The following is a 72089-nucleotide window of genomic DNA, read 5'->3' on the forward strand; positions in this document are numbered from 1 at the left end:
TTCCTTATGCAGAACCTTGTGCTTTTTTCCCTCGTAACTATTACAGCAATGCATTGCTTTGCTCAGAAATACAGGATCTGCATCAATGCAGATAAGCCATTCTGAAAACTAAATGAGGACAACTCACTTCTGAAGATAAAGCACAAAGTTAACAGCACTGAAAACCAACATCAACACCATCAGAAGTGATGACAGGCAAAATCCTCCACATGGTCCATCTAAACCGTTACTGTGTCTCAAGGCTGGCCATACCTTCTGGTGAAATATATTAGGTTCCTATTTATAATAATAAAGAATGGAAACACTACATTTAAGTCAACTCTTTAATCCAGTGAAGATCAAACTCTTTTTAGCTTTTGGGCCAAGTAGCATCAAAAGCTAAGTATCTCATAACCTTCCAAAAATCTTTCGAGCCATCCAGTCATGTTGTTACATTAATTGTAAAATCATAAATGAGAATTGTACAGTCACTTCTTAGAATAAGGAAGATATTCTGCAGATAATATTTACAGATACTAGCTATGACTGTGCAGAGAGCTGACAGGGTCTATTTGACATCCCATGAATCTGACATTTTGCCAGCACAGCAAGTAATAGACTTGAGTCAGGATTTGAAATCATTCTGAGTGCCACAACCCACTGTGTCAAACTAGTTATTTTTAATGAGTTTATGCATTTTGCATTGTGCCAACCATTTCTTGTCATGCTATTGGATTCTTAATCCAATAGGAGAGAGGCTATTAATCTTGGTAATAAAATGTTTGAATGCAGAATGTACAAAGTTATGCATTGCAGAAACCATACAGAAGTTAATGGGCCAAATTTAGCACTGGCTTAATTCCACTCAAATCACTGGAAATAAGCCAGGTCTCAGTCTGAGTTAATGACTTGTACTATGCTGGTGAATTTGTGTCATACATATGACATGATATAATTTACTGTATTTAAAACAACAAAAGGTGTTCCCTGCTGAGTGCACTATTGCTTATTGTCTCAGCTATTCATGTAAAAGACATTACTATATGGAAGTGCTTTTCATCCATATACACAGTGACAAAGCAAATATGGTGAGTTAGAAGAGGGTATTTTTTATTGAACTATGAATTATGATGAATAATAATGAATAGCCACATGGATTCTCTGAAAAACAGTAGTCAAGATCACTATTTTGTTAATAAAGTTAAAAAAACCCTGCACAACCAAAAACAACCCTTAGAGAAATGGAGCATAACTTTGTAACAAACATGGTTAGCTTATAAAGAATTCAAGATAGCATCCTCAACGCTTCCTGTTACAAATAGTGATACATCATGGGACCAATTAACTTACTGGTTAAGAAATCCAGTCGCTAAGGAGCAAAAGTCCTGTTTAATTAATAAAAAAGCATAAAAATATTTCAAGTGGACTAAACACTTAGTGAACAATCACCTTTTGTGACAAGAGCTCTCGACTCTATAGAGAATAAAATAAACTTTCCTGTCTATTCTGCTGTAGGAAAAAAATTACGTGATCCATTTTTGCCCTACTAAATTTTCAAATTTTCCTTCTCTGGATAACCTGTTCCAGTATCTCGCCACCCTCATCATAAAAAATATCTTCCTCCTATTCAATCTAAATCTACCCTCTTTCAATTTAAAACCATTGCCCCTCATCTTGTCACTGCAGGTCCTGGTAAGAAGTCTGTCTTTCCTCTAAGCCCCCTTTATGTATTGAAAAGCCACAAAATGTTGTCCCTGGAGCCTTCTCTTCTCCAGGTTGAACAACCCCTGCTCTCCCAGCCTTTCTTCACAGAAGAGGTATTCCAGCCCTCTGACAGAGCAGGTCCAGAGGAAGGCCACAAAAATTAACAGGTCTATGTCTTTCTTGTACTGAGGATCCCAGAGCTGTATGCAGTACTCCAGGTGGGGTTTCACAAGAGTGAAGTAGAAGGGGAGAATCAACTCCCTTGACCTGTTGGCTTCTTTTATGCAGTCAAGAATACAATTGGTTTCTGAGCTGCAAGTGTGCATTTCTGACTCATACATAATTTTTCACCTACTGGTATCCCCAGGTCATTTTCTGCAGGGCTACTCTCAATCAATTCTTTACACAGTCTGTATAGATATCAGGGATTGCCTGACCCAGGTTCAGAACCTTAAAAATGGCCTTGTTGAACTTCATGAGATTCACATGGGCCCACTCCTCAAACCCATCAAGGTCCCTCTGAATGGCGTCCCTTCTCTCAGGTGAATCAATTGCACCACTCAATTTGTGTCACTTGCAAACTTGCTGAGGGTGCGCTTAATCCCATTCTCTGTATCATTGATGAAGACATTAAACAATATTGGTTCCAGTACAGACACCATTCATTACTGGTTTCCACTTGGACAGTGAGACATTGACTCTAACCCTTTGGATGTGGCCACCCAGCCAATTCCTTATCCAACTAATAGTCCATCCCCCAAACCCATATCTCCAATTTAGAGGCAAGAAAGTTGTGTGGGACTATATCAGAGGCCTTATAGAAGTCTAGGTAGATGACCTCTGTAGCTCTTCTCTTGTCCAGTGGTGTAGTCACTCCATTTCAGAAGGTTACTAGTCAAGCATGATTTTCCGTTGGTGAAACCATCTTGGATGTCTCTAATCACCTCCTTATCTTCCATATGTTTTGACATGTCTTCCAGGAGGATCTGATTCACGATGTTACCAAGTATGAAGGTGAGCCTGATTGGTCAGTAGTTTCTAGGATCCTCCTTATAATTTTTAAAAATGGGTGCAATATTCCATTTTCTTCAGTCACTGGGCACTACTCTGCACTGGTGAGGCCACACCTGCAGTATTGTGTCCACATTTGGGCACCTCAATACGAGAGGGATATCGAGATGCTGGAGCGAGTGCAGAGGAGGGCAACGAAGCTGGTGAAGGGCCTGGAGAACAAATCCTATGAGGAGAGATTGAGGGAGCTGGGACTGTTCAGTTTGAGGAAGAGAAGGCTGAGGGGAGACCTCATCACTCTCTACAGCTACCTGAAAGGACATTGTAGAGAGGTTGGTGCTGGTCTCTTCTCACAGGTAATTAGTAATGGAACAAGAGGGAATGGCTTTAAACTGCAACAGGGTAGGTTCAGACTGGACATTAGGAAAAAATTTTTCACAGAAAGAGTGGTCAGACAGTGGAATAGGCTGCCCAGGGAGGTGGTGGAGTCACCATCCCTGGATGTGTTTAAGGGTTGTTTAGATGAGATGTTGGGGGATATGGTGTAGGGGAGAACTTTGTAGAGTAGGGCTGATGGTTGGACTCAATGATCCCAAGGGTCTTTTCCAACCTGAATGATTCTGTGATTCATCTGACTGCCATGACTTTTCAAATATGATAGAGTCACTCCGCATGCTTTTATGCAGCCTGAAGTTTTGCACATCTCAGCACGTGTATTCGAAAGATGATTGTGGAATTTGTCCTGAGAAGCAGAAAATGTGGGAAGCATTGGTTTTTTTGCCTTGTCTGTGATATATGTTCAGTTATTAGTATTTTATCATAGATTATAAAATCTGTGAAAAAATTCCTTTCACATGTAGGGTCCTCTTTATTGGCATATTCATGGGCAATGTTACAAAAAATGCAGTCAAACACGCTCATAAACAAAGATAATTTTTCGCTTCAGAGAACAAAACAATTATGTTGGTAAGAAATACAGCCAATGACCCATTACTCTGTGAAGAGACAGCTCTGTTTTTTTCAGGGCTGCCAATCTAAATCTGCTTATTAATGTTGCTTGCATATATTCAATTACTAATTCAGCTCCACATCATTTCACCTACTCTGAAATTCAATGGAATTTTTTATGAATATATTTTTGCCTTTTAAAAAATAAATGTTATTTTCTGTTAACCTGTTCAATAGAAATTACATCTAAGTTGAAAGTGCATTTCAGGGAAGATGCAGCTTCCATCAAGCATCAGATAGGATAATGTAAAATTACAGATAAAAATATGACATGACAGTTGCAGGTGTGTAATCCCTTGTCTTGGATGTCCTTTAAAAAGACATTTTCAAAGGCATGAAACTGGTCACTCTATTTTAATAAGGCCTATTGCATACTAATTCAGCTTTATTTCAGGCAACTGAAAAGCTACCCATTTTAATTTTATTGCACATAACCAGCTTCATTACTCAAGGAAACAACTTCTTGTGGCATTCTCAGTTTTCTGTGAACTGCAATATGTTACACAGCCATCTGCTTTTGCAGGAAAAGTGTGAGTTAATACATTTTTTAAAAATAATTCTTACCCAATGCAGACACTTGGCTATACCATCCCTCTCCCATCCATCAGTGACCCTCTGCAGTGTGGCACAAATTTTTTCCCAGTTTCTGCCTATGCTAAGCGTATTTGTAGATATAATTCTCTTGGGAGTTCCCTTACATGATACTTCATTTAGATTCTTTCCTTTCCTTGAGAAAAAAAACCCACTATGTTTGTGAACATTGCAGCATCAGGCCATACATCACCATACCTTCAGCATCACATGTGTCTTGGTAAAACAAGCAAAAGATTTATTCAGTAAGACTTAAAGTCATGGTCTTAACTGCAAGACTAGAGCCAAAAGCTTATAAATATAAAACCTAGTCTAATTTTATTCAATAAATAGATAGTTATGGAGTTACTTGTCTTTTTCTGGTCAGAAGTTCACAGATGTAATACACAGTCAGGGGTTCATGGCGACACGTGAATCCTGCCTTTGCTTGTGAACCTAGATAATAAGTTGGTTGCTGTCCAGACTGGATGGTCCTATTAATAAGACTATTCATGGTCCCAATCAGGTTCTCCCTCCATCAAATTCTTAGTGTCCCTCTTTAATCCTAACCTCAGCCATTTGCTTCCCACCCATTACAAATATAGGCATGGAGCTTCATGCATTTCATGCTTGTTGTGTCAATGAGTTTAGGCTTTGGATACAGATACAATTGCATTTAATAGTTCTTCTAGAAGTTAAATTACTTACATACTGTAAGATGATTTCTTCTGTCACCATTTAGTCCAAAACCAACTGTTTCAGTTTCAACCATCCCCCACACTGAACTGTCACTGCACTGCATTTATAATGGATATTAGTTAGTATTATACAGCTATTATCTGTTTTCTCTGGAGTGTCACCAGTTTTACACAGAAAACACACATAAATCACTACTGATCAGTTTTGTAACATTTGAATACGTTACCGATCATTTTGTAACACTGAATCAATGTTTATTCTATTAATCATTTCCATGTGACAATGCCTTTCTCATCCTCATATTGCAGAAAAACAAGAAAGCAGACTATATTTAAAAGAGATTTGAAATCAAAGTTCCTGTTTTACTACTGTATGTGCCCTGAACTGCCCTGCTTCTCTATTTCAATTGAATCCAGTGGTCCTGAGAAATTGTAAGCTCTTCTGTAGACAAGAAGTCATACATCAGTTCACAAAAGAGATAAAGACAAAAGGGAATGGTAGAATATTTTCAGCCTTGACAATTCATCTGAGGTATTAGTGGAATAATCTTTAAAGAGCAGGTGATCACGCTAGCTTAGTTGTATTTAATCCTTAGAAGAGTCAGGATTTGGAAATATGCACATTCAAGCCCTTTCGCTATAGTCTGATCACAGACAACAGACAGTTTCAGTCATTAATGACATGGCTTGGTTTTAAAACCAATTCTAGATAATAAAATCTCTTCAAAACTACATGGTAAATGTGTATCTCTAGATGCAGAGCTTAAGCCTATACTTAGAGGTCTTGGTACTTATCTAAGCACTTACTAATTATTCAGAAACTTAACAGAAAATTCCCATAAACTCCAAAATAATTCTATTTTAATTTATAAGTTTCTACAATTATTTGTTAATATCTAGTAGACAGTGTTGATGCTATTTGAAGAAACCTTAGAAAAACAGACTCATTGTTCCGCTGTAATTGATGTAAGCAAGTAAGAAACAATTTACAAGGATTTTAATTGGCCTACATTACTATAGGTATTTATATTTTAAATAGACTTCAGGATCCCATGTTTCAAAAAGTAACCTTGTCTAACCAAAATAAACCCAGTCTTTTGAAAATGCCTCTATTTATAATCCATCTCACTTGTTTTTTCTTCCACCTAGTAAATATTTTAAAATTATTTGCATGCCATGACTTCTTTCGTAATTGAATGTAACTTTCTGTCAGATAATGTATGCACTATCCAATCTTACTTATCCATAAAACTATTATAAACATATTAAAGCATAAACATATAAAAATGGCGTATGTAAAAATTGTCAAAGTAGTTTTCTGTTTAGTGCTAATATCCTCACATACACTTAAAAGGAAGACTGAGCTCTCCCAGAAGACTGTGAACTGACTGAACTTTTCTGTAATACAAACACACACACACACGTATATATACAAGGCACAGTTATTAAGAGTTGTTGACTTCCATTCATTAATTTAAAAGTTGTTAGCTTCCAGTCATTAATTTAACAATTATATCAATTACTTTAGATAAACTACTGCATCCAGCATTTCCTTCCCAATTGAAAGGGCAGCAAAGGCTTAATTTCCTAATTATTGTGCCTTTTAGTTAATTGAGCAAATTCTAACACCATATGGTTTTAATTTCAGTGAGACATAAAGTTACTTTTCATGATCATAGAATAAAAAAAATAGAAAACATGGATACATCAGTAAATCTCAGAAAGTGCCATCAGTACCAGTGGTATCTCTTATACTGATGTAATTAAGACCACATTTTATATTCCAAATAGTAGCAATGTGTTCACAAGACTGGGAAGATTCCAGCAGTCTCTAGAAAAGCAAGAGATCACTCATCTTCTAACAAAACAGTTAACATACTAACTTAATTGAATAGAATAGAATAGAATGTTTCAGTTGGAAGGGACCTACAACAATCATCTAGTCCAACTGCCTGACCACTTCAGGACTGACCAAAAGTTAAAGCATGTTATTAAGGGCATTGTCCAAATGTCTCTTCAACACTAACAGGCTTGGGGCATTGACCACCTCTCTAGGAAGCCTGTTCCAGTGTTTGACCACCCTCTCTGTAAAGAAATGTTTCCTAATGTCCAGTCTGAACCTTGCCTGAATGCAGCTTTGAACCATTCCCATGGGTCCTATCACTGGATCCCAGGGAGAAGAGATCAGCACCTCCTTCTCCACTTCCCCTTCTCAGGAAGCTGTAGAGAACAATGAGGTCACCCCTCAGCCTCCTTTTCTCCAAACTACTCAAGCCCAGAGTCCTTAGCTGCTCCTCATAGGACATTCCTTCCAGCTCTGTCACCAGCTTTGTTGCCCTCTTCTGGATGCATTCAAGTACCTTCACATCCGTAAATTGCAGGGCCCAGAACTGCACACAGTACTCAAGGTGAGGCTGCACCAACACTGAATACAGCGGGATAATCACCTCTTTTCACTGGCTTGTTATGCTGTGTTGGATGCACCCCAGGATGAGGTTAGACCTCTTGACTGCCAGGGCATGCTGCTGACTCCAACTGAGCCTGCTGTCAACCAGCACCCCTGGGTCCCTTTCTGCAGGGCTGCTCTCCAGACACTCCTCTCCCAATTTATATTCTACCTGGTGTTACTCTGTCCTAGATGCAGAATCTGGCATTTCAACTTGTTAAATTTCATCCCATTAATCACAGCCCAATGTTCCAATCTACCTAGATCCCTCTAGAAGGCCTCCTGTCCCACAAGAGAGTCAACAGCACCTCCCAGTTTAGTATCATCAGCAAACTTGTTAATGGTGCATTTAACTCCTGCATCCAGATCATTGTTAAATATATTGAGCAGAACTGTCCCTAGAATTGAACCCCAAGGAACACCACTCATCACAGAATCATTCAGGTTGGAAAAGACCCTTGGGATCATCGAGTCCAACCATCAGCCCTACTCTACAAAGTTCTCCCCTACACCATATCCCCCAACATCTCATGTAAACAACCCTTAAACACATCCAGGGATGGTGACTCCACCACCTCCCTGGGCAGCCTATTCCACTGTCTGACCACTCTTTCTGTGAAAAATTTTTTCCTAATGTCCAGTCTGAACCTACCCTGTTGCAGTTTAAAGCCATTCCCTCTTGTTCCATTACTAATTACCTGTGAGAAGAGACCAGCACCAACCTCTCTACAATGTCCTTTCAGGTAGCTGTAGAGAGTGATGAGGTCTCCCCTCAGACTTCTCTTCCTCAAACTGAAGAGTCCCAGCTCCCTCAATCTCTCCTCATAGGATTTGTTCTCCAGGCCCTTCACCAGCTTCGTTGCCCTCCTCTGCACTCGCTCCAGCACCTCGATATCCCTCTCGTATTGAGGTGCCCAAAAGTGGACACAATACTGCAGGTGTGGCCTCACCAGTGCAGAGTACAGGGGGACTATCACCTCCCTACTTCTGCTGGTCACACTATTTCTAATACAAGCCAGGATGCCGTTGGCTTTCTTGGCCACCCGGGCACACTGCTGGCTCATGTTCAGCTGCTTGCCAATTAGAACCCCCAGATCCTTTTCTTCCAGACAGCTCTCCAGCCACATGTCAGTATTTTTGTGAAATTATTATACTTTGTTATTGTTTTGGTTAATTTCATTGAGAAGGAAATCAAGCTCATAACAATTTCTTAACTAAAATTTTCAGAGAAGAAAACTTTCAGTCTCAAACACATATGAAAGGTATAAACAGATGTTTTTCTTTTCACTGGGAATATTAAAAATACTTTCCTAATCAGAAAGCTGAATGTTTCATGAAATTTAAAAAAAAAAAAAATTATAGCTGTACAGTTAAAAAATTTGAAAACATGGTAGTTTCAAATATTCCTATCAATTATCGAGTTTATAATATATGCAACTGTAAATTCTACCACAAGGTTTGTAAAGTTTTACTGTAAAGTACAAGAGATTATATTCCAAATGGTTAATCTTCTACCTGAAATCAGAATCAAGCTTCTTCTGTGTGGTCACATACTAGTGGCCTTCCTCTGATTCATGACAAACTTGAACTGAAGCTGTAGGAAAAGTTAATGAGAAATTATAAGTTTTTCCTAAGGACAATTCAGAGAAGGAGCAGAGGTTATATGGTCAACAATTTCCAGAAGAGGTTCTGTTATTTTTTTGAGATGTAAAGGACTTGCACTCTTTATAGACTCATCTACAAATTGATATATAAAATGAGGCAATTTGCACTCTTTTTTCTCTCAAGGTGTTTGTTTTCTGACAGTTGATATCTGGAAATGAACATTAAGTAAAAAAGAAAAAAGAACTCCTTCACATAAGCTCATACTAACAGGATCATTTTGACACAGATATGAATTATATTTATGATGGTATAATTGATATGCAGTAACTACTTCAGAAACTATCGATAATATGGCAAATGAAAAGATAGGTTCATTTATCTGTACCACAATTTAAACGAATGTAATATCAGTGATGATTTCAGTTAATTTAATTAATGTTTTTCTCAGTGATGAGCTATAAAGGCAAGCAAGCTACCAAGTATAAGAATCTTTGGGTTTTTTTAATACATGTATAAAGAAATTATTGAAATACATATTGCAGAAAGGCACACAACTTTGGATCAATTTAATAAACACACATGATCAGCATAATCTTAGGTTTTCTGTCGAGAATAAGCATTTTTTTGCACATAGTACAACTATACATCTCAACCATTCTTTTACCCAGATGATGGCCACTCCTTAAGCCTGAACCACTCCCAACGAATGTGGGAAACTACTGCCATGTAATAAGCAACTTCTCTGGTTGTCAACCTAGAGACATACACCACTGTGAGAATTCAGGTACCTTGCAGATAATTTACGGTATGTCCTACAAGAAAGATAAAATAATCTGGAAAAAATAAAGGTGGGGCAAAGAGTATTTATAACTAGATATCAGAGCATTTCAATGTATTTCTTTTCTTTTCCAGTTTAGACCAAAAAAACCCAGAAGAAACTAATAAAAAGGGGGTCTGTTATATGACGTATATAGATTTTTAGACTGAGTCGCTATTGAATTAATTCAGTGTTGATTTTTTTTGTTTTGTTCATTATTTTTTTAAAATGCATTTATTGCATTTTTTTTTAAATGCAAAAATTTTTACCTGGTCAGAGGTAAGTCTACAGGGTGGTTTCAACATGCCAGCTGGCATGTTTGTTTAAACACTGCATGTACTTATCCATAGCAGATGTTCAGTCATATTCAGCACTGCTGCAGAAAAAATCTGTTAGCACATTAACGAGGAAATTCATTTAAATTCATTTTATCTATGGAAACATATAGCTCTGTGTTTTGTTGTTGTTTTTTTTAAAAATAGACTATATTGCCCTTTTGGTTTTGGGGTTTTGTTTTTTTTTTTTGGGTGGCAGTTTTAATTGAACACCTCCTTAATTCTCTGTGGATTTTTTAAGATTACTCTGAGAAGAGAACAGCTATGAAAGAGAGCTCTCCATTTCACAGAGGAATCATTCATCTTCATTGGTGGAGTTCTGAAGCTTTACTTTGCCAGTAATATTTGATTACACTAGAAGACACTGTAACTTGAAGTGATAATGTCTTTACAATTCTGATTGCTTTTCAATTTTTAAAATCTATGGAAACAAATAGGAAATTTTCAACATCAAGCTGAATAAAGGCTTGAGCAACCCAGTCTGATTTCACCAGCTCCGAGTAGCAGGTTGAACTGTCTGGCCTCAAGTTCCCTTTCAGGCTATATTTTTCAATGATTATTTGGTTCCAAATGTTTAAAAACTCATCCTTTCCTAACCTTGAAAATTTTGTCTTCCAACAAGTTATATTTTCTGGTAATTGCAAAATTTTAGTTATTAAATGTTCTTAAGCTATACTTATTTGGCATACAGCAAATAGTTTAAAAAAACAAAACAAAACAAACAAACAAAAAGATGGTATAGTTGATTCCCATTTTCCTTTGACAATCTAATTTAGTCTAAGTTATTTCAATTTAGAACAATAGTGTGAACATACTGACATTATGCCATGAACCTGAAATGGCTTTAACTTCCTGTCAAGGCACTTTTTCTGACCCTTTATCACCATCTTGTGTTTAATGAGTAAGATAAACACATGAACTGCTTTGGCTCCTCACATTGCAAAAGCTTTTCATTGAATGAAAAACACCTGAAGTGGTAACTTGAACAGTTCCAGAGAAACTGTAAAAGATTTATTGCTCTTTTTACCCCCTTAGGCAGTAAAAATTCACGGTCATCCCATTTGCATAAAGTTTGCTGTTCATTCACAAGTTTTTGTTCTAAGAACTTTTACTCCAAAAAGAAAGGACATTTTAAAGTAGTTGTTGTGAAGAGATGCAGATTTAAATAGTGTGATATGATCTCAGGGGTAGTCTAAAAAAAATAGAAGAAAAGTCTATGGTGACATTATGCACAAGAGGAAGACGCAAAAGGGAAAAAAAAAAAAAGGAGCCAGGGCTAGGTTTCCTTATCAGGAGACAACTTCCTGACGCAACTGGTGAGAGAACCAACCAGAGAAGGTGCCCTACAGGATCTCCTCTTTGTGAACAGAGAAGGACTGGTGGATGATGTGGCGGTCGGAGGACGACTAGAGCACAGCGATCATGAAATAATAGAGTTCTTTATTCTTAGAGAGGCCAGGAGAGGGCTAAGCAGAACTGACACCCTGGACTTCAAAAGGGCTGACTTTGTCTTGTTTAGGCACCTGCTTGAAAGGATCCCTTGGGAGACGATCCTGAAGGGTATAGGGGTCCAGGAAGACTGGGCACTCTTCAAGAAGGAAGTCTTAATGGCTCAGGAGCAGGTGGTCCCCAGGTGCTGTAAGAGAAGCTGGCGACAGAGAAGACCACCCTGGCTAAACAGGGAGAAAAGGAAAGTTTACAGCCTTTGGAAGAAGGGGCTGGCCACTCACAGTGATTACAAAGATGCTGTGAGGCTATGCAGGGCAGAAATCAGGAGGTCTAAAGCCCAGCTGGAAATTACTCTGGCTTCAGCAATCAAGGATAACAAAAAATGTTTCTATAAGTACGTCAGTAGCAAAAGAAAGACCAGGGAGAGCCTCCATCCCCTGCTAGATGCAGGAGGAAACATGGTAACAAGTGATGAGGGAAAGGCTGAGGTGCTTAATGCCTTCTTTGCCTCAGTCTTTAATAACAAGACAAGTTGTACTGAGGGAATCCAGCCTCCTCAGCCAGAAGACAGAGACTGGGAGAACGATCCCCCTGTAATCCAGGAGAAGACAGTCAGTGACCTACTGCATCACATAGACACACACAAGTCTATGGGACTGGATGGGATACACCCGAGGGTGCTGAAGGAGCTGGCTGGGGTGCTTGCCAAGCCGCTTTCCATCATTTACCAGCAGTCCTGGCTGACCGGGGAGATCCCGACAGATTGGAAACTAGCCAATGTGACGCCTATCTATAAGAAGGGTTGGAAGGACGATCCAGGAAATTACAGGCCTGTCAGCTTGACGTTGGTGCCCGGGAAGCTGATGGAGCAGCTCATCCCAAGTACCATCACACAACACATGCGGGACAACCAGATGATCAGGCCCAGTCAGCATGGGTTTATGAAAGGCAGGTCCTGCTTGACAAATCTGATCTCCTTCTACGACAGGGCGACCTGCTTATTGGATGAAGGAAAGGCTGTGGATGTAGTTTACCTTGACTTCAGTAAGGCCTTTGACACCGTTTCCCACAGCATTCTCCTCACAAAACTGGCTGCTTGTGGCTTGGATGGGCACAAGCGTCACTGGGTAAAAATGTGGCTGAATGTCCGGGCCCAAAGACTGGTGGTGAATGGAATTAAATCCAGCTGGTGGCCAGTCACGAGTTGTGTCCCCCAGGGGCAGGTTTTGGGGCCACTCCTGTTTAACATCTTTACTGATGATCTAGATGAGGGGATCGAGTCCACCCTCAGTAAGTTTGCAGATGACACCTAGTTGGGTGGGAGTGTTGATCTGCTCGAGGGTAGGGAGGCTCTGCAGAGAGATCTGGACAGGCTGGAGCGATGGGCTAAGGCCAACTGCATGAGCTTCAATAAGGCCAAATGTCGGGTGCTGCACTTTGGCCACAACAACCCCCAGCAGCGCTACAGGCTTGGGGAGGAGTGGCTGGAGAGCTGCCAGTCAGAGAGGGACCTGGGGTTGTTGATTGACAGTCGGCTGAACATGAGCCAACAGTGTGCCCAGGGGGCCAAGAAGGCCAATGGTATCCTGGCTTGTATCAGAAATAGCGTGGCCAGCAGGGACAGGGAAGTGATCTTAACCCTGTACTTGGCACTGGTGAGGCCGCACCTCGATGACTGTGTTCAGTTTTGGGCCCCTCACTACAAAAAGGACATTGAATGACTCAAGCGTGTCCAGAGAAGAGCAACGAAGCTGGTGAAGGGTCTGGAGCACATGTCATATGAGGAGCGGCTGAGGGAACTGGTGTTGTTTAGTGTGGAGAAGAGGAGGCTGAGGGGAGACCTCATCGCCCTCTACAGCTACCTGAAAGGAGGTTGCAGAGAGCTGGGGATGAGTCTCTTTAACCAAGTAACAAGCGATAGGACAAGAGGTAATGGCCTCAAGTTGCGCCAGGGAAGGTTTAGACTAGATATTAGGAAGTATTTCTTTACAGAATAGGTAGTCAGGCGTTGGAATGGGCTGCCCAGGGAAGTGGTGGAGTCCCCATCCCTGGAGGTGTTCAAGAGGCTGGTTGACATAACGCTTAGAGATATGGTGTAGTTGGGATCTGTCAGTGCTAGGTTAACGGTTGGACTAGATGATCTTCAAGGTCCCTTCCAACCTAGATGATTCTGTGATTCTGTGATCCAAGATACAGGTTATTTCATGGTTCATAACTAATAACATAGATCCTGGCTCCAAAGGGAATGGTCTCAGTAACTCAGCAGGTGACTGTTTCTGAGTCCTTGGAAGTTTCAGAGAGGGAAGTTATTGTTACAGGAGCAGGGTATCAAGGTACCGCCAACGTGTTAAAAATTGTCTTCGTATGGTAAATGGGTGAGAGAGGCATGATCCTGCTGCCCTGCCTATAGCCTGTACCGATTTACAGGGCATCTCCTGAATTTTGCAGTCCCTAATGCTGCTGTGATGCAACAGCTACTGTTCTTGAGGACAAGGTAAGACTTTGCCTTTCTGAATGACACATTCATCCAGTTGAGCTTAGATTTCATTACAGTGGTGATCTGTGGCCCTTCACAACTTGCGTCTGTGACAGAGGCTCCCAGCTATACGATGGAAATTGTTTACAGAAAAACAGTCTTTACTTTTCATAATGGATTATACAATTTTCTCCAAAAAGAAAAGAATAGCTACACAAAGAAACAGAAATTTCACGTGCTTTCTTCATCAATTGTCTTCTAGTTTGATTTTGATATATAATATGCACATACTTCTTTCATTAACAGGGCTTATTTTGTTTAACTCTCTCATTGCGGAGGTCCAATAAGTAATAAAATTATTCTTTTATTACTGCAGTGAGCAGTGACTTCTGGCGAGACTCTGTAGGTGATGTTCAAGTGCACAAAATAGGTGGTATGTACCTTTCACCTTCATGTTTCAGAATCTTTGTACTCGCATTGAAGTATGTTGTTCTACAGTGCTGCTATGCAAGTTTAAGAGGGGAGGGAGGGCCATAAAACCAGAAGGTCTTTTTTTCTTTCTAATATGTATATGTACAAAAATCACTAATTACATAATTGTAATAAAAACCTTACAAGAACAACAGTTAGTTCTCTTGGGGAATAAATGATCATCTGGACTTAATTAACTCTGTGAAAAAATTATACCCAAACAGTAAGTATTTTCATTATAAATAACAAAGAAGTAGGAGCTAATTGGACTTTTTTCTCTAGTGTACAGCACATTTGACTCAAAATCATGTAATTACATAATAGGATGTATTTTTAATTTTCTTAAAGAGAGGTGCAAATTTGAACATGCTTATTCATTTGCTCCACATATCTCACAAGCAAGTAAACTTCTCAATCCATCATCTTCAAATTAAAGAGTATTACACATCAGTAGCTTTATCTGTGGATTAATTGGTTATAATTGCCAGAACTGTTGAGGACTATGTATTAGCAAAAACCAAAAATTATTAAATGACCACAGAAAAGGTGTAACTTCTCCTATTGGCTGTTTTCTGTGCTTATTTGGCATAGGTATGAAAATAATTTACTAATATTTCATTGGGGAAGCAAGATGTGGTTAGTGTTTACAAAAATCAGCTTCTCAGAGTGCTTGAAACTAAGTTGTCTTGCTGGAGATGTCTCTGAGAAGTAGTTCTGTTCTTTCTTACTGTTTTGATAAATAGCAGCCAAGAGTAGTCACTGATCTGATTATTTCCTTCTTTCCTAACTTTCTAGAATAAAATTGAAAACCAGAGATTTCCTGCTTATATAGATGCCTCTATGTTTTTCAGAAATATTCAGATTACACATTGGTTTGTAAAATTAATCAAAACCAAACCAAACACTTTTCACCCACCACACCCCTCAACCCAAACTCAAGAAGATGGAATTACATCCTAGAATATCCCATTTACATTTGTGTCTCAATGCTTTTTGCAGCAGAGCAAAAGTTAGTGTCCAGATCTTTTCTCCTACCTGTGTACACACTAAGCTGCAAACTGGTTTCCACTTGGGTTGTTCTCCACCTCCTCTGGTTGGAGGCATTTAGAGGCTCAATTCAGTCTTTCACTGAGTTACTTCTTGGTTTGCCTATGAAAGATCAAAGAATAAAGAATCTCTGAAATCAGGAAAATTGTTAACAGCATCACAAATAATCTCTTGCATCTCCTTCTTGAACTTAAAATAGTAGTGAGCTTTTAAAATCAAAAACACTGTGGGCTTTTCCAAGATTTTGTGGAACATATACCACCAGGAGCATTAACATTTTGTCTGCTAAGAATTCAGTGCAGTTTACACTGAATATTAAAATAAACATTCTTACATGTTAATTATAACTCACACGATGGTCTAAGCCTGTTTCCAGGTTTGTGTGAAGAATTTTCAATAAATAAATAAAAATATAATGGAAAGTCAATGTGAGTCTGACAGTAAGTTCATTCTTATAAGGAAATGTCATTTTTCTGTAGAAGGCTAGAAAGAGGCAAAAGGTATTGTTCATGCTCATCTAAACACATACTTTATAACTACCAACTGTTCAGTGAAGGGTATGATTTCAAACAAAAAACCCCACATCCAAAACCCAACCTCCCCTCCAGATGCCTGTTCAGCATTACTGAAAGATCATGTCTTGTAGCAGGACAATTTAATCTTTTCCCTTAGATGATTAACCTTTAGGCGTTTTTTCTATTATACTACAGCATCCACACTGTGAGTGGTTGTAGTGTGTTTATGTAATATATGGATATTTCTCTTATGCATTTAGTTGTTGAAGAAGCACAAACATTATACCTGCCCATGCTTGTTACCAAAGTCAATCCAATGCAACACAACACTTTGGGCTACTCTAAATTATATGTGGTAATATTTTTTGCATAATGGTTTAAGCTTATGCTGCTTATTTTTATCAGGCAACCAGTCTGTTTTCTTCATAACTTTTTGACACAGATGTTTGGAAAAAGGTTTAGATTATCTGTAGACATAAAATCCCTGTAGCTTACTAGAAAAAGGCAGTAATACTAACATAGAAGTTCTTTGTCTGACAGGAAACATAATTTTCTTCAGGGCTACAACTGAAATGACACTTGAACTACATTACTCTCCACAACTGATATCTTTTTCAGCACCATTAAGAGAATCTTCTCGGTATAAAAATATATTTATTCTGTCCTCTGAAATTGGAGCCTACATATTTCTCTGGAGGTAGCAGCTGTTACACCACACTAAGCAAATTGTCTCAGTACAACAATTTGGATATTATAAGGCAAAACTAAAGAGTTTATCTGACCACTATATGTAAACTCATCTTTGTCTTCCACTTTCATTCAGTTCTGAAAAAGATGTCTTCGTGATACAGTCAGCCACCCAGTATGACAATTTCAAAGAAATCTTGAACAGGACTTCAAAACTATGATCATATGAGGAGGTGAGCTCTTCAGGTACTGTTTATTTGTAACTAGTTCAGTCTCACTTAAACTCTGGAAGATGCCATGGGCTTGGTCAATAAGTGTCTTTCTCCTCTGTTTTATGTTTAGTGCAATGAAAGCTAGAAGAGCCTGGCACACTGTGAGCACAAACTTGCAATGCTGTTTTGTTATCTTACTGTATTTGCAGTTCATACATTTGTACTTTAGAGAAATCCATGCTAATTTACTCACCTGAGCCCTAACACTCATATGTTCTTAGATGGCCCCATATTTTGTCCCCTATCATGTTAGGGGCATATTTTTTCCTGCTGTTGACAGTCAATTTTTTTATATTTCTTGCTATCTATTAACTTTTCATCTTCTCAGTAGTTTGGTAGACCTTTTAGGTTACCATTAGCAGATCGGTTTTCTTACATTTCTTAAGAACATTTTATACCACTAAAACCATTCAAACCCTCTTGAATTATTTTGGCAATTCGTTTCAGAAACTTTTGAATCTTCAAGTAGCGAGTGTTCTCCTAAAGATTTTCATTGCTTCTCAAATCTCTTTAACAGTGATTTTACAACAATGTTCCAGCTCTACTGTATATTTGCCTTTTTATTTTGTAATTTTTTTTCCTCATTTTTGTTCATTATTAGCCTAACTTGTAGTTAAATTCTTTTGCTGTAGTCACGTCATCATTTCTACTTTTAATTCGTTCTCTACCAAGCCAGGCAGGCATAGTTTTACTCATTGTCACGACAGTTCCTTGGCCTGTCTCATGGTTATACTGTGGTCTCAGATTGAGATTTCAGTAAAAAGTCTTGATGAACTTTACTCTTCAAATGTTGCCCTATAATAATTTTTAAATTATTCCCCTTTTCTTTATATGTGGATTTGTTCCTTTAGTCTTTTATGTTAACCTTGTTTTTTCCATTTTGTATCAGCATCTTCAGTAGTACCTGGGATTACTGGACATAATCCTGCATTTATCAGACATTCTTTGATGGCCCTAGTTATTTTTCAGCTATTTTCTTATTGTGGCCAATCTCTCTTTTCTGCTTAGTACTGTTCTTAAGCAAATCATCCAACATGCAACAAATTCCCCATTTTTTTTATTTTATTTATTGGACATGACAACAATCAACAGGTATATGATCAGACAGATTAACAAAGACAGTACTGCATATCATTCTGTGAACATTGGTATGTGGAAGAAAGGTGATACAACGTAATAGCATTCAACTATTCATTGTTCTGAAGATACATTCCTTTTTTCTTTAATAGTACAGGCTCCCAGAATATCTGCAGTCATGATAGGGAAACTATCTGCTTGCCACAAAATATATCTTTTATTTCACTACCTATTTTTGGCAAGTACATGTTTGTGGATGAAGTTGATACTTTTGCAAATGTTTTCTATTCTCAGACAACAGATTGACCACCAGTGGATTCAGAACAGTGATTACCTATCATTTGACACACCTTCTTCCATTTTTTTTTTTCTTGATTGACTTGTTCCCTACTATAAAACAGTGAGGTTTTGCTATCTATAAAACATCCAATCACTGACCATTTCCTGTACTACTGCCATGTGTGTACAATGCTCTCCAGTTGTTCTACTCTATTCAGGAGTGAATTTGACTTAAAGCAATGCAAAATACTCAGTTTCCACAGTTTTACAGAGTTTATCCATATTAGCATTTGTACCTTTCCAAAGCTTAGCAGCTCAGTTTATTAAAAATTAAAGATGAATAATCCTATGATTCTTTCTGAAATGTTGGCAAAACAGTAGATTTGTCTTCAGATTTATGACTGAGCTTCAGAGTCCTCAGCTTGGGAAACCCTACTGGCTTAACACAAGCCTTGCACTGGGATTTTTTTCCAAAATAGAATAATGGGACAATGTAAAATCTCTTCTAAAATTATATACTACTGTCGCCTTCAATTTTAAAACATCCGAATTTTATATCTCTAAATGTTGTGCATAGGAAGAGCTCAGTTAATTTACCCTTTATTATTCTTTCAGATATTGTCTACATGACAGCTCTCTGATTTGCTTATGAAACAGCAAATGTACTTACCCCATATCCCACTGAAACAAGACTGAATTATGCCTCTGAATCACTGAATTATCACAGCAGATTTTGTTTGCATGCATAGGTTTGTGATAGAACAGATTGAAAAAAAAATTGGAATACATAACCAAAATAAATTAGCCTTTCATTTCAACTATGAACTATAAGATTTTCATCTTCTACAAAATAGTTGACATTCCATTTCTAGCATTAGATACATCATTTCTCACCAAAGGTACACAAAATTCATTCAGAACTACTGATTCAACCATCTACCTGCCAGAGAGCAACAAAAGGTAAAGTGCTTCTGTGGACTTTTAAGTATTTGAATATTTTCTAAAGATTTCACAGGATCTTTGAGGTTAGTCTTCTTTCCTTCTTATTATTTACTATTGATTCAATACCTAGAAAACAGTTTCACTTTCCTTTACCAAAACATTTACAGAATGGTTAAATAACACAATATGTCATATGCCATATGTATGACTTGCATCAAACACCATCTGACAATTGATAATGACGTAACTTATTTCCTGAAGTCATCTTTTTCCTGATATTCCTGTAGAAGCCCTTCTTGTTACCCTTCATGTCCCTTGCCACATTAGCTCCAGGTGGGTTTTGAATTTCTAAACCTATCCCTCGGATTTTGAGAGTGACTTCATATTCCTTCTGGGTCACCAGATGCTTCTTCCAGCTTCTCTATGCTTCCTTTTTCATATTTGAGTATTTCCAGGAACTCCTTGCTCATCCATACAAGTCTTGTGTCATCTTTGCTTGATTTTCTTTTTCTCAGGATGGACCATTCTTGAGTTTGGAGGAGGTGACTCTTGAAAATCAACTGGCTCTCCTGCAGACCTCTTCTCTCTATGATTGTATACCATGAGATTTTTCCAAGAAGGTCCCCAAAGAGGCCTAAGTCCACTCTCCCAAAGCTCAAGGCTGTGATCCTACTTTTTGCCTTTGTTTTCCTCTGCCATACCCCAGGGTTTTGGACTCCACCGTCTCATAAGCACTGCAGCCAAGGCTGCCCCACCAGTACTTCCTTTTTTGTGAGTATCAGTATTTTTTTAAGTATCAGATCCAGAAGAGCACTTCTGATCATCTGCTCCTCGATCATCTGTGCCAGGAAGTTGTCAAAGTACCCACCACAACACTACCTGTGTTGCTCCCACTAAATCCCAAACTCTTAAGTGGCTCATCATTCACGCTGCTCTTTCACATAAGGGCAACTCCCCAGACACACTTCCTCAGCCTGTCCTTCCTGAAAAAACTATATACACTCAATGTAGCACTCTACTTATGTGACCTATCCCACCACATCTCTTTCATCTCAAAGCAACCATAGTACACAATTTCTCCTATTTGTTCTTCATGCTGCATGCCTTAGTGTATGGTACTTCAGAGAGGAAACCAGTCATGTGTTCACCTCCAAAAGATATTCAATTCTTCCTCCAGATTAAAGCTCTAAGAGTCCTTGGAAAAGCTGCTACAGTACTACCTTAATCAAAATTAATTTATAGATGTACAGATATCACCTCTGACAGAGGAGCACCCACAGGAAAAGGTAACATATTTGGCCTGTTGAAGCATTTCTTCATTTCTCCCATCTCTATCCAAATTCTTTCATAAACAGGTGTTTGTTGTTTTTTTTTTTTTTTTTTTTTTTTCCCCTAGAACAGGGCAGGATATTATCCCTGTGGATCTCTGAATGACCATTTGGTGAGAAGGTAGGTCATGTGGGTGGGGGTGCTGTTCAGTACTAGCCGTAGAAAAGATTCTTTTTACTTCTTAAGCCTCCATGAGAAAAAGGATGCAGGTTCATCAGGGAAATGACTGGATTCAAGTCCATAGAGGAAAGGGGTCAATTTTGGCAAAACTGATTGCAAGGAGGGAATATTTTCTTTATAAAGATCTGAAAGGTGGTAGTTTTCCTCCAGAGTTTTTCACAGTACATAAGTGTTTTCCTCAAAACTATTTGAAATCTCCAAATATCTGAATTATTGGAGGATAACAAGGGAAACATATTTATTTCTAAAAACTTAAAAGAAAAAGTATATCTAAGCCTAAAATATGAAATTTTAACAATTTAAATTAATTTCCAAGACTTCAGATTTAATTTAAAACTTGTGTTTTGACAAGACTAACTTCAGTGAATCAGTCACTCAGAACTCTTTTTTTCTTTTCTGACTTAATTCTATCTGCCTTTTTCCTATTCACTGCTATCCTTCCTTGCACCTAATTTCCACATCAAAATTCTAAAATACATGCATTTATAAAAACATTTATTCATTATTAAAAAGAATTATTTGGGGAAATATTCCAGTGCTAACACATCACCTATTGCTTTTTTTCTGAGGACTTTTATCGTAGTCCATACATTCTAATCTTGTATACATCTCAGCTGATTTGAGTGTCTTTGTGAGAAAAGTTTGGTTATTTGGTTGGTAAAAACTATGCATATTTAAACTAGCAATTTCTTATGCAGTAGCAAGAGAAGTAATAGACATACTAATTTCTTCTCTACCGAAGCATAATTAGTGCAGTGTTGAAAAAATTCAGATTATAGTGTGCCACAGTTAAAGTTTATTTCTTTGGCAAAAAAACCCACGCCTGATACTTTCTCAGAATATTCTGTTTGTGACAAAAACGTGCCAACAGCAATAGAAAGTTTCTGATTTAAATAAAAGTAATTTGCTGTAAAACACAATTCTGTGCATCATCTACATTACTGTTGTGTGCGTCATTGCTGTTCACAGCAGCACAATTTATGAATGTACATTAAGCTTTAATTTCTTTATTACCTTCTCATTACTGTTTGCTACTAGTTCCCAAATTTGTTATTTCCTGTGTCATTGTTACAATTTAGTATTTGCTCTGAGCTTGTCTAACAGCATACTTCTGTCAATTAAGGTCTCTAATTTACCTCAACACTCTAGATAAGAAATTCTATTTCCACCATGGTACTCTGGTAATAATTAGTACTCTGTTAATGATTTCTAGTACTGTCTCTGGTGATATTATCTACTGTTGATTTATAGGTGGAATACTAGTATCCGTTTTCTTTTCTCTAGAAACTTGTAACCATCCAACAGATCAAAATATTTCCCAGACTTTGTCATTGTTATTTAAACAAATAATAACGTGCCTTTGAAAAAGGTTCGTCACTAGAACACATGCATTTTCTTTATTCATCTGCACAAACAACATTAGATATTAGTTTGACCTATACTATTAATACAATAAATTTTATATTTTTACATATATTGCAGTTCATTAGCAGGATTTCCCGAACCCCTGTTACCCTGTAACTTTCCAGAACAGTATGTTACATGCTTGCTTACATGTAGATCTTTGTCCATTAAGCACATTTTGCAACAAAATATTTTCTACAGGACAACTGCAATGATTTATAGAGGCATAAACATTTTTTTCTCTCTTGGGCGGAAATAAATACCAGCAGGAGTTTACTTTACATGTTTACTATTCTCTTTATTTCATTGGTTACTAAAGCTGGATTTAGATGACTGATTGTTGAGGAAGCTTTCAAAATAGATAAGTCAAATACTCAAAAATATTTTTTTTGTTTTTGAGAAAATTCAGTTAGCACACCAGCAATCATTAATAGACTATAGATATGGATACCCGTGAGAGGAAACTATTAGTACACAAACAATTTAAGGAATTACTAGGATTTAAATGATAATCCAAAACATGCACTCACCTGACAAGTGAGGGCTCTCAACCTTGAGGAATTTCCCTGGGTAATGTCCTGACCCAAGAGGAGAGTTCTCAACTGCAGCCTTCCTGCTCTGAAGAAGAGTGGCTCAAAATGGCCGCCTAGCAGGACTCCATTTATACCCAAGCTGAATCTGATCTGTGGCCAATGTCAGTTCTTACTGGCTGAGGACACCAATAAACATAAAGACACAAAATCAAGGGTGCGAGAAAGAGTCGTCAAACACTATGTCTCAATGGTTGGAAAGCCTCATCTTCATCAGGGTGGGTGCACCTGCCACACTAATATGACTAATATTTTACATTTGATCTTGAAAACAATTTACAGATATTTTTGAAGTTAGGTAAATTCATTTCACATAGACCATGCAAAATTGATAATAGGGTCTGTTGGCAAGAGTTAGTGCAGGAATAATGCTTAAGAATTTTTGCTTATGATATCAAGTACAAGAGAGTTGAGACTCAAACCTTACTTCCTTTCTTTTCTAAAGCAGATTTCCCTTTGGCTTTAAGAATACCAGTGTGCCATGATAGTCAGCAGTAAATTTTTATAAAATCAAAACTAGAACATTAATAAAAGGGCAAGTGGAGGAAGACAACACACCTCCTAACACATCCCTCTACAAAGTACATTATGAAAACAACATCCTGAAATTGCATTTATGTTTCCACTGAGTTTTAGTTTTAGCTAGTTCATACTGTAAAAACTGAAAGCAACAGTGCAAGTCCGGCAGACTCACCTGTAAGTGTATTCTTTTCTTACTCAATGCCATGCACCTCACTGTTCGCTTACCTTATATCACTACCAAGAACACATGCACAACAAAGATCTTAGTTTAAAAATGAGCAGCAACAGAGTGTGAGCTGGAAAGAACTGTTTTAAAATTCAGAAGCAAGTCTCAGAGCTGTCAATTGGAAGAGCTATTCCTCACTACCTGAACAAAATGAAGGTAGGAATTAATTTTTAAAAATACTAGGAAATTAAAGACACCATAATTTTAGACAGTACTTTTACTAATAGTTGACTGTGTTTATACTTGTTAAAATGTCTCCTGTGGAAAAATGTCTATTGAGTTTATTTTAGAAACAAGGTTACCAGAGATCCAGTCAATCAGGGAGAGAGTCCAGCTAGGTATTCTATGTCTTCATTAACTCTTCAGCTATGTGATATCCACATTCATTGTGCCGTACAAAGTTGAGGGTCAAACATGTCTTCCCTCAATTACGTGGCATTTTAAAGGTTTTAAAAAAGAATGTCAATAGTTATATACTTGAGGAAAAAAAGAGCTGAGAGTGCAGGTTGACCTGTATGTCCTCACCTGGATTTTTGACAGTAATTTAGAGATAGTTTTTTAGCTTTCCTCAGAAAAGCATCCATCTCTGATAAAACTGATGACAAGGCATTTCAGGCAGAGTTGATGAAACAGTAAAACATGGTCTCACAGCAAGATAATTGCATCAGAAATTTTCCAGAAATTTTGCTATTATGCAAGAATCATTGCAGTTCTCCTTTTTTTTTTTTTTTTTTTTTTTTTTCCAGGAAAGGTTGGACCAGATGATCCTTGATGTCTCTTTCAACCTGGTATTCTATGATTCTGTGATTCTAAGAATCATGTACTAACAGAGAAAAAAGAAATACTGCTCTCCCCAAAGACATTCTTCCTCACCAAAATAAAATAAATTGCACTTTCTTCTTTAATTTTCAGAACAATAAATTCAGAACAAATGTTATTTCTGATCTGAAGCACACAAGAGTAAATCTAATTCGCCACTGAAGTCAATACCACTGACTTCACTTGAAGTACTCTAAATTTCGCTATTATAAATTATGTCAGCTCCTTGCTCTCTGACAATAAAATAGGTTGTTTAGAATTAGTTGGAAAATTTGTGCCTCATTGAAATTATAATTTTTAAAATAAAAATAAATAAAATATATTTGTTCGAAGTGCTCTGGTTTTGTTCAGAGGACTGACCTTCAATCCTTGTATATGAAAATCAAGATTTTCACAATTATATTTCAGTAGGACAGATGGAGACACATTTACTATGGCTGAAAATTTTCAGAACACACATACATTCTATATTTGCAAAGAGTGAAGACATTTAATGCAAAATTCATAGTTATTATAATGACATGTGTCTATGTCTGTCTTGCACTGGGGAGCTGAGAACTGAACACAGGACTCCAGGTGTGGCTTCACCAATGATGAGTAGAGGGGAAGGACCACCTCCCTCAACCAGCTGGCAAAAGTCCTCCTAATCTAGCCCACGATAAAATTCATTGTAAAATATCAACTCAAATAAAAATTTCCCATGAGTGTTTTCTAGAAATTTATATTAAAATGTTGTCATAAATAATCACTTTTATTTTCTACTTCAAAATTTTTTTTGTCAGAAATCTTTCCAGGTAAAACCTGTTCACCATTTCTAGAGACAGTAGACCAGAAAATGATCGTTCAGTGTTAATACAGACAACAATTTTGTGATAAACAAAGATTAAAGAGTTACATTTTCTATACTCTCTTTTGTGAAATTTTGCTACATGATATGGACATTTACATTCACACCTAGGGAATAGCTAGAATTGCAGAATACATTTTGCTGGTTTTTAACTTGGAAGAATAGAAATGATCTGCTGAGATAATTTTTTGTTAGTAAATGGGCTTAAATTTAATTGATCCTTTAGATCTCTAGCACTCCAAGGTATTACAACTGGATGCATCAGACCAGACAATATTAGTACTACTGAAAAATTTGAGACAGTCTTGTGTAAAAGAATGAAGTATTGATTTATTTTATTCTTTTCCACTTCAGAGATCAGAGCTTATGAAATTCCTCCACCTCTTCAAGAAAGAAGAAGGGGCCTGGAAAAATATGAAGTCAAGATACATGTGAACAAATGTTAGCAAAATCCATGGCATTTATGATAAACTACATAACAAAATATGGCTGGCTAGAAATAATGTCTTTTTGTTTTATCCCTTTAGTGTTGCTTTCTTTACAGATTTTGGCAGCTTATTTTATTAAAGAAGAATGCATCTTTTCTTCAGTTAATTTAAGTAATTTAAAGATAACATTAGAACACCCCACCCCCTCCCAAGATGCATATTCAGGATAATGCTAGCAGTGCTAATAGAATAATTAAGGATCAAGGTGGCTTAGTGATAATTAAAGCATAACAACTCCATGAGAGAGAGAAAATCAGATTCAATAAGGCTGCCCAGGGTGAGATAAGATCCTCAGCACCAAGCTTGGTGCAAAAACCCACAAAGAATAAGAAAAACAAATCATGCACACGCACACCCCTCCCCCCCCCCCCCCCCAAAAAAAAGCACAACCACAAAGTTAAAAAAAAAGAACAACCTAATGGTCCTGATAGTGAGTAAAGGCAGTAAATAGCATTGATGTAATAGGATTAAGAATCTGGTGAAACTTTACCAATGGTGCTTTTCAGAGGCTGCCCATTGGTTTCTTGAAAGCTCCCTGCCCCCCAAAAAGTGTATATCACATAAAAGTTTTAATTTTTCCATTGTACTCAAGGAACAGAAAGTATAAGATAGGCTACATCTGGCAGTTACCACAGAATATTTTTGCTATCACATACATAGTGCTATTTATTCATATTAATTTTATTTTTTCTTACCTGCTATGCAAAGAACAAAATTTCCCTTCAACAAAACCTGGAAGGAACATTTAATATGAAAAAGAGAAACAAGTCCCATTGTATAAATCCACAATGATGTCTTATGGACCTGTTATTTTATCACATTATAATGAAATTATTTTATATTTTGCAGTGGCAGAAAGTATCATAAAAGTAATTGCAAATAGTATTTTTCAACCCTACAATATTAAAAGAAAGGAAATAAAATTTTTCTTTATATTGCTCTGCTGTTTTCAGAGGGAAGTGAAATCTATGTATGAAAAAAAAATACTTGTGGAAAAAAGAAGACAAAATTAATTTGTGTTTTTTCTGTTATTAAGAAGGAAAAATAATACTTTATTTTCATCTGATCATCCTTATGACATTTATTGCTCTTCCACAATAATCTAAAGTAACTAATATCCCACTACATTCCAGACTAAAATATATATTTTAAATCTTTTTCTTCCTTCTGAAAATCGGGCTTGAATTGATTTGGGTCCTTTTCTTCTCTTCTCTTCTCTTCTCTTCTCTTCTCTTCTCTTCTCTTCTCTTCTCTTCTCTTCTCTTCTCTTCTCTTCTCTTCTCTTCTCCTCTCCTCTCCTCTCCTCTCCTCTCCTCTCCTCTCCTCTCCTCTCCTCTCCTCTCCTCTCCTCTCCTCTCCTCTCCTCTCCTCTCCTCTCCTCTCCTCTCCTCTCCTCTCCTCTCCTCTCCTCTCCTCTCCTCTCCTCTCCTCTCCTCTCCTCTCCTCTCCTCTTCTCTTTTCTCTTTTTTCTCTTTTCTCTTTTCTTTTCTCCTTTCCTTTCCTTTCCTTTCCTTTCCTTTCCTTTCCTTTCCTTTCCTTTCCTTTCCTTTCCTTTCCTTTCCTTTCCTTTCCTTTCCTTTCCTTTCCTTTCCTTTCCTTTCCTTTCCTTTCCTTTCCTTTCCTTTCCTTTCCTTTCCTTTCCTTTCCTTTCCTTTCCTTTCCTTTCCTTTCCTTTCCTTTCCTTTCCTTTCCTTTCCTTTCCTTTCCTTTCCTTTCCTTTCCTTTCCTTTCCTTTCCTTTCCTTTCCTTTCCTTTCCTTTCCTTTCCTTTCCTTTCCTTTCCTTTCCTTTCCTTTCCTTTCCTTTCCTTTCCTTTCCTTTCCTTTCCTTTCCTTTCCTTTTTTGTCTACTTTCCCCTTGTTAGATGCACAGAATGAGAGTTGTCAAGGAAATACTAACTTTCTGACACAATCTCTTTGGTATATTCTGCATCTTAAAGTGTGTTGGCATATTACAGGAAGCCTAAAGAAAAGACATATACTTCTCTATGTCTGTGTCTACCAGATAATAGATTGCATAATGTGGAACAACCCAGATACTGATCAACTTGTCTGTCCTGCAATGTATAATATTTTTCCTGTAAAAAAAATAAAACTGAGGACTTCCAAAACAGACAACCAAGGGGCCATCATTTCAACTCTCTTAACAGGAAAAATATATCATTGCCATTTTGTGACTGGAAAATGAAAAGGGTATTTCTTTTAACAATATAATTTCAACAGATTATTCCTAACTAATTCTCTCTGAGATGCTGTAATTATAACTCTGCTACCAGGGGCTTTTGTGAAAAAGGTGATTTAATACCAGAGCAGTTAATTTATAACATGAAAAACTTACCTGTAACAGGGAAATCCTCAAATTATCTGTAAAATTGTCAGGGATGAACTCCCTAATCCTCTTTTGACAGAGTCAAGGATTTGACCCATAAACTGTAAGAAGTGAAGCAAAAGACATCTTGCTTCTAAAATAATTGGTGCTATTTTAAAAATATGACTAAGGTTAGATCTCACTTGATGGTCCTCTCTGCTGTTTTACCTCTCCAACTAAGCTTCATGGAAACTGAAATATCACCTGTAGAGGTAAAATATGGTGTAAACTGCACAAAGGAATTTTCTTCCCGGTTGCATCAGTTAGTGAGGGTCTTGTATCCTGTAGCCTGTTTATACATTTAAAATAATTTAACCTGTCTGCCCTACCTGTGGTTGATTTTGCTGTTAAACTAAAGCCCTACACTTTGAATATAAACTACACTATGAGTGCACTGTTTGAATATAGTATATTGCCTATTTGCCTTCTGTATTTTTGTGTATAATGAATTATTATAAGCACAACCACTACACTCCATGTTACTAAAAGGAGAAGCTATAAAAAGGAAAATATTCCTGCTTTTTGTTCAATGATTTTGATGCTTTCTGTTCAATTTAGAGGGGCAGATTTTTAGAGGATAATTCATGTAGTGTATCTGGCTCCAAATATCAACTAAAATTTACATATCTCATTTCAGTTTATTCTCTTAATATAAGTTAATTTCCATCTTTTGCATAACTAGTTCTCCTAGGAGACTTGTCCTCAGCAGATGAGGCTGGCCTCACACTTATGGAGATGTAATATGAGGTTGAAACACCTTGTCCATTAACACCTTGCAGAGGTGCATTTAGTATAACCCCAGGGGGAGGAAAAATGACATTATTTTGGGATCTTGTTTGTTCCTGCACTTAAAACCATTTCCAAAGGGAAAGTAAAAACCAGTGCATATGGCACAAATGTAATTCTAGACAGAGCTGGCATATAAATTATAACTGGAATCAACACCACCATCTGTCCAAAAATTCCTTTCTGATCTCTTTGCTTGAAGTGCAACAGAATCAGAGAAAGCATGCAACACCAGGAGAGAAACAGAACAAAACAGCTGGCTCTTCATTGTAATAAAAAATGAAGTTAAAAAGAGGTGCTTGATAATAAGCCTTCAGATCTACACTGAAGTTTTTCCTTGATAGTCTATCACCTAGTTATTGACTGAATTTCTTCCCCAACCTTCAGACCAGCTTAATATCCTATAATGACTGTCAAAATGTTTGCTATGATGAGAAATTTGGGCTCAGCTTTCCCAAAGAAAAAAAAAAAAATGAATACCCTAGAATACCTATGAACTAATTAAAAATACATCCAGCTGGTAGCTTTGCTTTAGAATGTCTTTTTCCACAAATAACCACAATGCAGTCAACTAGCTGCTGATGCATTAAGGTATAATTATTTATCAAAAATGGTCAGTTGTGATTTGTTGAACTAAACACTGTTTTTTGATAAACATTAAATAATTTCAGTCTGGAAGTAGTGAACTACCCTGAATTAAATAAGGTACATGTCTTCCTGCTACAAACCTTTATCTTAACTCCAACCAAAGGACCTTAAATAATCAGTTGGCCCTAATATAAAGCCATTTAACAAGTGATTTAAGTTTTTATTATGCTTCTTACTATTTTTTTATACATGAATCTGTTGTGAGCTGACTTCTAAAATGAGTACACTTCAAAAGAAAATATGTTTCTATTTTTAAATTCTGTCAATAATAGTGATGTCAAAGATGTCTGTATACAAAAATAAATGTCAAAATTAAAACTGAATTCTCAATTTATAGCATAGTTATATTTTCCTCATAACTTAAGAAAGAGAAATATTGAATGGCAATGAAAGAGAAATAATGAATAACAATGAAATGAGTAATCTTGTTACTCAACAACTCTTACTCAACATGTTATAACTCAGCATGTTCTAATTAGAACTCTAGAAAACTGCAAAAGGAAGTAAGGAAGTAAATAATTTTCTGCCTCCTCAGAGCTTTGGAAGGGCCCATCGAAAAACCTAAAGCTGGAGAAATTAAGACTAGTTACTGAATAGATGAACCCTAGAGATCTCTGTGTTTCTAGCGGAAGTGAAGTGGGTTTTACCATTCAACAACAGAAATACTCTCCTGTCAGATTTAGTGCCCAGAGGGCAAGCAGCGGAAAATGTAAGAAGTGACATCGTGCCTACAACCAGCTCTGCTTCCTGTCCCAAGCAGCAGGTTTCAAAGGCTAAGAAGATCTTTGCACAGGTGTGCTGGAGCTGGGAGGGACAGAAGCTCAGGGAAAGGACTGAAAACAGACAATCTGGCAGTTGATGAATTAGTGAAAAAATGAAAACTGAAGGCAAAATTTCAGAGTAGGGATCTGTGTAGCAGAGTTAAATGAGGTCTGGCCTTGTAGCCCAGTAACTCTGTTGCAGTTACTTGCAACAGACTTTGTTTTATGACATGCTTCTGGACCCATCTGGGATGGGATGAGTCTGCCAGAAGATTTGTTTTATCCTGTAACAGCACTTGTCTAATAACCTGTTATCTGATATTTATCTGAGTAAATAAAAGCACTGTACTTTAGTACCTTGATATGTTTTTCAAAAGCAAACATAAATTCCACAGCAATAATCCGCTACCAAAAAAATAATATTTCCATATTTTGTGTGGGTTTTTTTTTCCCCCAACAGCAGTCATGCCCTTGCTTTGCCGGAGGCACAATCTTGTCAAGATATGAGAAAGCACCAACTCATGAACTGCATAAATTTTTTAAACATCCTCAGCAGCACTGCTTCTTGGGCCTCTTGTGCACAGGAAAAAATATTTTGGTTTTGTCCATAGCAAGTAAAAGTATCTACATATGAATTCTGAAGGCTTTTTGATATATTGATTGAAATAAAATACAGTAAATGCTATTTCTAATTAGCTGACCACATTCAAAGACCATATAGTTCAAATAAGAATATTCTTAGCACCCTATGAAGTAAAACAGAAACACCAACAGCAAGTGTTAGTGGCTTAGTGGAGTATCTTTCTCAAGATCACTGCAGTCAGTGGCAAAGTTGAGTCAACAATCTTCTGGATCCTCCAGACTGTAATTGTTCTTAACTGATTATATCAATGACTGGATGAATTCTGTCATAATGTTCTTAACAACTTCCCATTTCCACCATTTTGTCAAAGGAATCAACAGTTCTGCATCCAGATTTATCAAGATTTAAAGCACTGTAATTCTTGATTAAAGGTAATTGCATTTTTTTTTTTAAACTGATGTGACAACATAAAGTATTAGGTTGTTATGCATGATCAAAAATTAAATGTTAGATGTTGGTTCAGGTGTTGCAGTACTAAGTAAAGCAGCACATATACACCCTCAAAATTCCGATTGTTAAACCTTAAAACCTGCTTTATACAAAATAATGAAATGGAATTTCTTGAACTGTGTAGTTGGAATGATGACAAAATCCACTCTCAGTCATCACTGTCACTATTTTAATATATCATTTGTTAGTACCAATACAACAGTTTTGGTCTAATTCATCTTAAGACATTGTAAGTCCTAAGAAGATTAATCTTTTGAGGGACTTTTTATATATAAACCATTGGGAGGTAATTTTGCATTCATTCTAATCAGATGCAATATGTAACAAGCAGAAGTTTCTATTTTACTCACAGAGTTTTTATGTTTTTGTTTTTGTTTTTGTTTTTTTCTGATTTACTCTGCATATATTCAGATACATTTTACTGATTCTTGCATCACTAGTCTGAGCAGCTCATAAATGGCAGTAGATCTAACATAACGATTGTGCCAGAATATCTTCTTGCAGCTACAATGATGTATTAATTCATATTACCTTGTTTTTCCTCTGGTTCCTAATAATATTTTTCATTTCATTTATTTTCAATTTATTTGTAGTATGTGTGAGTGCAAAAGAGAAATAATTACCAGTGCACAGTGTTGGACTGACCACTCAAGTCAAACAGAATTTCATACAAACATCTGTCACTTTTTAGTTCAAAAACCCACTAAAATATTTCATCTATTTCAGCTAGTTTGGATAGTTCGACTATAAGTATAATAAATTTCTTCACCTCTAGGCTCCTTAAAGTCTCTTGTTTCAGACCATACTTTTGTCCACAGCTCTTTTCAGGCAAATATAGAAATTTCTACCCATGAGTATGAGTATTCATAAGTGCTTAACCTCCAGTAATTATTGACACTATCATTTTTTTCCCTGCAAATTTTCTGAAGCTTGGAATTTTTGTTTTTGTGAAAGAACTGGTATTCTTCAGAAAAAATAGTTCTGCAATTGTAAAAAAAAAAAAAAAAATAACATCACTGCTATGACCATATGTATCCTTACCACCAATTATATGTATTTTAACTCAAGAGTATCTCTTCTAGCAAGAATGCTCTAAGAAGAAAAAGCAATTCTGAGAAATTCTACTTTGTTGTATTCATGTTCACAAAATCATTTTGCCTTCCTCTGCAAAAGCTTTGTAAACTATGCATATCTTTAGTTATTCATATACCTATTATTTTTTTAATTCATATTCCTATTCATTTTCCTATTTATTCATATGTATTCACTGAACTAAATCATTGCAGTATTCTATTTACAGCATCTAAACTTTTCTAATGGTAATAGGAAAATTATAATTTTCCCCTTTTATTTGTTAAATAGACTTCTTTGGCCCAGGGACAAAGAAAGGTCTATTTGCCAGGAGAGTGCGTAGGAAAATTGCATAAATTAAAAAGTATTTTAACATTTTTTTAAAAGATCAGAAATGTAGAAATCCTGTAGAGAGGCAAAGACAATTGACTATTGCTAAAAATCAAATGAAACCCAGAGATAATTGAATTTTTGCTATATTGTAATCAAATAATTTTGAAATATTTATTATAATTGTACAGAATAAATGAAATTAAATTATTCCAAGAAAGACAGAGACAACTCAGCCAAGATAATCCATAGACTAAAATTGCCCATATTAAATAGAAAATTTTATAATCATAGAATCATAGAATGGCTTGGTTTGGAAGCGACCTTAAAGACCACCTAGTTCCACCCCCCCTGCCATGAGCAGGGACACCTTCCACTAGATCAGGTTGCTCAAAGCCCCGTCCAACCTGGCCTTGAACACTTCCAGGGAGGGGGCAGCCACAACTTCTCTGGGCATCCTGTTCCAGTGTCTCACCACTCTCATTGTAAAGAATTTCTTCCTTATATCTAATCTAAATCTAACCTCTTTCAGTTTAAAACTGTTACCCCTCATCCTATCACTACACTCCCTGATAAAGAGTCCCTCCACATCTTTCCTGTAGGTCCCCTTTAAGTACTGGAAGGCCGCTATATGGTCTCCCCAGAGCCTTCTCTTCTTTAGGCTGAACAACCCCCACTCTCTCAACCTGTCCTCATAAGGGAAGTGCTCCAGTCCCTCAGTCAACTTCATGTCCCACCTCTGGACCCTCTCAAGAAGGCCTATGTATTTCTTGTGTTGGGGGCCCCAGAGCTGACCACAGCACTCCAGGTGGGGTATCATGAGAGTGGATCATCATAATATTAATGATCATACAAAAAAAGGTTATAAAATACAAAACTGTTGAGGACACTTAGTTGGGTCCTAATGTCTCTGAATGCCAAATGTAATTTATAACATATTGATTCACTCATAATTTAATGTGGTACTTTAAAAAGTGCTTTACTATTTGCTGTCCATCTGAAAAGAACTGAATATTTGAAAAAAAACAAAGCTCGGCTTTACAATATGTGTAGATAACAAAAATGAAATTACACAAATCATAATCATAAAATTATATGAATTTATTTACACATGTTCTAAGTTATTATTACTGCAGTGCTTGATATTTAGATTGTGCTATTCATATATGTTTTGATACGGTACCTGTATTTCCTTCATTTTTCTTCTGTCAAATTCAGATTCACTTGCATGGTTTTTTTTTTATACCATAGCAGTTTGGGGGCGAGATCTGGGTTCTCTTCTGCCTCATCAAGCATAAGAACAGTTAATGGTGTCAGCCTGAAATAAAGGTGTGGCCATTACTTTAACAGGTGGAGGAGCACTGGTCTTACACTTACAGGCTTCCTTTCTTATTGTTTCATATTTGTCTTGGGCCCACGGAACATCTTCCACAGTAGCAGTACTGTGTTGTACTTGATTCTTTCATCAACCACTCAATTTTCTACAGAAGTAAACTGCTTATATCTTTTGTCTTTTAGGATCAGCAATTGTTCTGTGTGTTTCTCTGGGCACTTAACATTCTCACAGCAAAATTTACCCTACCTTCTTCATTTATTCATTTCCTGTTAATACAATGCCCAGTAATGTGCAAATTGTTGTAATTTTAATATTATGCCACAATCACACTTTTAGTCCGCACTTATTCTCCTTTATTATATCCACTAGAAAACAAACAAAAAGGAAAGTGATCAAGCTACATTGCAGGTAGACAGAAATCAGATTTTCTCCTTCAATCAAGAAATCTTCTATGCTGTTGGTAATGCTATTTGCAGATATATGTCTTACCTATCAGTCTCATTGTTAATCTTAAAATACTTGTTCTACATATCAGCGGTAGAGTTAGGATGTCATTTTCCACTCTACTATGTATCCATTTTTGTTTTATTTCTCCACTTCTGCCCCAAGACAAAGAAAATATTAATTTTTTATTCAAACTAAAGCATGACAATGTGCTCTTATTCACAATTTGCATAAGAAGCTCTTGTATGAATTCAGCTTTTGACAGTGATATTCCTAACTGGTTAGCCAAACTGACAGTATGAAAAATAAAAAATAAGAATTCTAAATACAGAACTAAGCAATAACAATTTCATTAAATAAAATAATTTGAAACAGGAAATATGGTGTAATTTACACTAATCGTTAAATTCCATCTAGAATCTGTGAATGGGTATACTTTACATTGGACCTTACAGTCTTGGAAGACAAAAGTGTCTGGAAATTTCAGCCACTATAATTTTATGATCAGAAATTAGTTTCTAAATAGAAATTTTCCATTTTAAGGTCATGCTTTTTAAAAATCTTTTTATTGGCTTCTTTTGGCATGTTTGATTTCACTGTGATTAAAAACACTCTAATTCATAAGTAGGTCTGAACTTCTAGTTTTAAAACCTTCAGCAAGACAGTGTATTTCCCTATTTAATTTTATCAAAGTTAATATTGTCATCATTATTTAGAGCCTCCTTTTCTTCTGGGTTGGGTTTATTAGAAGACTGTATTTGCCATTCTGCAAATAAGGCCATACATTGACCTATCTGTATGACTAATCATGGAAGTCAAATAATTGAATCTATCATAAGCTATGTCCAGGAATCAGGGTTAAGAAAGATGGCATCAGTTGCAAAACTATAATTCCTATAAAATAGTATGCCTTTATGGAAAAAAATCGTCTTTGGTAAAATAAAAAAAAATATAAAACTCTTACTATGATATTTTGGCCAAAAATATTTTGATGTTTTAAAATATCTGTCCGGCATTTAAAAAAAAAAAATACTATTATTTTTTAAAATTTTCATATTAAACTAGGGTGAAAGCAAATGTAGAAATGTAGAAATTCATGTAAGGATACTGGATATTAGATTCATAGATTCATTCAGATCTCATAAGAAATATTTGCATAAAAGTGTAGATTATCACAGACATCAGACTACTCTGAAGAAACAGGTGCTTGGTGTTTTGCATATTTCCCATATCTGTGCAGAAATGTTGGGCTAGTGGCTGTGGAACTGTCAAGAGTACCGCTATCTAAAATAGTGAAAACTTCTCTGTTTCAGACTTGTCTATAAGGTGATAATATTGAAGGTTCTGCTATTGTGTTGACATAAATGCTGAATATAGGCTACTTTCCAGACAGAGGATTCATCACAGACACAGAGAAGTAACAAAATTGTTTAGAGAACAAAAATATATTGCTAGATGTAAGCAGCTTAGCATCAGAAGGTTGAAGTGCTAAGGCTTGGACAACAAGACCAAGCCAGAGTTGACCTATAGATGAATCCTGTATATTTTATAACTGATAATCATTGTGCTAGTAGGTATTGTACAAAGTTATAACAACCCACTTATGCTGGTGTAAAAAGTGCTAAAGCATTGAAATACTGCAGCCTGAACAACAGGCCCCAAGCTGAAGCTGCTAACTTAGCATGTAGTCATTAATAAAATATGTAAACTCGCTAGTGAAAGACAAAATATAATCAGTAGTGAGGAGAGAATGTATCCAACTCTCCTTTCGCAGCCTTGTTCAAGGCTGAGAACCCAAGTGTTTGGCCTTGTTAGAAACTCCCTTGGTTCTCCCACCCTGAGCCCTGGCCAAGCTTTGGGTGGAATCCAACAGGAGAATGAAATCAGAAACTTTCCATTCAAAACAAAGGTGCCAGCTATTCTGGCTTGTCGATCTCTGGTATATAAGGCTGGGCCCGTTTGCAGCGACTTTGGATGCTTCACCTATGGGTGACCGCACCGCGTAGGATTTCCCACTTGCCGGGACAGGCTCTCCAAACCCTCACTGTAACCGGGGCTCCCCAGCGTCTGCGGATCTGGATGATGATGATGATATATGCAAGTGGTGATGTATTTCTCTTAATTACTATTCTCTCTCTCTCTCGTGTAGTAATGATTTGATGCATTACCCTGTATTTTCCTGCTTGTTGCTTTAAGTGCACTGTTCTGCTACTTCTTACTGCATGTTTTCTGTATTACCCTGTTACATTACTTGGTTATCACTAGTAAAATACGCCTACTCTTTTCACTCTGGTGTCCGAGTTTAATTGGTATCCTTAATCAGCAAAACAAAGGTGAACTGCAAGTTTTATGCAACATTGTTTCTAGTACATTTAGACGAAGTAAAAAACAAACTGGATAAACTTGGGAGTAGTTGCAGAGTTGATTCTGCTTACTTTTTAAGCAGAAAAATTATACTTTGATGTTAACTGTCCTTTTGCAAGCAACTGATCTTCTGTTCTTAACATCTGATCTTTCCTGGATCTGTAGCATGGTTTGACCCCCAATTTTTTTTAGCTGAGCTGCTAGAAAAAATTAGAAGGAACTTTAAAACAAAAAAAAATATTTTGATTCCAATGTAGTAAAAAGAGCAGGTGGGCAACTGAGAAGGATTAACTGATTGACTGACATATACTACTATAAAATAAAACTCCAATGTGCAAGTGATATGGTGGGCTGTGTCATACAGAATATCTGATTATTATTTTGATTTTACAACTTGGAAGTTACTAAGAGCTGAAAGGAAGACTTAGTTTACTAGCTCTACTCAGCATCTCAGGATATCCTCATGCATTTTGACCTGAATCTTTTTACTTTTAGTTGGTTCTTTCAAGTAGGTCATCCATTTCTCTGTATTACTGAGAGAAGAGTACGATATGATGAGCTGTTTACAGTGGTAAACTGTATTATTACTTATACATGAACAGTGTTTGGTCAAAATATGTTACTAAGGTCTCTAGAGTCTTTAGAAAATCTCAGTCTTTGTTATTTTAATTTATTTATTATTTATTTATTATTTATTATTGTTTACTTATTATTAAAATATTTTTGTCAAAACCTTTCCTGGGCATAATTCAGTCAGTGCGCTGTTCACAAGCAATTCCTTTCTTACAACATCCTATTTTCATTCAAAGTGTGTGAGCAGTCATCTAGGTTACAGAGATTTCTGTTCCGTGGCTGGATGGCTGATTTTTCCAAAAAGGCGTAGAAGAGTTAAATGATTTCAGACAGCTTAGGAGACATTCCTTTGTACAAAATGTTTTTAAAGACAAACATACAAAATCAACCCCAAACCTAAAACGTCTAAGCATTGTTATATAGTGTACTAAAAGTTTAAGTAATTTATGTTTTCTGAATAAAAGTATGGATTTTATTCAAACTATTATTTTTAAAAAGCAGACCAGTCATTGAGTGCCAAATTTAAATGCATACAGTTTAAGATGGAAATCATAAGCTTTCTTCTGTTTGCTTTTGAGGTATTTATCTCAGAGATGAATTATGAGTAATTGCTTCATATGAGATATATAGAGTGAAACTTAATTAGTAATTTAAATGTACATGAAATTGGAACATTTTGAATCCCAATTAAAATTAATGTCTCCAATTAATTCAAACTTATTAGTCACCAGCTTGTTCCACATTCCAGCTGCTGACATTTTAAAGTAAATGAGACAGTGTTTGGTGAATCTATGTCATAAACAACACCATCAAGGGATGCTGTCAGCTGTTTATTTGTCAGAAAGATGTTAAAACTTTTCCATCTGCCTTATAGTTGCCTTTATGAGGGATCTACCAATCACAAAATCTGTCAGATCACCAGCTGCATAATGTGAAAAAGCTTCCATTAGTTCTGAGCTAAGCACAGAGCTGCTCAAATCCTCATGTTGATTAAATTAATCTTTCTTATTAACATGTGAGGAAATAGAATTTTGCCCATGTTTCTCAAAAGGAACAATAATTCATGTGTATAAAAGTTACAACCATATTTTTGAAAGCACAGGATCTTACAATAGGTAATTTAAGAGTCATCCTTCTTTTGTCCTTATTGCAAGAGGCAATTCAGTCAGAGCTTTTACACATATTTGTTAAGTGTGCATTCTAACCCAGAACTAACCCAAATCCAGACAAATGTGAAATTCTTATTTGTCTGAGGGGAAACATTTCATTAAATATCCATTAAGCCTCACTTTTACTTTTACTTTTACTTTTACTTTTACTTTTACTTTTACTTTTACTTTTACTTTTTGCTGATTATTAGACTACATTAATTTTAAAACTGATAAAATTCAAAGCACAGAGAAAATGACACTTGAAGTCAACCAGACAGTCTTATACAAAGCCCTTAGTATTGACACCCCACACCCAGTGTCCAAACAATAAATAACATCTTCCCAAAATGAATGAAAACCTATGTTGAAGTTCTCAACTTCACTTGGTACTAAGATATACTTAGACTGTACTAAACAACATGCTAAATTCTTGTAAACATGGCAAACTAAAGCTTTATCTTGCCACCAAAGGATATTATTTCATATTAGATAAAATTTAATAAAAAGTTCCCATGTTAAAAATGACAAAAATATCTGCTTTTAGCTTACAAAATGACCTATGTAAAACAAATTACCCCAGGTTAAAATGACAGAGTGAAATGTTACTCTAGAAAACTTCAGCAGGTAATTCAAGTATTAGATACATTCAGTGTGCACCAGGATAGGTGCTATTAATGTCTGTTAACCATGTGACTGGAAAATAACACATTATCTTCTTGATGTTTTCAGATAGGCCTGAAACCATGCTTGCCATTAGATAAACCTTGTTTTTCTTTACAACTGATATCATTAAAAGCAGCAAGTCTGTAAAATCTCTGGTATTTAGTATCATTTTCTCTGCATTTCCCTTAAATGTCTGTTGCATTTAAGGTAACAAATTGATAAGAGATGAATCCCCTTGCATTCTATCCAGTCCTCAGAGATTAGAGGGGCTAGGGGTGGCTGGACTTCTCTCTTAACAGGCATGCCAATTATGGCTGTAACTATAGGCCTGACACCAGATGCATGAACAGCCCAAGTGCTGTAGGTCCGGTTGCATTCAAGAGAAGCAGTCGGGTTCACGAATAGTACGGTTAATTCTTATGTAACATCTACAGATTCTTTGAGATTGCCTGTGATAAATGCACAAACTGCAGGCTGGTTATATAGCGCTACACACAAAAAACGATTGCAATCACACACACTTAATTCCCGGGTAATCACTCGGTGTAGCCGAGGGCCTGTATCTTACCAAAAGGTGTCCCTTCTGGGGGGGGCGAGGAACACAAACCAGTCGATCTGTCCCTCCGATTTGGTATTGGATTATTGTCCCTCCGAGTTAGATACAAACTCAGGGTAGTATTTATCATCGTATATATGTGTGAGTGGGTGGGACTGTGGCCAAGCCATTGTTTCTTGAGTAACAACACAGCACTTTCCTTGGTGCAAGGTATGCACTGCTTCTTGTGGGAAAAGAGGAACAATGAGAGATAAGGTCTGTGGAGTACTGAAAAACAGCCCTTGAGAGAAGAGCAGGAGATTAATCTGTAGAGTCATGTCAAATACTCCTTAAGAAAAGTGGAAGAACAAGACTGCGTGGCCTCCACCTCACTTCGCATTCCTCCTTGGTGCCATGGCAACACAAATCACTGGATCTCCATCCTGTCCTGTGTTTGCTCTGGGCACCATGTGTTAAAGAAATGTGCATTTCGCAGTTTTTTCGTTGTTTTGCTTTTCCCACACTTCCAACACTGTCAATAGATAAAAAGTACTTTTTTTACACGGGAGATATCTAGTCTCATACATTTTATTTATTAAACAGAGTCTCCCAGAAAATCACTACTTTTCTGTCGTAATTTCATTATATGTCACAACTACAGCAATAAGCTACTTCTCTGGGATTAGGATGTGCTCAGCAATCAGCACAGTTAAATCATACACCACAAGAAACTAAATCAGGAGAGAGTCTTTTTTAGTCCTGCAATCTATTAAAGTTTTTTTTCTCCTGTGAGAGTCACCTAAATATTTTGCAGCTTCTTGCTGTCAAGCTTACTTGCCCGCTGCTTCACAGAAACTCAGAGCTACAAAATAGCTGTGCTCTTCCTTAATACAGGCACAGTCCCACCCAACCACTGCTTGATGCCTGCATACTTTTGGTAACTCTTAATCCTTTTTAACTAGTGATAAGGCCAACAGTTGCCATAATAAAAGCTATTATCTTTACTTAACCACTTTATCTCAACAAAAATTCTATGACATACAAATTCATGTAGCAGATCACATTGTGTTTCTGTACTGCTCACCTTTTCCCACTTCCATAGTATGAAGAGATCAGAAAGCAATTTTGCCCACCTTTAACTTGTAGATTATCAAGGGAAATTTCCAGGGTTAGCAAGACAGCTCAATAGCTATGTCTCTCTCTAGCACTTAGGTCAGAGTTTTTCCCAAGGCACTTTTTTGTTCCAGGCTATTCACAGTGTACTATGTGTATGACTACATATGCAAAGCAGACAGGTGGCACTTGCCATCTCTAGGATTCGGTTCAAGAAACTGCCTTCCAGATAAACATTTATAAACTGTGGGGAATTCAGAGACAACCATGAAAATAAAAAAAAAAATAATAAAAAAAAAGATGAGGAACTGATTTATGAGGAAGGAATAGAAAGTTCTAGAAAATTCCACATCTGTGGCTTGTCTGATGCCTGGAATGAAACAAAAATCAACAAGTATTTGAAGGATGCAAACCCAAAGGACAAAAATCTTATATAAAAGAATTCAAGAGAGTATAATAACAAATGGTGTTGTTATGATGTTGAATAACAATAAAATAACAATAACAGTAACAATAAAAAGTTGAACTGGTTATTTAAAAAATATCCCAGGTTCTATTAAAGCAGCAATATTACTTTCCTGAGGGAAATGACAAGAAACTTTTGTTAAATAAATAAAAAAAAATTATTTTTTTATACCTAGTCTAGTAAATTCAAGAAGAAAGACAGCTCCTGGAGATTTGTGCTAACAGACTTGGTTCTCTTCTCCAAACTCTAATTTATTTTATGTGATAGCAGCTATCCCTCTATTTTTATTGGAATACATTTTATAGTTCAGTATTTGCATGCATTCAAACTTTAAGGTAATTAAAAAAATTATTTTTGGTTACCTCTCCTTATTTCATGTATCTCCATGATGAGGAAAATTAAGTCAGTTCTGAAAATTTAGGCAGTAATCCCATTCTAACAACTTTTAGAATACAGTTTGAGATTTATTGGTGATATTTGATTCCTCTTAGGAATGGCTTCCTCCAAAACCCGTTTGTTGATATTATTTAACATGGACATCAGAGTTCATGTCTCACTAGATACCCTCACGAATATTTGAAAAATTATCATATTAACAATCATTATCTTCAACAGAGAAATCAATCTCCTTGCAAACCTGAGCAGTGACTGTATATATATATCTGAGTCTGAATACTTATATACTTGAGTATTATAGACTATACCCCAGAGAAAAACTGCACTAAAATTCAATGGTTAATGAAAATTTTCCTATTTGTTTACAAAATTATTCTAGACTATACTATCTAGTAAACTTATAAGTAACTATCTAGGAAGAGCTAAGAAACCAAGCTCTATATAGATTCAAGCATTTAGTGATAGTAAATCTAGGTGCAGATTAAGACCAAAAATGTCAGAAAGGGACACACACACTGATGATAGTATTCTTGCTTATAAATGTAATATTCAGCTCTCTTTCCTAACTATGAGGGCCTTAAAGCTAAAATTAAAAAATTACATTGTGTTAATCCTTGTTTCTCTCAGATGTCAATATGATCAGTTGCAATACTTTTTCAACACATTCACTTTACAAGTCAAGCACATGGTTTATCTTCTGGAATGTACTGAGTAAATATCTAAAGATACAGTAGTTTCTTACAATATTAAAATCAGACAACCAATAGATGGAGGGAGAAGGGTAGCAACAACATACTGAAGAATGTTATGCTATAAGCTAATAGGAGATGATGCATCTCTGTTGTATGGCTTGACACATGGTGTCCTGCTTCCAACCATGAAAACAAAACCTAAGTATATCCTTTACATATAGTTTCATGCTCTTTGGCAGGTTGTACTGAATATGAATAACATCACTCAGATGCTCCACAGAAGCTCTACGGAACATGGGTTTAATTTTTTTCTAAGCAATATCTGTTGCAAGAGAGGGAATTCCTGTTCTACTTCCAGGTCAGGTTCAGCAGCAGAAAAGCAAGCTGCTTGATTGCCTCATGCTGCTGTCTGGAGACTGGGCTAAAGTCTGGACAACTCAGTGTGTATGCTTTCCATGAGAAGAACTGAGTAAGCTTGGCATAAAAAGGCTTCTGGATCCAGCAGTTACTAATTGAAAATCTACCTCTTGTACTTCATTCATTTGTTCTCGCAAATCCCGTGTTACTTTGAACAGTTCATTGCTGAGTGATAGCATTAGCTCATGAGCAGCAAATGAACATTGAGAGTGACCATAAAGAAATATTTTTCATACCACAACTGCAATGACATCTTGCATGCAACAGCAGGGAAAAAGGAAATGATCATAACTTCAGATTTGGGGAATGGAAGACTTTGAAAGTCAGGGGAGAGGAAAACAAGAAATATATCTCGACAGACACATCTGTTGAAATTAATGCAACAACTTTAGAAATAGAAAGAGTATAAATGCTTGTTATGCTGTTATTTCTTTGCAAAACCATAAAACTTTTGTCATAAATAGCTCATTAAATGAGCGTAAAGACCAGTGTAATTTTTTCAGCTGTTTCTTTTCTTTCTTTCCTGATATAACATTCCAAAGGGAGTTTAGAGTAATTAAGATGCATACAATTAAAAACTTCTGCTGTAAGAAGCAGCTATCTCAATGTGCAATGTAATTTAATACATTTAAGTATTATGTATTTGGACTGTAACAGGGACACTCAATGCTATGCACTCCAGCAGAAATATCACAGTTGGAAAAGCAGCACTTATTTTAATAAAGAAACACTGAAACAGAAGCAAGATTCTAAGTCAGCATTTAAATATTTAATCATAATTTTTTTTAAAAAAGCTATATGAAACAATTAAAAAGATCTAAAGAAGCAATTAGAAAAATGTTATTTCATCTGTGATAATTAAGTTTTTCTAAGTTTAAAAGAGCATGGTAACACTTCCTAGTTTAGATTACGGCTTATTTGCCTAGAAATTCAATTGGGAGGGGAAGTTAGTAAGCAGGAAGCATTCACATAATTTGATAAAATACACTAAAAGGAGAATGTGAGAATGAACATAAATTAATGATCAGATTTCTCCACTTCCATATTTAATAGTTGTTTCAACTTTAGAATAACCAGTTTGGTTAGATTAGTTCTGAAAATCACAGTGAAATTACCAGGAACTACCCAGACTATTGTTATAGAAATGTCAACTTGCCAAATAATGCTCTTCATTAGCCAAAAACAGAGCAACAATTTGCAAAGTGCATGGATTCATTTTTATAGTGAGTAGACTTGTAGCTTTGTACATGAAACTGAGAAGAGGCTCACAGTAAGTAAAGAAGGAATATTCTGGACCATCCCCGCTCTTGGAATTGTAGCTGGAAGATATTCTGAGGAAAGGAAAGGGTAAAGGGAAAGGCAGATGGGATAAGAATATCCTTTTACCTACATGTCTTAAAGAGTACTGGTTGTTAGTAAGTATTGTTATTTCTTCAAAAGAGGGTCCATGTATACACAGATATAGGTGACTTCAAGCACTTCTGGTAGCACACTTGGTTAATTATCCCAATATCTCCTAATCAAGTAACAGTTGCTAACATTGCCTTATAGAAGCCTTTGTCAGCTTTGTATGCCTAAAGGATAGTGTAGTGCTCAGTGAAGTTTATATTGTGTCACAAAACTTTACACACCACTACTACAGAATTTTCCAGTTATTAAATAGAACACAGTCTGGTTGTTGTCAGTTTGATAAAAAGCCCATGCACAGCCAGAGATCCACTGGAAGAAACGCTGCAAGGAAAGAACAAGAATCCTGACAGCCCCCCTCGCCCCACCTAACACACAAATAGCTTGTCTATGAGATGTCCAAAGGGAAAAAGTTGTTCCAACACTCCTAACACCAGGGTTATCTATGTCAGTCTACTGCTATTATATATTATAGTACTAGAGCTGTGCTGGGGCTACATGAATTACTGAGTAGCAGTTGAAAGCAAGGGTAATTGGCTGAAGTCTATGGGTAGGTTAGAGCAGAGAGTAAAGGTTGAATTCAACTTCTTAGTTCTATCATTTCCCTTTAACTATGAAGTCACAGTGTATTTTTACATAAGATCATCACAGTCACTTTGTCTGGGGCTTTAAACTTGTTGATAAAGGTATAAAAGACACTCAGAGCAGAATGAGCTCTGAACTGACAGCAGAGACAGGTTTCCTGTCCTGCAGTTAGTTTCATTCTTTATTCAAAATGGAGCAGCTTTGACAAGAGAAGTTGGCACACTTCTGTTACCCTTTACCCTTACACACACTTTCCATCCCAGAAAAACATATTGCATGACTATTTAATTTTTGTAGGCACCACTGTATAATTCTGCTGAAGTCTATATAGAAGTGGAACACTAGCACTAGCTCTGCTGGACCAGACTGATTCTAAATATTCCATTCAAAGCTGATAGAACTGCATGCTGGCTGTAATGATTCTTTAGGAAAGAGGGGAATCATAAAGAACATGAGAACTTCTGAAGAAATGTGGGATATATCAGGTCTCAAACTTTAGGAAAGTTGGGACAAAACTTTTTATTTGACTGGACCTGGGCCACAGACCACCACCATTTGATAAACACTGAACTGCATCTTCACAAAACTGTCTCTTTGAAATGGAAGAGGTGGGAGTCCAGCAATGTTAAGCTACAGGAAAAAAGGTAGATGATCATACCATCATCTACTTTTGCAGATTTTCCCATTAATTCCTCAGTATTTTCTATTTGAAAATTCTTGATTCATTCAAGATCATAAGTAGTTCAGAGACAATTAAGCTAGTATTTTTTTATAATCAAAACCCTTTTTTTAGTAAAGTATGACTTAAATTATATTCAACAACATCCCTGGAGCAGGAATATAACCTACCATCAAATACATAAAATCATAAAAAACTAAAGAATGGTTTCTTCTGGTGTTAAGGCCTGCACTTATATAGCTCATCACTCTCCATTTCGGTGTCCTTTTAAAGGGCTATATGTTCCTTTGAACTCCACAAAACCTAATAAAGGGATATTGCAGTAAATAACATTATTTCAGAGTCAGAGTGATCATTCATGCTATAAACTCATTTTGTGCTTGACATGATTTCAGATAAATAACATCCATGCATGCATCTCAACCATTCTCATATCACACAATTTTTAACGTGGCCCATCGGTGTGTACTGCCCCTAGGCAGTAGTTAAGCAGCTAAATTGTTTCTTTTCTTGTTACTACAAAGCATATGATAGCATATGTTTGCAGTAAAAAGTTTTGTAAATTACTAGAACAATTAGCAGTAGTCAGAGCTCAATTTCGCAGCAAGCCACTGGAGAGTCACTATAAGAATAAAAAAAATTCCTTGAAAATGACCAAACAAGAATACATCTGAGCTTTATGAACTAACAGACAAGAACAATTTCTATTTTTAAATGTCTTTTAGTATCTTTTGTATCAACGGCAGCTTTCTTTTATGATATGTAAAATTAGAAATGCCCAGGACAGTGTGACAGAAAACTCCAAGTACAAAATAATTCATTAAAAAGATTTAAAACTGCCTAAGTGACACTAAAATATTAATAATAAGAGAAGCTCATATTACTTATCCAATAAAAATGCTCCTTGTTTAGCTGATAGGTTTGCCTTTTGCACATTGTAGATAGGGATCATTCTTAGAGAACGGTTTGGAAGGGATGCAGTAAAACACTACGCAGAAGGAAGAAGCAGCACAGTCCAAATAAAGAACTCATCCTTCATTGCCGGTTCTTTTCTTTTGACAGATGGCCATGACATGATTTGGAAACTTTTACTTTTAATTTCATCTTGTTTCAGGTCCTAGATATTCTGTTTTCTTTTCTACAATGTTTATTTTAATCTGGCCTGGTTTATCAAAGTGTTATCCATTCAAACGTCTCCTGAAAATTCCCTTCTTCCAGTGTTACATCAGCAGTTTATCTTTACTCACATCTTTTAAAAAATATGCTACAGCAGAGTATATTCTACCAGTATCACATGGAGTAGCACTATCACAGCTGAGCCTTTCCTCAGGCTACCTGCTTCCTGCTTTCTAATAGCTGGATTTATTACATCAGATTTATTTTCTGGGACAGGACTGTGCTGTAAAGATCTTCTTTTTTCTGGACATAAGAAGTGTCCAGACACATTAAGTGTCCCTCAGCTGAGAAGGGCACTGAATTCAGGTTCTCCATGTACTAATCATCACCATCTTTGCGTTACTGCATAAGAGGGAAACAACATCACTTGTTATTTTCAGTAAAAGGAGATATGCATATTGCTCCTCTCACTCTGAGCACACTTTCTGGATTGGCCTGGGAGGAATGCCTATGCAGAGGTTTCCAGCTGAAGACAGATAGGTAGGATGCATTAAGCTGCTCAGTGCTACCAAGCTGGGAAAGGCTAGAAAAAAATTGCCTGTACTAGTAGAAACTCACCAGCAAAAGTTCAAGTACCTACAGGTATTAGATACCTAAAGAGTCACATTGTGGCTATAAGGACTGTGTCTGATATTTAAACTAGGTGCCTGTATCCATTCTAAATCCTTTGTGCATTAGAGTAAATATATTTAAATATTACTGGTGATGCCTTCCTCTTTCTGCTGTCTCTGAATGTAATTAGCTGAAGATCCCTCTAGCCCCTTGACAGCCTGCAACTTCCTGCTTATAGAACAATGGCATACCCATTTTGTTAGAAAATAATAATTTAATGTTTAAAAAAACAAATGTTATTTCTACTATATTTTGAGATGTACAGAATCTTTATCTTGAGCTAGTCCCTATAAAACAGTAGGGTTTAATTGTGCATTTTACAGTTAAATATTTAAGAAGCAGTTTTACTTTCTTTCCTGATTTGATTAAATGGCCTATAACAGACATATGACAGAATATCTTCTGTTTGTATCTTTGCCATTTCAGAGGCATCAAATTTTACAGTGAGTTATTAGTAATTTTAAAAGTCATAACAGTCTCTTTATATGTCAGTTGCCCTTCTCCCTTTCCCTTCATTCCCTTAACTCTTTTTTTACCGTTATGACCTTCTTACACAGGTTGAAATCAGGTTTTAATATTATAATCAATGTTACCCTTCCAGTTTCCCCAAAATCACTAACCAAAATGATGAAGTTAGTTTAGCTTTGGAGGGGTAGAAAGTAAAAAGTAAACCTAAAAAGAGAATGCCTTATGTAGGACAACAAGCAGGTCCTGTTTCGAGAGATTATTAAAATGGAGATTGTGCTATTTATAAAAGCTTCTGTCACAATCCTCCATAGTCTCTACAGACACTGCATTTTCATATTGGGAGGTGAAAGAGGCATGGCAGAAAAAAGCTCTTCTTATCTCGCTGTAGAATGCTGTTTTATTGAGAAAAAGCTGGTGTTGGTTAAAATTAGCAGAGATACTGCATTTCTTCAGGTGTAGGTGAGAACATGGTTTTGGTCCAGTAAATACCTCAGCACTAAAAATTCAAACACTCAAGTGTAATTAAAGAATAAAAGACTAATAATTTCTCTATGATGGATAAATTAGGAAAACAATAGTTCTCTAAGAAAGCCACTGATTTAGTTTATCTATCTCATCTGAGTGTTGAAAGATGTGGGAGAAATATTTTTAGACTCATTAAACCCAAAATATAAGGTTACTAATACTGGATAGCAATTTTATTAGAGTAGGAATGAGTTCTAGATAAATTATTCTCATGTATCAGGAACTTCTGTTCACCTTTACTGCCCTGATAAATATTAAATTAGGGCTATCAGAACCTGGGATAGTCCTCTGAAATTCAGAAAACTAACTGATAATGAAGAAAAGAAGAATAATCACACAGTACCATCTGCTGTGATCTTTGCTTAATATGGCAGATTACATTTTATGCCCAGAAAAATCTCTCCAAAATATAAAATGTGACCTTCCAATAATGCAGGCTTGTAGCAAAAGAATTAATAGAAATAAGATGCTGCAGGGAAAGAAACTCCAAAATTAGATGCAAAGAAATAAAAAAGAAAGAATAAAAAGAGGCAAGACAAAAAGAGGTGCCAGCATACACTGTTTAGAATTTTTAATATACAAGTGAGTACAGAATTAACAAAATCTCTGGATAATTACTACCTGTGATGCAATTTAGATGCTCCCACACTAAACATAATAGCTCAAGAACACAGTTATGACGCTTCTTCCTGGGTATTAAGAAAAAACTATACAAAGACTGATTCCTTCAATGCTAAGATTTATCCAGACCTCCATTGTAACAATTTTCTAATTACCTCTGATTTCTGAATGTGAGGAAAAAACTTTTTGAAGAAAAAGCAGGTACATCACATCCCCCTTATGCTGTTTATAAAAAAAGAAATTGTGTATAAATCCGACTAAATTATTTCAGAATTCTGTACATCACAAAAAGTATCAATGGATGATAACTGCAATCAACCAGTCAGTGTAAACCCTGCAGCACCTACACACTGGAATTCAGCACAGTGCTAGCAGAAAGTCAATACAAACTTTGTGCAACTTTTCACTAGGGACTCTCTCTAATCAAGTGATCCAAAATCTGTTTTTCACATTTGTTCCCTTACATGAAACTTTTTCTGGAGTTTATTTTTTAGAGGAGAAGTGTCCAGCACTTTCAGGAAAGCATGCTTTATTTCTGTATTTTAAACTGGACATCGGAATTTAAGTTGATATTTACCTTTAAAAGTTTTCACATGTCCCTTGTACAGTAAGTTCAAATTGGCAGTTTTATTTCCAAAATTTGTTGTGATATCTGCATAACCAAATTCAGCTGGAGATAACAGACACTGTGGGCTCAAAAAGAGCACTGAAGTGAGGAGGAAGATTTACAGACCCAGATAAAGGAGAAAAAAGAGACCTTAATGTATGGTTATGTGTAAGCTACCATACTAATTTCACCTGTGTTCTGAGACAGTTGGGCACAAGTAATTTCTGATCTGAATCATGCAGCTGTTTTAGTGAAGGCAGAACAATGCTAGTAAGTCCACCTGAAAAATAAACTTTTTAGCATGTTAATTACTACATGCTTATATGTTTCTATTATTTTGAAACTGGAGATTCGGGAAAATGGAACTGCTGAAAATCAAACCTGTAGGATGAGTAATGGCTCTTGGCAGAGCAATTTGACCAGCAGGTACAGCTGAACAAAAATATATCATTATAGAAATAAAGCTGGTGACTATCTATCTTCTACCTGGCTTGGCTAACACAGTTCAGCTCTAGAGTCAGGAAAGTAGGTATTTGCAGATGAGGAAAAACTGCTTATGCTGCAAAAAATATTAATGATGATTAATATTCAAGATGTCACCAGGATTCTGTCAATCCCTGGACAAGCGCATGTTGTTCTTTTAAAAAATGTTAGCTAAAAGGATGTGGGGACATATTTAAGGTAGAGTTAATATGCATGATGCATTTATAAAAATATATGCCGATTTAAATGTGCATGTGACTAATGAAAGCACAGAATACTATATTAAAACTATTCTAAGTACAAATTTAGTATCTAACTAACCATCAGTGGCCATCACACAAATTATTGAAGTTTATTTCAGAAAAATTTAACTTTAAAAGGCTAAGTAAGCTTTATTTACTCACTGCATAGCTTTCCCAAAGGCTGTGCAAAATAATGACCTTTTTATTCACAGTTCCATTTAAAATGCTTTTACGTATTTCTGACACAACTACACAAAGATCAAAAAGTTGATTATACTTTTAATAATTCCAATTATTTTCCCACGTTTCTATATACTTATTGTCACTATGTATAAACAATATAGATCAGGTTTTTTACCACACATTTAATTCTATCTATTTAAATCAAACAATATTGCCTGTGGCACAAGACTTCAAGAAAGGATTGAATGCAAGTTACATCACAAAGTACATACCTATTTTAATATAACTGACATTTTAATAAGTTTTATAAACAAGGTAATGCTGAACACACAAAGCTATACTTGAGAGCTCAAATTTTGAGCTGCCTTAAAATGTACTAAACTATCATAATCTTCTCATCAGATAAGTTTTAAAAATTTTAATTAAGGATGCTTTTAGCTTAGGATATGTACTAGTTATTTATAGACAAAATAGCCAGATACATACACGTGGGGGTATTTTGTGATTGTGTTGGACAATAAGAATAAAATAGAAACAGTTTTAGGAGGAACAGTATTAATTTACCCAAGCTAGTGTACAAACTAGTAAATAGTTTGGACAGTAATATAGAAGTATAAGGGTTTTTTTAGGTTTGGTAAAATATTAAATATAGTGCACCAATATATGTTCTAGCCCGCACTGCTTTAAACCTAAATTTCTAGCTCGCATCAGTCACCATCACTAAATTTGCACATTGGAGATCAGAATTCATGCCTTTATATATTTCAGTAGAAATCAAGATTATTTTCTGATTTTATTTGAGCATTTTATTTTAGATTTCTTGTTCATTCTTCATTCTAGATCCCTGTGACACTTTTAACAACAACCAAAAAAGTGTACCACACAAAGGTCACTATATTACTTTCAGTGGTTAAAACATACTATGACTTTAAAAATAGACTAACTTCATGCAATGCTTACTTTTAACAGTAATGACAGTAGAGACTGAGTATTTCAGATGCCAAACACTAAATGGAAGTTTTTCAAGGAAAGGCAAAGGGGAAGTTAGGATCACAACTCCCATTATGAATTAATGAAATAGGTTGCCAAACTCCTCTTTAAACAGTATCTCCCAGTTGCATGAATATTTATGCAAGTACCTTCTGTGTTTGAAAACTGGATGTTCTTCATTAACCAAAAAGGTGTTTTAAATTGCTGCAACCTACCACAAAGCAAACAACTGAACAGGAGAATTAACAGGATACCACCTTCTTGGCAATTGTAAAAAACATTTGATGGTCCTATTTGCAGATGAAGGCTTCAGCAACCCTGTTGGCAGGAGATGTATTGGTTATTTTTAAAGCTTTTTCTTCTCAGATGCAATTGCACAAGCAGATTGATGGGTCAGAACTAGGCCATATACTGCTTTATTTTAAAGGAAGAGAGAGTGTGTATGTGTGCCTATGCTACACAGAAATTTTCTGGGAAGAATGTCCTGGTTTCAGCTGAGATAGAGCTGATTTTTCTCTTAGTAACCAGAATAGTGCCGTTGTCTGGATTCAGTATGGGATTTGGTATGAGAAGAATGTTGATACTACACTGATGTTGTTAGTTTTTGCTAAGAAATAAAGGACTTTTCAACTTCCCATGTTCTGCCTGTGTGCAGGTGTACAAGAAACTGAGAGGGAGCAGACCCAGAGCAACGGACCCAAATTGGTCAATGAAATATTCCATATTATATAATGTCATGTTCAGTAAATAAATGAGGGTTGACCAGGATGCTCTTTCTCTCTTCCAGAATTGTGGTTTCAGGATTTTCTCTTCTCTGGGATGGCTAGCCAGGAATGGGCTGGGCATCAGTCAGCAGGTGGTGAGCAATTGCATTGTGTATCGCTTGTTTGTAATTTCTATTATTATTGTTGGTTTTGTTGTTGTTATATTTCAATTATTAAATTGTTTGTATCTCAACCTATGAGCCTCCTTACCTTTACTCCTCCAATTCTCTTCCCCATACCCCGGGGCAGGGGAAGGGTGAGTGGGTGACTGTGTGGTATTTGGCTGCTGGCTGGGTTTAAACCACAACAGAAGAGTTAAACACTAATTTAGTATAATGAAAAAAAAAAATTACTAAGTATTATTACCTCATTAAGATACAGTAATATCTCCCTTCATTCTCTGGAATTGGTTCCTCTGCAAAAAGCCCAAGTAGGCTACATGTCTCATCTAGTCACTGCAGAGAATTTTACTAATCTTCTAACAGCACTCAGAGTTTAGCCTTCTCTGTAATTTTCTTGGGATAGTTTTTAACCTATATTTTTATTTCCTTCCACTGGGAACATGGAGAAACTGTTTTCATTTAAAGAAGGTGCTAATTAAAACATAGCTGTTTATTGAAGTTGGTAAATTTTGCATCCAGAAACTGAAGCCTATGAAGCCAGTTTTTGAACATCTTTCTCACTGGTCCATGTGAACAGAAAGCCTAACATCAACAGCTGTTACAATGAAAAAAAAATGAATAGTAATGCAAAAGCTTCGAGCTGTACTATTTACTATCTTCTAGCAATTTGCTGTGTTCCTTCTCATTGAAGGTATGCCTTTGGACACATGGATAAAAAAATCTTGAACTTCATATTGCTGTACTAAAGATATGCTATCACCACAAAACAATATTGCATCATCTTCTATACTTCAATAAAAACAGTTATGTAGCTCTATATGAAGAACAAAATGAAACATCTGGTAGATATGTATCACACTACATGGTCATTGTTTTTTTAGTATGAGCCATTAACAACAGTAGGAAGGAAAAACAGCTTCCTAAATTTTTTGGCATTCTTACACTGCAATTAAACCAAAACACTCCACTATGAAAACCAAAGAAAAATAAACTTCAGGGAGAATGTAAAACTAACAAAGAGACAAAAAAAACTTTTATCAAATGAAACTAGAACTGGGACTACAATTGTGCACAAGCTGTGACCTTAGAATGTATTAAACATAACCTGCTAGAAGAAAACATTAATTAGAGCTGGAATTAAAAAAAATCACAATGAATAATTTACTCAATAAACTTAGCGTCTTCTTCAGCTTGCAGTGTGTCTGTGAAAAGATAATGACTTCTTCTTGTTGCATTTAGGTATTTAAAACTTCCGAACAATTAAAATTATCTTCTGTAAGGTAACTGGTAAGAATTAATGATCACACTTCACACTAAAAGGATAAAGCTTTCTCACAATATGGCACCTTGCATAGGTGAACCATACAACATAGCAGGTGTTGTGAACAGATGCATTGAACACAGATAAGAATGCTGGAAAATTCTTTCTAAATTCATAGAGTCATGTCTACATGATAACAGTCTTGTAAGTCCGTGAACTCTAAAAGAGATAGGATAGGGAAGCAAACTATCAAGAAAACTTCAGAGACCTCAAAGTAAGAATGGAAATATTAGGGAAGGTAAAATTTAGCTGTCATTTTGAAGCTTATCACAAAAATCTCTTTATTAGACAAGACCTGCACTGGTTCACTTTGGAAAGCTCCAGACAGAATATACAGATTGGCACATGATGCTTCAGTTGCTGATTAATTCTCTCAGTTAATATGTTTTCTCCAAGTTTTGCAAACAGAGGTTATTAAATGACTTCCCAGGTCCTTTTAGTAAATTGGCCTTTATGATACTAGAATTTGGGATGTTACTGCTACCATAGGGTTACAGAGTGGATGAACACACAAGGAACTTAAATGTTTTGCTCAAACAGCTATATTAAGAAGACTGTTCAGACAGGGCAGATTCCCTCTAACACTCCCAGGAGTCCCTGTTTGGGAACCTGACCACAGTAGGCTATCACTTTCTTTAAATCACAGAGAAGAATATGTATGTTCAGGTCCCATCCTGACAAGGGCCAGTACGTAGAGTGTGTATCTGGATCAGGGATATGCTTGTGGTTCATGCAGTTAAATACATCTCAACTTACCACAGTCAGCTATTTTCAACCATATTCACAACACCTGTTCCTTTTAAGTTTCCTTCATGCTTACTGTTCAGGAGAGAAACACTGGACATATGAAGGCATGAGACATTCAGTTTTTCAATATCAAAAAACTTGAAAATATTAAGAATGTTCCAGTTCAGTAAATACACACTGACTGATTTCCAGTGGAAGCCAAGACAGCATCTTTTAAATCTGAGCAAAATCTATTTATGTTTAAACTGATAGCTCTTTTTATGACTTGATTTGCTAATATGTAACTGTGTAAATCTGGATTGGTGCTTGGCTTTTTCCCTCCACACCTATTACTGAACATCATTGTTTCATAAATGTAGATGGTGTAAATTCCCAACTGATGTGGCTGGACAGTACTAGCAAGTTAAGGGTCATGTTTCACTTATGGAAGTTGTCATAGTTTTGTTTCTTTCAATAGCACATTTTATTTCAGCTTTTTGTTTTCTCTCAGATTTCATCAGTTGTCAATCCAAGTGGGCAAACTAAATTCATAAACTTTCCTAGATCAAATTTACTTTATATGCTTCCACTTCTACTGCACACTGTTCTGTTTAGTTCTAAAAGTTGCTTTTTATCCTGACATCTCTCAAGACTATATATTCTCTAGGTGATATCTAATCAGATTTCTCTAACTTGCCTCTTTCTGTCATAATTTGTTTCTCTTCTCTAAAGTTTTATCTCATAATGTGCATTCCTCAACTCCCTAGTTGCTGCTGTCTGGTAAATATCAACATGTTCCTACTTTTTCCTCGAGACCCTCTCACCACATGAGTATTTTGCTATTTTTTTTTTTTTTTTTTGTCTTGGGCCTTGACACTACCAATAACCCATGCAAAGCAGATACAACAAAAAAATTAAAAATTAAGCTTTACTCAACAGCATTTCCTTGAATCAGATCTCTAAATATAGCAGGTCTACAGTAGTCCTTGGTATCAGGCACATATCCGTGGCTAGAATATATATAAAAATGAATCCAGATTAGACATTACAGAGACAGATTTTAACTTCTTTGCTCTTGACTCTTCTTCCTTGAATACCAATGTCAACAAGCATTTTACAATAGTTCTGCAGGCCATGGTATTAGTAGAGTGCAAGGCTCCAAGCAGAAGATTCTTTCAAAGGGGTCTCAACATGGCTTGGTAGCACAAAGCACAAAATATAGTTTAATGTCATGTTTCCTTTACCTCAACAGCAAAGTCTTTGAGAGGTTGTTCACACTGTAAGGAAAGAAACCTGTCTTCCTATCTTTGTATCCAACTTAGACCTGTCTGTTGGGTCAGAGGGGAGGTATGGGGGAGAGGAGGGAGAAGAGAAGGCTCTGGAGAGACCTTGTTGCAGCCTTTCAATACTTAAAGGGGGCTATGTGAAAGTTGGGGACAGACTTTTTAATAGGGCATGTTGCAATAGGACAAGGGGTAATGATTTTAAACTAAAAGACAGTAGATTTCAACTAGATATAAGGAAGAAAATTTTTACGAGGGTGGTGAAACACTGGAAAAGGTCACCCATAGAGGTGGTAGATGCCTCATTCCTGGAAACATTCAAGGCCAGGTTGGATGGGCTTTGAGAAACCTGATTTAGTTGAAGATGTCCCTGCTCATTACAGGAGGGTTGGACTAGATGACCTTTAAAGGTCCTTCCAACTTAAACTATTCTATGAGATCAGAAGGGTACCGATGGTGGCACTAGCATGTCATGAAAGAGCAGCCTAATCACATCAGGCATAACAATAGTCCCTGTAAGGGGGGGAAAACAATGAGCAGCTAGAAGCAAGCAAACTACATTCTCTAAATGGTGGACCTTTTTTTTTAATAGGAAGGATTGGAGAGTGAGTAGGGATTGCCTTTTTAAGCAGATTGAAAACTATCACATGGCACAAAAGATAAATTGCAAAGATATTGTTCAAAGAAATATATCAGCATCTCCCCACTAAGGCTGCAAATACAGCAGGCCAGCAACTATTCTCTGCACATGAAGCTAAATGATGATATTTAGCTTGTGTCCATATGGTTACAGACTCCCCTCCTCTCCTACCAAAGACAGGTTTACCTTATCTATGTTGCCAACTGGGAACAGCCCCTGTCCTATAGTCTTGCCCTAAATCATGCCTGGGCAACATTTCAGATCATACCAGTTGTGCACGGACTGAAGCCAGCATGAATGCTACCAGAGCAGCTGTATAGATGCACACAGAATGGTACCGCAGCCAGATTATTAACCTTGTTTTCTTTATGGGGTAGGCATAGCTAAAATGTCTGAATCTGGGGTGATTAGTCTAGTAAGGATTGAGCCACTTAAAAAATGTAATAACCTGATGCAAGCAGCTCATCCTGGATTCTTAAAGGCCTGTTTTCCACAATATCTATTACAGGGTTGTATCTCAAATGTAATGGAGCAGAAGGAATGAGATAGCAAATATAAATGCTAGAAACTATGCATGGTTATAGGTTTCTGTAAAATATTTACATGCCTGTTAGATCTCAACTTAACATAGCTTATTATGTTTCATATAGTGATTCATCTATAATCCAAGTATTCTCGAGTCAGCCGTGATCAATCTTCAAATGAGAGACCAATGCCTTTTGTAGCTTGATATAATGATTCTGTTCTACACTCTAGAGGCTCTAGTTAATTTTCCAAAATGTTAGGCACCATTCAGGTGACATATTTGCTCCAATTTTTAGTATCTTCTAGCATTCATTTACAAAAAAAAAAAAAAAGGGCTGCCATTATGTTGCCCACTGTCCTCCAAATGTATCGAGTTTATATAAACTTATCTTAGACCCAGTAGGAATAGGTTATTTTTTTTTAATTTTTATTTTAATGTATGAGATTTAAACTCAATTGAACATGTCCTGGTATTTGTGATTACCTTGAGCTTCAATTTATCTGGCTTGCATTCTTTTTTCTTGTACAGTAGAACTCCCCATATTCTGTGAACTCATGGAATAGCACTTTGAAGTGCATAGATAGCTTTGGAAGAGGCAGGGACTAAGTGCATGGACATGTATGGGATTTCAGTGGGGAACGAGCTTTGAGGCATGGGTATAAAATGTTCACAAGAGCTCCTATTGCTAATTAGACTGAGTTCTGAAGCAAGTATGAAAATATATGATCAGCCACTTCATATTTCACTACAATGGAATGAATAAACAGACTTGAAATTATACTAATTTATCACCTGTAAGAGGACTACATTTAGAAGTGTAATACAACTAGAATTTATTTGCAATAACTGGAAAGTAAGCAGCAGGTACATCACATAAAGTTAAGCTTACAATGATGAATGTTCTTATGAGTTACTAAAGGTTGATTCTTTTTTCCCCTGTGGGAGAAAATGAGTACAGGATTGTGACACTGAAGAAATAAGTTATTTTAATTCACACATTCAGAGAGCAGGAATGAAAATAATCTGTTCTACAGTGACCATGTGAAGGATGTTCACATTAATAAAAATTTTAAAAAGCATTTAACCCTAAATATCTCATAAATTTCTCATCTGAGTTATCTTTTACCTAGAGTGATTATGACACATTTTACAATTTGATACATACTGTAATTTAAAAGGTCTATAAACAAATAAATATATACTAATAAGCAAGAATATTTAGACTAATATGCTCATTTTTTTTCCCAAACTGATTAAAACCAAAACATTACAGTGATCAAATTGAGGCCAAAATTAATAATAAATTAGTGACAACAATAAAATCAATAAACAAGTATTCAAAATAAAACAATATTAGAAAGAATGAATGTGTTTCATTCTTGTCCTGGAAGAACCTAAAGAATAATCTATTTCCTCTCAGTCTAAAGCTGGTATTTGCAGCATTACCTGAAAACTTTTAAGACCATTGTAAAGTTCCAAAGCTTGATTCATCAATAGTGTTCTGAGGCTGTGAGCATAAAAGAGATAATATGTGTTAAATTGTAATCAAAACAAGAGATTTAATTGTGAGGGAGATTTCCTGCCTGAATGCACTCCTGTTTGTACAGCAGAACAAAATAATGGAGATAACACTTAGTAACACAAACTATGTAAAGGTTTCAGGCAAAGTTTTACTTTATTCTATTAATCTTTTTAAACCTTATTGTTAAACATTGTAATTGCTGCTTATTGTACATATTAATGCACTTAATAGAACACCTTTTCTGAAATCTTGCCTGATAGTAAGCCCAATTTTTGGGTGGAAAAGGATCCTACGCAGTCTGCTATAAAACTAATAAACAATTACACAGGGGAGAATTTTTGTACTGGTTTTGCCTGGGATGGAGTTAATTTTCTGCATAGCAGCCGGTACAGTGCTGTGGACCAAAACAGTGTTGATAACACACCAATGTCTTAGCTTTTGCTGAGTGGTGTTTGCATGGTGTCAAGGCTTTCTGTTTCTCACACTGCCTCGCCAGTTGTTGGGGTGCACAAAAAGTTGGGAGGAGACACAGTCCAGATAGGTGACCCCAACTGACCAAAGGGCTATTCCATACCATATGACATTGTGCTGAGCAATAAAAACTGGGGGAAAGAAGGAGAAAGGGGGGATGTTCATGGTTATAACATTTGTCTTCCCAAGTAACCATTACATGTGATGAAGCCATATTTTCCAGGAAAGGAAACTGGATATTTGACTGTTGAGGACAAGTAGTGAATGATTTTCTTATTTTATTTTGCTTGTGTGTGCAGCATTGTTTTACTTATTGAACTGTTTTTATCTCAACCAACAAATTTTGCCCCTTTTACCCTTTTGATTCTCTTCCTCAACCCGTTCTTGGTGGGGACTGAGTGAGCAGCTGTGTGGTGCTTAACTGCCTACCAGGGTTAGCCCGGAATACCTTTATACACAGCTTGTCTGCCTGTCAAGATGTATGGTGACCAGTTTAAGAGGTGCTTCATGGACTTACTACCAAACTACAAGTGAACTTTAAAAGTGATAATGACAAATGCTGTATACATAGAGAGAAATTTCCTCCAAGCAGTGCATAGTTTGTTTAGAAGGCTGCACGCCATTACGTGGTGCATGAGAATGAAAATTCACATTTTACTCAATAAAAATATTCTACTTTTAGGTAAATAGTCAAATTCAACAATATAACAGAACACAACGAAATATGGGACTAAAAGTGCTAATTAAAACTTCTTTTCCTTCAGTCTCACTGTTGTTTCATTAGTTTCCCCTCAAACCCTTTACATACCAAATGCCTTCCAATAGTCTTAGCACAATGGCAACAATTAAAACATTCACAACAGCATCATTTGAAAAAAAAAATGTCAACTCGCACTAATACATTGATTAATTTAATGACTTGGAGAACTTTTTGTCATGAAACTATTTAAAGGTTGTCCCCACATTAAAACCTGAGGCACTAAAAAAGGGAAACATTGGAAATCACTCCAAATGTGTGAATTGGAATTCATACATTTCTGGAGATCTGTAACCCTGAATCTTGTCAATTATCTGAAACTTGACTCTGGACAGTGAGAGATTCTGGCGAGTCTTTCAAACATGTGCAAAATTCCCATCTTCTTCAGACTAGACAACTCATTCCATTTTCACCTGTTATTTCAGGATGTTCTAGATGTTTTTCATAATGTAAGCATGAGCAAGCTTACAAGTCTGCTTTATGGGATCAATTGCTTTGTCCTTGTAAATGCCTTTGTGGCTTTAGAAATAATGAATAGAATCAAAATATTTTGACTAATGTAGCCCAGTTGTCTCACAGCAGACAAATATTGACTACAAATAAAAGAGGAATAAAGCCTCATGACATTCTTTTTTTTTTTTTTTTTTTTTTTACTGCAGTTAAGTGATTTTCCAATAGTAATGAAAACAACATGCATTGGCTTTTTGTACAGAATTTATCTCATCTTTCCAGCTGGTATAACTGACATAAGAATCACATGATTACAAAAACTTCATGACCTATCAGTGCTTTTCATTTATGCTTCCTTTTTGTGTCAATTGCTTCACTGCTTTTAGTATTTCTCATAATAGCATAGGCCATTTGCCAACAGAGAACAGGGGAGGTAAAGGAAACTTTAACTTCTGATCATTTCTGACGCTCAAAAGGGAGCTTTTGTTTTCATATTACTGGAATAGATTCTATTCGTGGTTAAGCAATTCAGTGTTGTAGGCACAATTCACATTTTTCTGCACAAACAGGATTAATGGAGAACATAGGAAACCTCCAGGCAGATCTCTTCAGGTGTTCCATTTTACACAATTGGATTATTAATGATTTATTTGTTTAACAGAGCGGAAGAAAAATGTTTGCAACAGAAATTGCATGCTAGATATTTGTTCACTGTCTCCAAATTTGTCCAACCAGCAGAAGCGAACTAGGTAGTCATTCACTTCATAAAGCACATAAACATTTTCAGAAATAAAGCCATCAATAACTTTGACAAGATCCAGAAAAATAATTAATTACAGCTGTAGGAGGAGACAATTTTTATTAATAGAAGCTCCATTTTTCATCCAAAGACTGTGACAAAGGACATGAGATACTGTTCAACCTCACAGATTTACCTCCTTAAAAAGATAAAAAGGTAGATATTCTACTCAAACCGAAAGTGGTATGGGTTACATGATATTTAAGAAAACTTGAGAAAGCTGGTTTTCAGTATCAATGAAGTAATAGATAAGAAAGATAGTGAAAACTTAGAAAGAATAAGCAACATCAAAAGAGTTTGAAGACGGAACAAAATGGGAAATTTTTTAAATTCTAGCCATTGTTGTAAAATTCTAATTTGAATGTTACAGCACATCTCTTTTTTCTAAGCTATTTACTTTTATTGATGTTGGAAATACTTTTTAAAAAAACATTTATACATATATATTTATACTGACATTTTTTACTTGAGATCTGTGTCCTGGCTCCACTCTTTGTCCAGCGGATTCCTTAAAATTCACATTTATAGGACACTTATTTATTTGTTTATTGGTAGAATCTAAAAATCCTGGCAAACTGTGCCTGAATGTCTCAAGTAATATATATTATAAACATAAATAATATTATAAATTTTGGATAAAATTATTTCCATTGGAATATCTTCAGTCTCAACACCAAAAATCAGAGTAAAAGATGTGTTACAACCAATATGTTCTGCTCAATGTCTGACAGAATGTAAAAACTGACCTATCTCAGTTTGTGGCCAGAAAAGACTAAACAGAACTGATTAAAAAAACTACTGCAACAATTTCTCTTTCTCTCAACTTTCATTAATGTATCTTTACTGTAGGCTGGTTGCTTTTTTATATCAAAACTGACACTTTTACAGAACTTATTAACTCCTGCACTGGGAAATTAATGGCAAATATTAAACACAAATAAAAATTTATTGTTCAACACAGGAACAACACTCCCTTGCATTATATGCTTTTTTAAATTGCATGTTTTGTAAATTCATATATGTCTTTATGTATAATAAGAAAATAAAAGGAAATGGAGACCTTTTGATACCTGGGATTCAGGAAGTAATTAAATATTTGTTTTCTATGAACTTGATTAAGTGTTACTTCTCCTCATAACACTATATGATTATATTTTAATTATTTTTCAATACTGAATGCAATCAATGAGAAAAGATATTTTTCTTATGACCAATTTTCCATCTAAACATCACATTTTATTTAAATACTATCTATCAAACTTTCTGTGGCACACACAGAAATCTGTGCTTCAAAGTTTGGCAGTGTACAGCTTGAGAAATCTTGAAGCTTTAGAAAATATTGTGTTACGTGTTTTTCACTTAAAAAAGTGTTGACCAAGAGGTACTTCAGAAAATCTTGGTTCGGACTTTTGTAGTTTGCCTAGAAACAAAGTTGTTCTTAAAAAGTTACATTATAAATTAGGAGTTTCATGAAACTACCAAGATTTAAACATTTTGCTTTCTAAAACTTTGCCAAAAATCAACCCCGATTTAAAATGAGGCTCAAATCTCTCAAGTCCATATGCATAACCTGGCTTATCTGTTCTGTAAAAATCAGGCATGCAGGGTAAAAAGGCAAATCAGGCTAAATCAGAGCACAGGCTCTGTATTGCAGGAGAAGAGACAACTGTGGTAACTGAAACTGTGAGGTAGAAAGAAACCTCTCCATGGGATCTGTGTAGCGCCCTATGGGAAAATCCATCTGGTGTTTGTCCAACGCTGATTCCCAGCATCTGAAGGGATACAAAATTTACTCATAATCTGTATTGCTTTTTTAATTCTTTTCATAAAAATCATATTTTATTAAGCCGTCTGTTGTCAAGCCTTTCTTACAGAGATGCAGAAAGAGCCCTGCACCATCTCTCTCTCTCTTAGTCCCTGCTCCCGGTGTAGAACAGTGCACCACCACCTGCTTCTCTGCAGTGCTCTAGGCAGGAGTGAGTGGGTCAGTCACATGTCAGTAGGTCTGCACAATGACCTAATGGGAGCAAAATTACTTCATACAATTCCAGACTAGTCTTCTTCTTAGATGATATTCTTCTTTCTTACAGGATGAGTGAGAAGGGTAGAGAATTTGTTGCCCTTTCCTGTGACATATATTAAAAACTATGTTCCATCAATCTAGCCAGTATATTTCATGTTTCAAATGAATGAGCTTTCTGATTAAAAGCATACCCTTTCACCCATTTGCAATCTTAAGTGATACTTGAGGGATATATCATAGTTCTGTCTGTTGCATGGCCAAATACTTTGTTTTGTATACTCCTCTGAAAAAATCTCCTCCACACCTGACAAACCCAATGAGAATTATTAACAACTGTGTATAAGTATTTTTTTTTTCTAGGTAAGTAAAGTTATAAAATGATGAATTGACTGAACAGACTATAGATTTTTTTTTTCATATCAGTTGATTTAAGTCTCTTCTGAGAAAGAATATAAGAATGAAAGAATAAAAATTTGAATAGTCATTTCCATCACTGGCATGGAAAAGTCTAAAAATTTATCTGAATCTAATTCTTAACTAGCAGATATATTGTGACTGAAATGAGGAAAGAAATAGAATAGGTGAATAATGTGAAGAACCAGAGGAAGTTCACACTTTAATATATATGTCAAAAGCTTCAGCTTGGAAGATTACTGTCTTTTAAAATGGTTTGTTTCTGGATTTATTAAGACTTCAAGTCTGACATGATTATTTAGAGCACCTTTACTGTAATCTTACATTTCAGATTTTTAAAAATTAAAAAAAATCTATGATATTCTGATGAAAAGGTGAAAAACACAGCAGTGTATCACATTTCTAAATGTGTATCAAATTTCTAAATCTCCACATAATAGAATTATACAGAGTGCTGTCTAACTTTACTCCATATGAACCAGCACAATACTTTATTTGTCCAATCATATCAAAAGCTGAAGAATTGTATCTCTCTTTCATTAATATTTACATTATTGGAGATGAATGATAATTAAGAACATGGTGGGCCAAAGACAGTAAGTTCATCTTTTGCTAATAGTTCTCCAGAAATTTGATTACTGCTGAATCAGAGATTTACCCTGAGAAATTAATAAGAAGTTTTTCTCGAACACAGGGCTATAAAGTCAAATCACTTTTTTCAATGTGCTTTTAATGTTCTGAAATATTTTTTATTTACTAAAATCTCATCTTCTTGTTTCAAATAACTATCTTTAGTTAATTTTATCTTTACCTATCGAACATGAATGAATTTTGTGTTAGGAATTTGCAGTTTAAAAAACATTGCCATACCTGAAAAATTCAAATCTCCTCTTATTAACGACAGAAAATTTGAAGTACAGAATAGCATTTAGTCAGTTAATTTATTCTGAATCTGAAGGATTGTATTCAAGATCAATTTTTTTTTTTTAAATGTTTTAATTCTTAGTGTTTTCATACTAAAAAAGTACTACTTTTTGCCATTTCTAAGGCATTCAGTTTGAATAACACTGGAGACGTATAAAAGAAATATAATATTTACTCTTGCTGTTATGATCTCAAACAAGCAACAAGATAAGACACAAACATATTCTTCTCTGTCAGATCTCCTGAGGAAAAAGAAAGTAGTATGAAAATAAATAAAGTTTGTTTAAAAAAAACCCACAATCCCCTTCTCTAAGATTAATTTCCTTTGAGGAGAAAGAAATAAAAAACTATTTCTATTCCCAATGTAATACGCTAACTAAATTTTATTTAGAATATCTCCTATTATTCTCCAGGTAAAATACATGATCTTCTACTACTTCATCTTAAGGAACAATGATTATATTCCAGCTTCTAATCTTTTCCACTGCTGGAAGTCTTCTCAAGTCTCCTAGTGAACTCTAGTCTGCTCAGTTTACCACTTTGGCAGGAGTGGAACCAGCAGAGGTGGTGGTATCAACTGGAGGAGTGGTTTAGGCCAGTTTATATCCAATTAACTATAATGTCACATACCAGTTCTGCTATGTGTGCTATAGTGTTTTCTCTCATTCATGTAAAATAGAAAGCCTGTATCAGATTAGACTACATTTCATTTTATTTTCTACTGGAAAGCTTTTTATTTCATAGATAACACTCTGTTCATATGATGGTCTTGGAATGAACATATTAGTTGGATTGAACAGCACAATATAATGAGCTTTTTTAAGAAACCTTGGACATGTGCTTTAAGTTGTAAATTATATTGGAGTATATCACAATAAACTGTATATGGGTATATATTTTATACAGAATCCCTGTATAAAATTGAACGTGCACTGAATGAAATGATGTTGATGTAGTCCATGGATTGTTTCCTGCCTGCCAAAAGAGTACCCTGGGAAGCAGGAGTAGAATGAGTTTATAACTTACATGATGTCTACTTTCTCCTTACATTATTGTTGCATTGCATCAATGTCTACAAAACTGAAAACAGGAAAATGTTTTCAAAAATAGTCCATGGATTTCTGAGGACAGGTAACTTATTATTGGCATATCAGGAATTAGTAGTATTTTGAGAGTTTTGTTCTTATTCTTACTTCCTTTGTTACTATTCCTTATTTTTTTAATCATTCTTACAAATTGATTGATATCTGTTGAAATAAAGGGAAGAAATCCATATTATATGTGTTACAGGCACCAAATATAGAATGTAAGTGCAGAATCACCCAATGATTGAAGATAAGATTTTAATTTTCCTGAACATTAATACAGCAGATACTCTTCTGTAGAAATATCATATATTGTTACACGTTAAGAGATGTTAGAAGTGAACGTCAGCTCCAACAGCTCTAGGGCCTGGTGATTCCTCTTGCCTGGTGTCGCGGATGAAAGTATTGAAACGGTAATATTTAGTAAGAAATCTAGGTTTATTAATAACTAACAGCAATTTATTATTATAAAATAATAATAGAAATACTAAAAGAAAGAAAAGCGACTTATTCAGATTCTAAAATGACAAGATTCACACTAACTTACTTAACGGTACCTATATATATATATATACACACATGCATGCACATAACAAAATGGACAAACATACAGAAACAAAGGTGTTTAGATTCAGTAGAATGAACACAGAACGGACATACACACACAGAAACAAGGGTACGTACCCCCCCACACACACACACACACAGAGTAAAGAGAAGCTAGCTCAAAGAAAATTTCCCTCTCGAGTTTAGAGCAAATACTCACAATGCCTTGGCATTCCTCAACGGGCGATAATTGAGACTCGAGTGGGGGACTTCGCCCTGGCCTTCCGTCTGGAGCAGACGACACCTTAAGGGTTTGGTACCTGAGAGGCGTCCCAGCTCAGGGGAGGCGCTGGTCACAGGCCCGCTGCGATCCAGGAGAGCTCAAAGGGTCTCCCTGGTGGTCGCCATTTATAGGGTCCAAGATAATTGACTTTTGTCAAATGCCTTCTGGTGCCTTCCAGCAGTTACAAAAGAATTTGATTAATGTGCGACTCTGTTATTGTTCCCATTTGACCACATCCCAGGCACAGGTGTGCCAGGCCCTTAGGAGTTGATGGGCCATTTTAACCATTTCCGAGCAATCGGGAGGGGCAGGAGCCAGGCTTGTTAACATTGACAGTCCTTATCTCCACAGATTGGTGTATAGCTCGGGGGATGTGGGTGGAATCGCACCTAGAACCAAGCAGCCCAACAAAGAGGGGCGGGGGGGTGGGGGTGTGGGGGGTGTGTAAGAATTGCACCACCACACCTGGCCACTAGAACTCAGCCCAATGCACCCAAAAACCTGAAGGTTACTGGTCCTGGCAGACGGATGTTGCTACCACTTTCCTGTTGTCCTGATCCAATGTCGGGGGAGGTTTCGATACGATCCCAAGAACGAAATTAAGACACAAATGAGGTCAGATGCCATACAACCTTTTAAGCTTTATTCCCGTAACAAACAATGATTAGCGATAGGACAGAGAGAAGAAAGAAAAAGTCAGAATACCTAAGCAAGCAAATGGAAGAGATGCAGCAAGATCAGTTACCACCACCACGAATCCGGCAACGTCCCATTGGCTTGGTCTTGGTGCAGGTGATAGGGTTGCTCCAAGCTCCGAGCTCCACAGAAAGATGATGTCAAATTCCCCAAGAGAGGAATACGCAGTCCTTTTATCGTCCCAGTCCCCACAATTTCTCCAAAGAGTCTGCCCATTTCCACAGAGCTCATTGTCATACACGCCGCCCCGTGTTCCTCCATGTGTGCATGTCCAGGTGTTCACGGTGGTTGTGCGGTGGGGTGGGTCAACCTGCGGCATCTTCAGCCTCCACATGTCTTCCTCACCCCGACTTCCTCTCCACCCGGCCTCGCACACTAGTGTAGCTTGGTGATGTTTTTGTTCTGGCTTCAGGCGGATATGGTGGTTTCTTCAGGGACATTTTGTCTCCTTCTGAGTGTAGTCCTCCATGGCAACAGGATGGTGAGACCAGAAAGTGGTAGTGGTGCAGCAGGAATGTTGAGAAACACAGTCCAACACAGTCTCTTACACCCGTTTGCAGGTTCAATCAGCAGCGGGGCTCAGTAAGTATCCCAGAGACACAGGTTCAAACACACTGTATTGGGTGTAGATGTCATGGTGTAAGTCTAGCAGCAGGGTGGGGCCCTGTGGGGAGTGGCCGGGGCTGCCCCGCGCCGGACACAGCCGGTTCCAGGCAGCTCCAAACGGCCCCAGCGCAGGGCACAGCTGAGCCCCTCAGCCTCGGGCGGGCGCCTAGGGAAAAGCCTGGGTAAGGAAGGGCAAAGCACTGCCCGGCAACCAGGGCTGAGGGAAACAGAGGGAGAAACAGCCCTGCAAGCCCCGAGGGGAGAGCAGCAGGAGGGCAGGAGGAGCTCCAGGCGCCCCGGCAGAGAGGCCCCCGCGGCCGCGGGAGAGACCCCGCTGGGGCGGGTGTTTCCCTGCAGCCCCTGGAGAGGTCCCGGGCTGGAGCAGGGAGAAGCATGAGGAGGAAGGATTGGCAGGGAGGAGCTGGTAGGGACAGACTGTAACACCCCATTAATGCCCCATTCCCCTGCACCCCTCAGTGGGGGAGGTAGAGGAGTCAGAAGTGAAGGACTGTTGTCTTTTTTCCTCAGTATCAAGCCTATTTTAATTGGCAATAAAGTAAATCAAGAAACCTGGAAACAGGTCCCTGCTCAAGGAGGCAGGAAAATCCTCTCCCGACCTCCTTCACGCTCCGTGGTGCCCCTTCACGATAGATTTGGGGCCCTGGAACTTTTGAATGAAGAAGAGAAGGAGGAAGAAAATGAGACAAACAAGGAGGAAGACCAAGGTCCACCAACGCCAGGTTGTTCTGGACCAGATATTAAAACCAGTTCTAAAAAGAACCCCAGAAGAGTCATTGTAGTGGGTGACTCCATTCTGAGGGGTATCGAAGGCCCAATATGCACACCAGACCTGCTTCATAGGGAAGTCTGCTGCCTCCCTGGGGCCCGCGTCAAGGACCTCACAGCAAAACTCCCAGCTCTAGTGAGACCCAAGGACTACTACCCTCTCTTAGTTTTTCAGGTAGGTAGTGATGACATTACTGGGAGAAGTCCTAAAGCAATGAAGAGAGATTTCAGGTCCTTGGGGAAAATGATTGGTTGGGGGCACAAATTATGTTCTCCTCGATCCCTTCAGTTGGGGGCATGGATGAAAAAGAATACCGGAGAACTCAACAGATGAACTTGTGGCTCCAAGACTGGTGTTACCATCAGGGCTTTGGATTTTTCAATCATGGGTTGGTATACAGGGCACCAGACCTTTTGGCATTGGATGGGAAGCACCTGTCCCAGAGGGGGAAAAGGATCTTGGAGCAGAAGTTAGCTGGGCTCATTAACAGAGCTTTAAATTAGATTTTAAGGGGGAAGGGGACAAAACATCAGCCCATCTGAAGTGTATGTATACCAATGCACACAGCATGGGTAACAAAGAGGAGGAGCTTGAAGCCATGATGAAACAGGAAAATGATGATGTAGTAACTCTGGCAGAAACATGGTGGGATGTCTCCCATGACTGGAGTGTACCTGTTGATGGCTACAAGCTCTTTAGGAGGGATAGACAAGGAAGGAGAGGTGGTGGGGTGGCGCTGTATATTAGGGACTGTTATGATTGCTTTGAGTACAAGTGTAGTGAAGACAGGGTGGAGTGTCTTTGCATTAGAATCAGGGGGAAGTTCAACAGGGCAGATATTGTAGTAGGACTCTGCTATAGGCCACCCATCCAGGACAGAAAGGTGGATGAAATATTCTATAGGCATTTAGGTGAAATCTCACAATCACTTGCCCTTGTTTTTGTGGGAGACTTTAACTTCCCAGACATCTGCAGGGAATACAACACAGCAGAGTGGGACCAGTCCCAGAGATTCCTGGAATGTGTGGCAGATAACTTCCTGACGCAACTGGTGAGTGAACCGACCAGAGAAGGTTCCCTGCTGGATCTCCTCTTTGTGAACAGAGAAGGACTGGTGGATGATGTGGCGGTTGGAGGCTGACTAGGGCACAGTGATCATGATATAATAGAGTTCTCTATTCTTAGGGAGGCCAGGAGAGGGGGAAGCAGCATGAAGCTGGTGAAGGGTCTGGAGCACATGTCATACAAGGAGCGGCTGAGGGAACTGGGGTTGTTTAGTCTCTAGAAGAGGAGGCTGAGGGGAGACTTCATCGCCCTCTACAACTATCTGAAAGGAGGTTGCAGAGAACTGGGGATGAGTCTCTTTAACCAAGTAATAATTGACAGGACAAGAGGTAATGGCCTCAAGTTGCACCAGGGAAGGTTTAGACTAGATATTACGAAGCATTTCTTTACAGCATGGGTTATTAGGCACTGGAACAGGCTGCTCAGGGAGGTGGTGGAGTCCCCATCCGTTGAGGTGTTTAAGAGTAGGGTCGATATAGCGCTTAGGGATATGGTGTAGTTGGGATCTGTCAGTGCTAGGTTAATGGTTGGACTAGATGATCTTCAAGGTCCTTTCCAACCTAGATGATTCTGTGATTCTCTGACATCCTGAACTTCCAAAGGGATGACTTTGTATTGTTTGGTCACCGGCTTGCCAGGATCCCTTGGGAGACGATTCTGAAGGGTATAGGGGTCCAGGAAGGCTGGGCACTCTTTAAGAAGAAAGTCTTAATGGCTCAGGAGCAGGCAGTCCCCAGGTGCTGTAAGAGAAACCAGTGACAGAGAAGACCACCCTGGCTAAACAGGGAGCTTTGGCTGGAACTCAGGGAGAAAAGGAGAGTATACAGCCTTTGGAAGAAGGGGCTAGCCACTCGCAATGATTACAAAGATGCTGTGATGCTATGCAGGGTGAAAATCAGGAGGTCTAAAGCCCAGCTGGAAATTACTCTGGCTTCAGCAATCAAGGACACCAAGAAATGTTTCTATAGGTATGTCAGTAGCAAAAGAAAGACCAGGGAGAGTATCCATCCCCTGCTAGATGCAGGAGGAAACATGGTAACAAGTGATGAGGAAAAGGCTGAGGTGCTTAATGCCTTCTTTGCCTCAGTCTTTAATAACAAGACTAGTTGTATTGAGGGAATCCAGCCTCCTCAGCTAGAAGACAGAGACTGGGAGAACGATCCCCCCGTAATCCAGGAGGAGACAGTCAGTGACCTACTGCATCACATAGACACACACAAGTCTATGGGACCGGATGGGATACACCCGAGGGTGCTGAAGGAGCTGGCTGGCGTGATGGTCAAGCCACTTTCCATCATTTATCAGCAGTCCTGGCTGACCGGGGAGGTCCCGACAGATTGGAAACTAGCCAATGTGACGTCCATCTATAAGAAGGGTTGGAAGGATGATCCAGGAAATTACAGGCCTGTCAGCTTGACGTCAGTGCCTGGGAAGCTGATGGAGCAGCTCATCATGAGTACCATCACACAACACATGCGGGACAACCAGATGATCAGGCCCAGTCAGCATGGGTTTATGAAAGGCAGGTCCTGCTTAACAAACCTGATCTCCTTCAATGGCAGGGTGACCTGCTTATTGGATGAGGGAAAGGCTGTGGATGTAGTTTACCTTGACTTTAGTAAGGCCTTTGACACCGTTTCCCACAGCATTCTCCTCACAAAACTGGCTGCTTGTGGCTTGGATGAGCGCATGCATTACTGGGTAAAAATGTGGCTGAATGTCCGGGCCCAAAGAGTGGTGGTGTCCCCCGGGGCTTGGTTTTGGGGCCACTCCTTTTTAATATCTTTATTGATGATCTAGACGAGGGGATCGAGTGCACCCTCATTAAGTTTGCAGATGACTCCAAGTTGGGTGGGAATGTTGATCTGCTCAAGGGTAGGGAGGCTCTGCAGAGAGACCTGGACAGGCTGGAGCGATGGAGTTTCAATAAGGCCAAATGCCGGGTGCTGCACTTTGGCCACAACAACACCCAGCAGCGCTACAGGCTTGGGGAGGAGTGGCTGGAGAGCTGCCAGTCAGAGAGAGACCTGGGGGTGTTGACTGACAGCCGGCTGAACATGAGCCAGCAGTGTGTCCAGGTGGCCAAGAAGGCCAATGGTATCCTGGCTTGCATCAGAAATAGCGTGGCAAGGGGGAATGAGAGAGTGCTTGGGTAGGCAGATGGCAGACATCCACAGTCAGTGCAATAAAACAAACACAGAGGACATGGACAGAATCAGTCCCACAGGCTGCCGCAGGGAAGGCATTGCCTTCAACAGCACCTGTCTATAAGATTCACATAAAACATAACCACAGACAGCGAAGTCCCCTCCTCCTCCTCAGCTGGTAGAGATGAGAGGTCATTAGTGCAATCACACACATGACACTGGGTTCTCAAGCACATAAACACTCACAGATTACCTGAGCATTGTAATGCCCCTCAGCTCGTCTGATACCCCTGCCTGTATCTCAGCCCTGCATATTTGCTCCATAGGAGCTCCCCTACTCACCAGATCGTCCAGCTCGGTGCTTACTACAGACACATGCACTCACTCATATGTCTCACAGACACCATAATCTTTGGCTGCCCCCAAATACCAGCACAGGCCCTTGCCTGCCCAGACCCAGGGCCTCCAACTGGTCCAGCCTGAAGTTTTTCAGTGAAAACACATGCACACCCCATGCACACCAGGGATGAGGAAGTTATGGACACTTGCCTCGCAG

The sequence above is a fragment of the Strix uralensis genome, chromosome 1, assembly GCF_047716275.1.
Source record: "Strix uralensis isolate ZFMK-TIS-50842 chromosome 1, bStrUra1, whole genome shotgun sequence".
Taxonomy (NCBI): Eukaryota; Metazoa; Chordata; class Aves; order Strigiformes; family Strigidae; genus Strix; species Strix uralensis.